At 37.3% G+C, this 72,089-nt stretch overlaps 1 protein-coding gene and 1 long non-coding RNA gene across 6 annotated transcripts; one reads left to right on the top strand and one right to left on the bottom strand.

Moving 5' to 3' along the window:
• Window positions 1–20,428: 20,428 nt before the first annotated feature.
• On the top strand, window positions 20,429–24,768 carry LOC116520905. 2 transcript variants are annotated; one of them, XR_004256865.1, is made up of 3 exons: window positions 20,429–20,763; window positions 20,956–21,034; window positions 24,579–24,768. It is a non-coding gene; the product is annotated as an uncharacterized LOC116520905 (long non-coding RNA). The 2 variants fall into 2 exon arrangements; XR_004256866.1 differs by lacking the exon at window positions 20,956–21,034 and having other exon boundaries at window positions 20,441–20,763.
• On the bottom strand, window positions 22,648–66,763 carry SNX10 (sorting nexin 10). Of its 4 annotated transcripts, none has more exons than XM_032235376.1 (8): window positions 66,654–66,740; window positions 60,028–60,157; window positions 49,639–49,683; window positions 47,944–48,030; window positions 46,350–46,450; window positions 38,759–38,857; window positions 24,524–24,736; window positions 22,648–24,101 (listed from the first exon to the last, which is right to left on the bottom strand). In XM_032235376.1, exons 3-8 carry the CDS (start codon window positions 49,660–49,662, stop codon window positions 24,020–24,022), a joined length of 606 nt encoding a protein of 201 aa, XP_032091267.1. In that variant the 5' UTR covers window positions 49,663–49,683; window positions 60,028–60,157; window positions 66,654–66,740; the 3' UTR covers window positions 22,648–24,019. The 4 variants fall into 4 exon arrangements, with proteins under 4 accessions (XP_032091267.1, XP_032091264.1, XP_032091265.1 ...); XM_032235373.1 differs by lacking the exon at window positions 60,028–60,157 and adding an exon at window positions 54,402–54,499; XM_032235374.1 differs by lacking the exon at window positions 60,028–60,157 and adding an exon at window positions 52,552–52,626 and having other exon boundaries at window positions 66,654–66,731.
• Between the last annotated feature and the right edge of the window lie 5,326 nt (window positions 66,764–72,089).

Here is a 72,089-nt window from a genome sequence, read left to right as displayed (position 1 = left end):
CTTAGATCTGGCCTGCAGGGCTGCCATAGAAACAACAAAGGACTGGCCTGTGGTGCTTCTGCCAATGAAAATGGAGTTTGGGAGGGCTGCATGCAGTCCTCCCAAACTCCGTTTTCACTGGCAGAGGGTTGCAGGAGGCTGTCAGAGCTGAAAATAAAGTTCAGGAACCCATTTTCTCTGGCAGAGCGTTCGGGCAACCACAGGCAACCTTGACATGAGTGATGTTGAGCTGGCCATGCACACTCCAGGCCCCAAGGTCAAACATAATCTGATGCGGCCCTCAATGAAATCAAGTTTGACACCCCTGCCTTAAACTATTCTTGGGGGTTTTGAGTTATGATTCAAAAATTGCTGTCATGCAAAATCAAGGTCGATTTTCCCTGAATCAACACATTCTGCTACAGATAGTAGATTCCTCAACCTCTTTAAGTATTTCAATACAACAGTTCTTATATCGTATTATTTGTATTATTTTGAGATTTAGAGCAGGGCATTAAATGACTTCTGCTAACCATCAATATAATTAAAACATGTTCAATTTAGATAAAAGAGGTAATAAGACTACAAAGAATGTCTTTTAGATGTATGTGGGGGCAGGTATAGATCCACTGGATTTCTGGCAGGATCAGAAATGCAGTTCCCAATTGTCCTCCAACCCAATTTGCCTATTTCTTTGCACCTTTAAGGGGTGCAAATAAACCTCAAAACTTCAACTAATCTCCTTAACAACTAATCAAACCATATGTAAGACACTAACTTGTGTGGGGGAGGGAAACTAAACAAGCGCACTTTATAAAATATTTGCTGATTGCTAAATGGCTCTGGAAAAATTATGTCTTTAGACTACTTCCACAATCTTATCAATTGGCATCTATCCATAAGGTTTCTCTGGCATCCAATCATTTAGTGAATAATCCTTTTCTTGGTAGAACAGAAAGAAAATAAAATTGCATCATGGTTTCTCAATCACCTTAAATGCTGAAGAAATAAGTAAGAACTTTTTTTTTTGCAATGAACATAGCCCTTTACTAATGAGTAGATGGTTAGGGAATTTCTTCACTTAGCATTTCTCATTATTAATAAATTTTGCACTGACAACTATTAAGTGAACATTTTGGATTTATGCACCTAACCTAATTACATATGCTGCATGTACGCATTTCATTATTTACTTGACAGATTCATTCCTTGAAATCATACATAATTAAAGAAGGATCAAATATTAACAATTAGATACATGTTAATTTTCTCCAGATCCAGTGAAACAAATATATTATATTCTTCTATACAACATAGGCAGCAAAAGATGCACTGATTATTTTATAAAGCCAAATTCTTTTGTTTTATTTGTAATGAAAATGATATGTACAATTAATTGTCTCCCCCCACCCCTTTACTGAAAAATACATCAGTAGTTTTAATAAATGAAAGAGGTTAGTAATTTCTTCCTGACATTTTATAAATGAAACAATTTGTTCTGGTTGTTTCTTAGCAATTTCCAATAAAAGGTCTGTTCTTGGCCTCACTAACTCAGTGGAAAACTTTTGGTGACCTCAAATGAATCCTACAGTAAACTGAAACACATCTATTAACTTTTGCAAAAGAGTAAACATGGGGTGGAGAAAGAGGGATAGCAGAACCTGGAAACAGATTGAAAGTGGGAGGGGGGGAAATCAGCCTAGAATCACATGTGGCTACAAGAGAACTAAGTCCAGCTCCCCCAAAATGTTGGCCCTTATCTAATTCTAAGCAGATGCTGACCATTAATTGAGAAGATTCCTTTGCATAGACTTTTAGCAATAAATCAGCTGAATCAAACCGTCATGTGTGGATCTGGTCTTTGGCTTCTGACAGCAGTGGGTATATTCACAACCAGCATCGATGTTTCAGCAAGAAGACTAATAAAATCATACTTTTTCATTATTACATTTTTTATAATTACTACAGGTATAATCCACAATGATGTATCAGTTGTTCTTTCCTGTCCAAATGCTATAAATAAGTTATATTGCTAAAAATGCTCTTTTTACCCATTATAATTGTTACAATCTGTTCTAATTATTATTATTATATTGTGATGTAGTAAAAACCGAAATGGGCATACTGTACTAACTTTTTTAGTGATAGCACACTATCACTTTAATTTTCTTCAGATCTAGGTGAAGAGAGGTTCTCAGAAAATATATATAGTATTTAAAACCTCAGATTCATTAACACATACCATTTTTTAAAATAAATGTATATAAATATTTAATTTCTTAATTACATTGAGCATATGTGTTCATGCCTAGGATTTAGTGCAGATAATGTATTTAGGACACCTTGTGTATGTTCCCAATTCTTGATTGGTATTTATTGCATATTATTTAATCTGAATTACAGTAGCTTGTTAGGAATAGATTCCTAATCTTCAACAATGGATATAAAATATCAACACAACCAATTCAGTATAGTTTAGGCATAAACATTGTTTTTATCTTGGTCTGATTTTTTTACATGTCAAAAACCTGGTATTTTAAAAGTGATGGGTAGACTTTCTATATCCACTGTGCTTTTCTGAATTGGCCTTTTATGCTGGCAAGTGTGGATAGCATGTTTTGGTCCAAGAGCCAAAACATGTTATCCACACTTGCCAGCATCAAATGACACTCTACAAGCTATAGAGGAGACTAGAATGAGGAGTGGAAAGGAAAACTAAGACATGTACAACTTAACATATATGTGTAATCTATTCACAGAATAGTACACATACACACACAGAGTTCTTGAAGGGTAGAAGCTATAGCTAATGCTGTCAGGGTTGCAAGTAATAGATCCATTGCAAGCAAAACTCCAAGGCAGGTGGATTCCTCAAAGAATAGCTTTACTGGAAATATCAAATTGGCACATATCTGGTGAAAACCTATTCTGAAGGGCCCCTTGGTTTTTATCTAATTAAAAGTAAGTTTTTCCCTTAACCCAAAGGAATTAGTCACATGGCCCAATCAAAAAGTACTGATCTGTTAATGGATTCTTTCTAACTCTTTACGAATTTAGAATGCTCAGAATTTTACAAAATTAGAAATAGCTTTCAAGATTTTGAATTCCGCTATGAAGAATCAAAACTGTTATCACTATAATAATAATTTATATTAGAGAATTCAGAAAATCATTCCATTTTTCTTATTATTAAATTTTCAAATTTATTAAATGATCTACTTTAATAAACATCCCAGAACAAACTAAAATAAACATTGTTTTATTATCATACTGTATAATATTGACCTAAATTCATGCTTAAACACTCTTATCATATTATTCAATATTACCATTTGATAAGAAATAATCTCATGTTTGATCAAATTTAATTTTGCCTATATCATCTTATAGTCTCATCATTTTAAAGATGGTAAAAAATTCATAAGTTGCCACATTATTCATTTCATAAAATTAATGCATGTTTGACAGGTTTTGTAAACATCTGGATCTCTGCACTGCTCTCAGTCCACCCTTTTCTATAGCCCATCCTCTTGAGTGCATATACTGTACTATCTCTGAAGATGATGTGTTTTGGATGTAGACTATTGATTACTCCCATCTTTTCTTTCTAATGCTAAAGGGAGAATATTGTTATTAAGGTGTGATTGCCAAGGTTAGTAGTCTTTGACCTACACATGTATGATTAATAATGTATGAGTTGATTCAAAAGGGATATCTATGGAACAATCAGGCAGTAAGCATTGCTGTTGAAGATTCAGAAAGGGACAATTAGCATAGAGAAGGAAAAGAAAATGTTTTCTTTTTTCAAGCATTAAAGAGATTTGAATACATATACAGTAAGTGTTATCCTATCAGAATTGACTTTACTTTTCTTTGATAATTTTTCTATAGAATTTCTGTGGCATTCTGTTCATCTGAATGTAAGCTTGATTGCAGATTGGATTAAGTTCAGGGTGAAAAATATAATAACAGCTGTTGTTTAGCCACTGCAGGTCAAAGATTTAGATATAGATACTGAACAGACCCATGATGGCAAACTGTGGCACGTAGAGCCATTTCTGAGAGCACGCGTTGCCGGTGGTGGGTTACAACTGATACGCCCCAGTACGGGAGTACCGGTGCCTGCTGGGAGCACCAGGTACTATTCCAGTACAGTGCTCCGGAGGGCCCACCCACTTGCCCACGCTCCTTATCAGTATTTGAGGTTTTCAGGGCTTCCGTGCATGCACACAGAGCATACTGTGCCTGCGTGACGCTCCGCCAAGCAGCTGGAACATCGCAGGCAGTAAGTACGCATGTGCGCACTGTGCACATTCATGTGGTGGGCACCTGGTCCTGTTGCATTGTACTGATTGCAACGGGATCTGGAACCCACCACTGGATGTTACCCTGTCAGCTCTATTGTGCATGCGCACGTTTGCCAGTTAATTTTTGGCCTTGATTTTTGTCCATTTTTTGCCTTCCAGAGGCTTCCCTGAAGCTCCAGAGGGCAAAAGCCACCCAATGAGCAAACCAGAAGTTTGGGAATGGACTTCCGATTTGTGCTCTGGGCATTTTTTTTTTTTTTTTTTTTTTTTTGCCCTCCAAAGGCTTCAGGGAAGCCTCCTGAAGCTCCAGAGGGAGAAAAACGGCCCAACGGGCAACCCAGAAGTCTGTTCCTGAATTCCAGTTTGTGTGTTGGGCCATTTTTACCCTACCACAGGCTCCTAGAAACCCTCTGGAGCCTGGGAAGGGCAGAAAACAGACCTACCGGACCCACTATAAGTTGGAAAAAGGACCATTTCCAGACTCTGGAGGGCCTCCAGGGGACAGGGGAGGCCATTTTCTCCCTCCTCAGGCTCCAAAAAAGCCATGCGTGCGTGTCACACACACACGCACAGGGGACACAGCACAGGGGACATTTAATTATGGATGCTTTTGCATGCTTTTGGCATCCGAGGCGAAAAAGGTTCACCATCCCTGGAATAGGTCTAGACTTGTATAGTACTACAAGAGAATCACTTTCTATTAACAGATATAGGTGATGAAATATTGGTATGGGTTTAACAAATCAGATATTGATCTACTTTATTATTAATCATAAAAGGGGATTTAATAAGTACATGTTTCCTGATCTTCTCCCAATGTTGTGGGCTTATTTTCTGTCACTGGGTTAATTGACTATCTCAGTTATCTTGACTTAGTGGTACCCTACTTCAAATTTAAAATTTCCAGAGAACTTTAAAGAATTTGATGTAGCATTAATCTGAGACAATGTAAAATGGCAGTTCATTCTCATTTCTAGTTGGAGCCATGACCGTATGACCCATCATTTCAGGGTATAAATCAGCAATTATTGTGAGTGGAGAATCTGTGCCTGTCTGTGCCAGTTCTGTCCAACCTGGCTATTGATAAGAGATGATAAACATTACAGTTCAGCATTATCCAGAGAGTAACCTGTTCTTCATCTTGGTCTACCAGTTCCGTAGCTGTCTCAGACGGTTAATTTGGGATTGATGTAGAATTAACCCATTACAAAAATAAATATTGCTGATACAAGGTGGGGGCAGAGTTATTTTCCTTCATGCAACATCTTTCTTGTCTGCATACACATATATTCTTGGCAAATCAAAATGTTGTGATGACAAAAATAACCAAATACATATTTCCCTAAATAAACATTTATCTGTGAAGATAAAATTATCTAGAAAGAGTATGAGATATTACAAAGACACAGCAAAAACAATTTCATTTCAGATTTTGCCTAAAGTAGACAAAATGAAAAAAAAGCATCCTTAAGAGCCAGCAGCAGCTATCAAATTTTTGAAATACTGTTGCTATACTCAGCGAGTCAACTGTACAAAAAGAAACCAGATGGATAATTTATGGTTGACAGGTGCTACAGAACAATTCATTAGAGCACGACCTGAAAATTGTATATTCATCTATGAATTTCTACAAAATAGCTAATGTAATATTTTGTAAAAGATCTTACATCATTTTTGTATGTACCGTATTTATCTCATAGGACCCGTCTATCTATTTTAAAGACTTAACATATTTTGATTGTCTCAAAAGATAATACTATGCATTTACTAATTTACTAAGCCTGCAATCAATCAAGTCACCTGGTCTAGTAATAATTATATGTATAAATAAGAATCAAATAGTCATATTATGAGGAATGCTTTCCTTGAATTATATTTCTATGCTGACAGAGATTTGATTCAACTGAAGCAAATCACACTTTTCCAATAAGAGAATTAAACATAAAGAGGGACATTATTTATTATCTGAACTGTCAGAAGTTGGCAGGAGCAGAACTCTCCTACCTCTTTGTCCATCTTATGATAATCAGGTTGTTTGGCAATCAGATGAAGAAGCCCTAATTTATATAACCCTTTTAAGCATTTCTCTCCCTGGGACTATGAAATGTGGTAGAAGTTAAAGTCTGAGCTATGAACTTGAAGTAAGAGCTTCACTTTTTTTTAAATGAAATAAATGACTCAAACTCTTTGAACGTTATGAAGTACTATACCAATGCTAACTATCCTGTGAAGCAAGGAGGCATTGGACCCTGGGGATCAGAAGAAAGAGCTGCAAATCAAAGTTGGGAAGAAGGCATACACTCTTGAGCACTGAAATGCCATCCCAAGTTACATGCACGTATGCAGGTTCTTATACACAAAGATGAAGTGGGAATTGTCCGCATACCCATGATTTCTTTTAGTCATGGCTTACTGAATAACTTACAGCCAACTGAGTTTATACATATTACATAAAGGCTGAATTTTTGCAATATCTTAGGGCCAAATTCAAACAAATAAAATGTCAAATTGGTACAATTTAAGGTAGTTGGTACAGCAGAACCACTTCACAATATTCATGGTTAGATACATGGCCCCCTTCCCATTCAATAATCTTTTTGCAAATATTTGAAAGGTTAGGCAAATGGAATTTATCCCTTTTATATTGTATACAAAGCAAACTTCAAGACAGTCAAATGAATATCAGAGCTGAGTATTCAATTCAACAGTAGCCAACTCATGGGAACCCTAAAACTCTAGTAAGAAGTCTAAAATGAAAATGTTCAACAGGTACCAGCTGTGGGGGGTGGGAAAGATGGAAAGACAAGAGAACAGCCTATCGGACTCATGCAAGAACTATACTATGGTGACATATACACAATAAAATGGAGTAGTACAGTCTTTCTCAACAAGAAGATTTTTTCTTCCCGTTGCCTCCAGGGAGCTTCCTTTTTTGTTTTGTAGGAAACCTTTCAACTAAACATGCCAGGAAGCCCCTTTGAGGTCTTGTTAAAATTCTTCCTTCATGCTGCAATATATGTTGTACAAGGCAGATGACAGCACCCCAACAGTTAATTCTTTATATAGTGTAAAAATGGAGGCAATAGAGGCAAAGCAAGTAAGCAGCTGACATTTCTGGATAAAATTGCACAGTTGGCAACTTGGAACAAGAAATTAATCAGGAGGGAGAATCAGCTCATAATCCCATGGCTAGCAGTCCTGAGGAGTTGGTTTGCATTATTTACAGTACACAGCTGTGAACCAGATTTACAAGCAATGGTTGCAATCTTGCACCTGGTTATACAAGCCCAAGATCCAGTGACCTCAAGGGGATCAAGTTTAGAAAAGATCTATAGAACCAGATTAGTAGACATTCTTCACTGATCATACAGTAGCTATTTTGACACTTTATGAACTAGAATCATTTCTTTGGTCTGCTCCTGGTTATGTAAAAGTTTTCTTCATATTCATATACAAATACAAAAACCACTCTTAGTGTCAGATCTTTATAATAGTCTATTAATCCCACTGACTGAATTTCCCACTGAAATTCTGATGCTGAAATTCTGGCCATCAGTGTTCTATAATTAAACTACACAATTGGGTGATATTATAGCATTCAATGAATTTAGTTACTTGTTAAGATGTTCAGTCTGGAGAAGGACAAACAAAAAAATTAATATCCTTTAATGAAAAACTCAAACCATTATTAGAATTAATGAATACTTTATAAGCCTGGTATACAAAATGAGGTAGCAGAAATTGCATGTCTTCCTTATCTTGCCTTACAAACAGTGGTGGGTTTAAAAAAAGTTTAGAACCTCTTCTGTAGGTGTGGCCTGCTTTGTGGGATTGCTTGCCAGACATATGACAGGGTGGGAGTGACTTTCCAGCCATGTGACTGAGTGGGAGTAGCTTGGCAGTCATGTGACTGGGTGGGCATGGCCAACTTGCAAAATGTGGTGAAACTCAGTTAACAACACTCTAGCTTAGCAACCAAAATGTTGGCTCAGAAACTCTGGCATTTGAAGCATACAAGTCTTAAAGCTGTTAAGTTACAAGACTTGCACCCCTAACCCTTTAGAAAAAAAACCCAGGCGTGTTAAAACTTGACAGCTTTAAGACTTGTGGACTTCAACTCCCAGAATTCCTCTTCCAGTCATGTTGGCTCAGAAACTCTGGCATTAACGCCTGCAAGACCCTTGCATCCCTAACCCTTTAGAAAAAAAACTGCAAGGGTATTCAAACTTGACCGCTTTAAGACTTGTGGACTTCAACTCCCAGAATTCCTCCTCTCGCTCTTCATCTTGATGATGTGCGGACGGGCAGGGGGAGGGAGCTGGAACCGGTTCTAAATGGCACTGTAGATTTGTGGAACCTCTTCTATAGAAGAGGTTAGAACTGGCAGGAACCCACCCCTGCTTACAAAGTACTATATTTTTGCTAAAGTGCTAGACCTTAGCATGCAGCCTTTTCTATGCTATTTTATTTACAGTTATAAAAAGATTATCAGCGCAAAGATGAGCTATTGTGAAAATTAGCAGGAGTGTGACCTGTAAGTAGGAGGTAGTCAGATATGTAAATGTCATAATAACTTATCTGCACTACCTGCCAATAAAGGATTCAAGCTGAGAAGCGAGAAATGCCAAATCCAAGAGTCCAAATCTGTAGGGGGTGACCTTTATTCATCAAATTATTTTTACAGCCTAGAGCATTTTCTATTGCTTGGAACAGTAATTCTCAGTCTTATTTTCCCAAATATTGCTGGGCTACAATATGAATCATTCCAGACCATTGACCCTTCTTCCTAGAGATAATGTGAATTTTAATCCATTATGGTATCTGGGACCTAATGTTGGCAGCCACAACTCTAGAGCAATCTTTCCAGCTCGCACAGTATTTTGGAACTCTAGCCTCAAAAAAAAAATTAACCAGAAATTCTGGGTGTTGCTCCCCACAACTACTGAAAATTGATGGACACAAACCACAAAATAATCTTTCCTTCCATTTACAAAACTGTTGCCTTTCTGAAGACCTATTTATTTACTGAAAACATTTATATGTCACCTCTTGCCATATTACAATTTCAGGATGAAGTGCAATGAAAAATTCTGTAACTATATAAAATATATTAATAAAATAGCAATAAACATTTATTTTTCAGAAGAGCGGGACATTAAATAATTTATAACACTTTGTTTAGTTAAATTGTCTGGTGTTTACAGTTCTGCAGTGAGAGCTCCAAGTGAATGCTTTCCATAATAAGAGTTAAAATGTCAGAAGTTTGTCTCCCTTTCTACTGAATAACTTGCCTTTGATAACATGCTGCATTGAAACAAGAAATTTACCAGAAAAGGTAAATATATACAATACATATTTCTATAATTTTGTATCAAGGGTTTGGGTCCCAAGACATTTTAATGCATGCAAAAATGAATTAGTTTTCTAAGAGTAAAAATTAATTAATTAATGGGAGACAAAAAGTGCCCATCTTTTGAAACATGAAAGTATTAACTTGATAGTATGAATTAAGAAGTATGCAGAAGTATAAAACTAAGGTTGTTTAATAGTTTCTAGCAAATAGACAGAAAACCTGGAATGCAAAAAGCATGTATTTTCTTAAGCCTTTTTCAGTTTACTGGTTTCTGGAGAAGTTATTATGTTAATTCCCCAAATAGGATCATTCTTATTAGAAGTATGGATCCAAAATATTGTAATATGTACACAAAGACTGCAGAGATTTATTTATTTTTTCATCAAGACAGCTAATCATATCTTTATTAAGTGAATGGTTCAATGCACAAGGGATAAAAAATGAATGGATTTATGTACCCAAACCTTTACTTCCAACCAAAGGTATTTTTCAAAAGGTAACTGGATTTTCTTTTTTTCTTGGGGTTTTTTCCTTGAAAATGTTTCATTTCTCATTCAAGAAGCTTCTTCAATTCTCAGTTCAATTCTTAAGGAAAATAAATAAGGCAGTCCAGTTGCCTTTTGAAAAGCAGATTTGGAACAAGCATGACCTAGATGATTGAGAATTTCTGTAGATATAACCTCCAAAATTTATTTGTTTATTTACATATTTGTGTTTCCGACATCAAAATTCCTTTGGTTGTTTTAAATTCTTCAGCTGCATTATCCCCAAATACACACAATTTTCAGCTATTATTCTAGCAATCCAAATGTCTAAATTTTCTTGCATGGAGATAACCCACAACTTCTGAAGGCAAGATGGTTTATTGTTCCCACCTAGAAAGTTTCTCCTTAATTTTAAGTTGCTTCTCTCCTTGGTTACTTTCCATCATTTCTTGTTTTGCCTACTGATGGTATGAAAAATAAGTTGACCTCTCCTTTGTGGCAGCCCCTCAAATATTGCAATAATGCTATAGTGTCACCCCAAACCCTAAACTAGTCATATTCTATTCCTGCAACCATTCTTTGTGTTTTAGTCTCCATGCTCTTAATCATCTTAGTTGTTATTCTCTGCACTTTTTCTAAAGACTCAGTATCTTATTTGTAATGTGGTGACTAAAACTGAATGAATTCTAGGTGTTGTCTTACTAAGGTTTCATAAAGTGGTACTAATATTCACATGATCTTTACTCTATGACTGTTTATGCAACCAAGGACTGCATTTGCTTTTTTGGGAGGAGCTGCTGCAACACACTACTGGCTCATATTTAAGTGATCATCTTACTAGGACTCCAAGATCCCTCTTATAGTTACTGTTTTTAAGACAGGTTTCACCTAATCTGCATCTATACCATTACTGTATTTGCCTAAGATTCACATCTGCCACATTATTCATTACTATACTTAGATTGATTGGATTACACAACTGACTAAACTATACACCATGGATTATAAACTACAAACTACTAAATTCACATAGCACAGTCAGAATCAAACATATCTCAATATGGCTAGTAAAATGTAAGAACCCAGCTATTAAGAACACTATTAAGCTTTATGCATGTTTGATTTTCAATATGATTTGTATGTACACAGACATGCAAAAGCAGTGAGGCAGAATCTAACATGTGTTCTCATTTTATTTGCTTATTACATTTAAATTCTGAGTTCTCTCCATGTCACCTATATTTTACTCAACCCAAGAGTAGGGTCAGTCTGAAAGAAACTGATTTCTACTCAGAAACAAGCATGAACAGATGTAACAGATTGTCCTAGTGACTGGTGAACTGATGTGTTCTGAGGCTTTAAATCTGCTTTAAATCAATTTCCTCAATGAGGTCTAAGGTTCCATTCTTCTAATTTTCTTCTACGGGCTTTATAGATAGAAAGGACATAAATATGATGTCATTCCTACTCTGACTGGTATAAGAGCACAAAATCCACAATATTTGAAACAGTTGAAGAGGTGCACATGGGTAGGAAAGAGAGAAGAAAGGGAACTGGCAAATAGTTCTCCAATTATGGTGGCAATGATCTCATGGTATTTTTCACAAAACAATTTCCATACTATCACAATCACATATCAGTATTGGAAACCCACAGGAAATGTACAACAGGCCCTTCCCCTAGTGCCCATTTGTAGAGCGTGGAACTATTCAGTGGATTTGATTTTCTGCCAAAATTCAGCTCTGTAATTTGCTGTCAGTGGTATTCAAGAGTTGCAATATTCAACTCTTAAGGCTGTTTAATTCTAATGTTTTTACATGAGTTCGAGGTAAAGATTCTCTCTTCCCAAGCTTCTTCCCATGGAAGGCTGCCCACCTATATATAAACCATGCATATAGCATGGTTTTCCATGGCTAGATCTTCTTTGAAAAAGGTAACCTCAAAACCCATTTTAAAATAATGAAAATAAAATAATCTGGCAATAAGATGAAGCTTTGTTTGGATTTTTGTCTGTTTTCTTTTCTCCAAAGAGTTTCTTTCACTTTATGATTGCAATTAATATTTTCATTCTACTGCAAAAACTGGTGTTCAGTATAAATATTAGCCAAGCGAGCAAAACTGCCATCCTTTCCTCTGCAGTCAGGATAAGCTCCCCCCACATCCCACCACCGCCCAGCTGTATTTTTCCCATTATTCGTTTAATGCAGAGCAGGGCTGTGATTACAAAGAGGCAGTTTGACTCCAGCAATAGGTCTTCTTCACTAATCCTCACTGTCATAGAAATTCCAGCTGCTACATGAATAAGAAGCTCAATCCATATTTGCCAGCTCTAATATGAAATCTGTCAGTGCCCAAATTAATGAGTTCCAAATTCCTTACATCACGATAACAGGTTAAGACTGGTCAATTAATTACATAAATCCTTCCCAATTCATTGTGCATTTTCAAGCAAGATTGTGTCTTACATTACTCCATGACACAAGGCCTTTTGGCTCTTGTTGTTATGGACGAAAAGGCCCCTCATTTAAGCTCAGCTTGGCTGCCATCAAGAAGTGTTAAATGTCATGCACTGGATTTGCACTTTTCTGTAATTGCTTTTGTTTTAAAAAAATTAAATTAAAGCTTTAGCTCAGTAATGCTTTCAGGAAGGAGGACATGGAGACCTTGCAAATCCTTGTTAGTGTGAAAGTAACTCAATAATGTGAATGTGTCTCCTAGAGGCAACTATATTTTCCATATAGGTTTTCACTGCTTAAAGCTATTTAATCTGAAAAATATACTTTTAAAAATAGCCTCAGGTATTATGATCAAATATGTATCATTTGCTCTTGATCTAGAATCTAGATTATCCTGTAGCAAATGATAACAGACTGTACTTTTATATCTATATAAAAGTATATATATATATATATATATATATATATATATATATATATATGTATGTATGTATGTATGTATGTATGTGTATATATATATATATATATATATATATATATATATATATATGTGTGTGTATGTATATATATATATATATATATATATATATATATATATATATATATATATATATATATATATATACCAGATTATTGCATTTTTTGCAAAACCTTTCATCTGTTCACGCCCCCTTGTGGTAAGACCTAAATTTACCACAATTTTAGTTTCAGTGTTCAGTATACTTAGCAATAGCAATAGCAATAGCAGTTAGACTTATATACCGCTTCATAGGGCTTTCAGCCCTCTCTAAGCAGTTTACAGAGTCAGCATATCGCCCCCAACAACAATCCGGGTCCTCTACTTTACCTGATTATTCCCATTCTACTTTTAATACCTTCATGTTCTTTTAAAAGATGCATGTAGGAATCTTATATGAGACTCTAGAACATGAATGAAACAATGGGAAAATTCACGTTTGCATCTCTAGTCTTGCAGCATCTTTTTTTGGAGAGTTTAAAATTTTTAATAGCCTTGCTCAACTTCCATCATTCAAAAGTCTTTTGACTGCAATTCCTAAAACTCCCACTAGGAGGGCATTAGATTAGGAAAAAACTGCTGAATAGCACACTACAAAATTCTTTTATCTTTTACAGAACTCTTATACCATTATGCATGATTTCAATTTTGGATAAATTAAAATATCTCCAAGAACACTTTATTGCAATAAAATCTATGGAATGTTCCCTTTTCATCTAGTGAGATGCACATTTCCTGGGCATATTTCTGTGGTTTAAAACATAGAAGGGTGAGGTATAATTTGTTCAAATAATCATCCTGATTATTACTGTGGCTAATGTAATAGTTCACTCCTTCCACTTGACTGCCAATTACTACCATACTGCTAGAATTATGGGAATTGCATTTGAAAGTTATCAGGCTGATTATATGCCAGTTAAAAATAATAATGCACGATGAATACTATGTTTCTAGAATTAAGAAATTATTCATTAATGACCGCTGGTGACAATAGAGCACATGGATATTAACACTGCATAATGACTGCACTTGGATAAAGAAAATGAAATTTTGCAGTAATAGAACACTATGTCATTTCATCCATATATCCTTATATTTTTGATGATGCATCAAGAGTAGAAGGGACTTAAAACGGGGAAAGTTAAATAGCAGTTGTTAACAATGGGAACTAAAAGTGAACATGGGCACTGTAATAGATCCCTGAACTTTGTAAGGAGAAGATGCTGCTTAGAGACTAAACAATGAGGAAGGGGAAAAAAAGTTGGGCTGTGGATGACTGTCACCGTGGGGGGGGGGGGGTTGTATGTTTAAAATTGTATTTGTATTTGTATGTCTTATTCTTTAAAAAAATGTATAACCAATAAAGACTATTTAAAAAAAATAGTAGCACACCTACTGCTTTCATTTACACATAAACTTGAGAGGTCACACAGATTTTATCAATGACATCATGCTTTTCCCTCTTAAATGTATGCTTTATTTGTTAAGTATTTTTCATTGGATTTATATTCCATCACATTTTGTATAGGAATGTAAAATGTTAATCCTCTCCATGAAACAAGTTGGCCTGAGTGTAACTGGCCCAAAATCATCTGCAGAACTTCTATATTAAGGATAGACTAGATCTTGCTACTCATTTTATACCATACTAGATTCTGAATAAAAAGGTGGACTGTAAATTGAAATTCAATATCAATATCATTTGCAGCACTTAAAGGTCCTGAGTCTTTATTTTCCTATAAAAAACAGCAAATTTCAATACTGCTATATTCATTGTAAGAAGTGTTCAATATCTAGTATTCCTTCAAAGCCATCTCTTAATGAATAAAAATATTTAAACGAAAAGGCCAACAGTAAATAATAATAGCAATAGCAATAGCAGTAGACTTATATACCGCTTCATAGGCCTTTCAGGCCTCTCTAAGCGGTTTACAGAGAGTCAGCATATTGCCCCCAACAATCTGGGTCCTCATTTTACCCACCTCGGAAGGATGGAAGGCTGAGTCAACCCTGAGCCGGTGAGATTTGAACCGCTGACCTGCTGATCTAGCAGTAGCCTGCAGTGCTGCATTTAACCACTGCGCCACCTTGGCTCTATAAAATAGGATCTGGACTAATATAAAGTAGTTAAATATCAGATGTAAGAGGAGACAATTTAAGGATTACAGTACTGTTCTCTCAGCTATTCCAGTCAGGATTTCCCATATCCTCTATAATTTCCAGCCTTATAATGGTGTGGTTGCATGAACAATAATGTATTTTGCCTGATTTTGATTTAGTTTACTGCAGGACTCCAATTACTGTGATCTATAAACCACAAATTATAACTTAGTAATACATGAATCTAAGAAGTTAATTCAATAAATCAGTGCTTAGATCAGGCCATCTGTAGTTGAAAACCTCCAGTGACCAAAGGGGAGATTGAGCCAGTTGGAGCTTGCAAATTTCCAAGGAGACCTTCCCCAACCTAGGGGAAATCAGGCTTTGTGGACCTACAGCTTTCAAGCCTCCAGCTGCCTTACAACTTGCAGGACATGGTCTGCTCCAGGGTCCAGCACACTCAACTTACATTTTATTTTCAGGTTCTGAGAGAAGCACGCAGCCTGAGATAGATCGGCTGAAGGAATAGAGGTAAGGCTATGTAAAGACATGCATAGTAAGCTACCGTGATCTCAGTAGCTGGCTACCTTGAATACCTACAAGCTCACCTACTTAGCAGAACCAGATGTGGGAAGAGAGAAAAGGTTACGTACAGACATGCACATTAAACTGCCATGATCTCAAGTAGCAGTTTATCTTTTAGCCCATTATCTCACCGAATAGAGACAGGCTGTATCAGAGAGTTAGATTCAACCTTGATCTGGATAGCTTTCTGGATTCACAAGGGAAAAGGGAGGGAGTAAACAAAAACAAAACTGTTGCTTACTTGCTTTGTTCTGCTTATTGAAACTGTATAAAAAAGCCAAATACTGGATGCAGACAGACATTTTGGACATCACTGCTTGACGGATTTCTGAAACCTACAATTGGCTTTCTTGAGGTGGAGTTAAACCTCTGTGTCACTGCAGGTCAAGGAATGTGTCTGACATTCAGAGATGGTTACATAGCTGTTGCATTTATACATCTGTGAATGTTAACATTCTGGCAAGAAGGCATTCAAACAAAATACAGAAAACATAGAAGACAGCAGGAAATGGAAGTTGGATCAATCAATCAGCAGCCAGAATGTGCATCTCCAAGCGTGTAGTTGGTATTTGGAAGGTGTACAAGGTCAGCCAGTGTGCAATCACATGAAACCTAAGCTTACTCATCAACCACTTTGCAACGCAGGTATACATTGTAGTTAAGTCTAAATCAAACTTTACAAAGCCGAACTTGTGACAAAGAATGTTGTTTTCATAAACCTGTAGAGGCCTCCCTTTGTAAGAAGGCTCCACAATTCCATAAAAAAATAGAGCCTCCTTAAAAAATGGAACCCTGTCACAAGAATAGCATTTGAGTTTGCTATGAGCTGAGTGAATGAGGCAACAGTTGTAATTTTGGAACTGGATCATAAGTAGCTTTAAGAGTGGGTATGGCAGAACTTCAGTGGTGACTAAGCAACTAATTGTAAATCAGGGCTACCTGTATTGACCATGTAATATTTTGTCTTGCCATGCCTCTTTTCTATTCTTCATTTGGATTTTCTTATAGGCCAGTTTATTGTCTTCAGTAGTCAATAAACCTTCATGGTATACAAGCCTTGAATGCATCTTGATGCACATTGTCCTTCAGATATCTGGCCTGCTGCTATGGCCTAGAGATGAAGCTCTTACCTCACAATCAAGAGGTTGTGAGTTCAATCCTAGGTAGAGGCAGATGTAGGGTCTCCTGCTTGGGCAGGGGGTTGGACTAGATGACCTGCAAGGTCCCTTCCAACTATTAATCTCTGTGTTGTTGGATATTCTTCCAGTGCCCTTCTTTAACTGTCTGGTATACTTGCAATATTCCATGCCACTTATTCTACTTGGTAAATAGAGTCTGTCAATATCACTTTGTGGATGAAGGGTGTGATTCACTGATATTATTTTCCTGATCCTATTTTTCAGCTGTATATCTGATCCCTGGAACTGCCCAGGTATTATTCACTTTGATGATATTTCTGCCCCTAAATTTGAACATTTAGATCTTTTTCACTCTCATGATGTATTAAGTAGTAATCTTCTTGATTTCAGTGTGCTTTATGCTGTCACCCTGAAGGAAGCCTGGATATTTGTAGTGATCTTTTGATGTTATTTCCATGGGACATCTGATTTCTTCAATTTTCATTCCCCCTACCTTCATGGAAAGAGTGGCATTTATCCAGTCCAAAATCCACTGCAATATTTTGGCTATATGTATGGACAGTGTTGAGCAGCAATTCCATTTCAGATGGTTTTTTTCCATTACAGATACTCCTCAACATGGCACAATTGAACCCATAATTTATATTGCTATGTGAGGTATTTCTTAAATGAATTTTTCCCCATTTTATCAACTTTTTTGGCATAGTTAAGTGAATTGCTGCAGTTTTTAAACTAGCAACACAGTTAAGTGAATCTGCCTTCCCTTTACAAAATGGGATTATATGATCCCAGGACACTGTTGTCATCATAAATATGAGCTACTTACCAAATTTTATCCTGTGACCATGAGGATGCTGCAATGGTCATAAATATGAAAAATAGTCATAAGCCCCCCTTTTTAGTGCCACTAAACAAATGGCTGTAAATTGAGGGTTATCTGTAGTTTCAGATTGGCCATGTAAAGAAGGTGGAATAGCCTGGCAGAGGAGCTTGATGCTTGATAGCCATGGTCTGACTTGTTCAGTTTTGTTGACAGAGGAATCAATGCAATGACAAAGAGTAGTAGTGATAGCTAGTCTCCTTGAAAGATTCCTTTCTTGATGTTAACTTGTCCCAATCTATCACCATAGTGGTACTGATCTTTGCACAAATCTTCTGATGTTTCTACTGTTACTGTTATTTCTTGATACTTAATTATCCAGTCATATGTCAAGGAGTCAAATGCCTTCTTATAATTAGTCCAAACTATATTCAAGGTTTCCCTTCTTTTGCAGTTTTCCAAAATCATCTTGTCAGTCTCTGTCTCACACAGATCCACCATGGTCATCCAGGTGTCATCCTTTATAGTGTCCAGGAAGCGGGTACCAGGAAGCCCCTTCTCCTTTTTCCGCTGATAACTCCCAGCATGATTGACTTTTCAAGTGAGTCAGCTCTCATAACATGACCAAAGAATGTCAACCTGTGCTTGGTGATCTAGGCTTCAAGTGTTTTTTTGTGTGTGTGTGAGAGAGAGATTGAGTCTAGAACTTGTTATTTTTGCAAACTATGGGATGTATAATAGTTGTCTCCAACACCACAGTTTAAAGGCATCCATTTTTCTCCTATCTGCCTTTTTCAGAATCTGTTTCATAGACATAATTAGGAATTTGGAAAAAATATTGTGTTAATTAATCTGCATTTAGTTGTGCTGCTGGTGTCTTTACTCTTCCAGATGTTATTCATGCCAAACATTGCAGTTATTCCAATTGCTATATGTCTTCTGATCTCAGGTCTGCAGTCACCACTTTGATTTTAGAGCCTAAGAAGATGAAATCCTTTACCGTTTTGATAGTATTATTGTCAATCTATATTCTGGCAACTATATTCCATAAAAAAATAGAGGCACCTGAATAGAATCAGAACTGGTCATGCTGGAAGGAAGGCAATACTCTTTGAGTAATGGCTGAGAGCTCCTGACTGTGGTGCATCAGAACTAACAATAATACATGTAGGTTGAGAATGCCTCCTAGGGAAATTTCAATGTACCAGCAATGTCATCATAGCCATCTAACCAAAAACAGATTAGCTTTCTTAGATATCAAATTATAACATCAATTCTATTGTGGCTTATTATTGAGATTTTTATCATGGTTTTACCCTAATTTGTTATCTCATCTATTACATTGTCTCATGGACAATTTTGGCACGCCATAATTGTGGTATGTTGCTAAACTGCTTGGCAATGAGTAAGTGCAGATCAGTTCAATAACAAAACCCATACAGTTCACTTTCATCAAGATGGTGCTGATGAATCGGCAAATAATCAATATTTGATCCTTCTTGCCTTTTCTCCATTATTTCTACTATTATTGGTCAGCCAGAAGTTTAGATTGGATTTTTATCTACCTATCAAGTCACTCCCAAGGCAGATGTTTTTGGAAGGTGCTAGTTATCATCAGGAACTTAAGCAGAAACACATTAAAACATAAACTACTGTAACCACATTGATTCAGTTCATAAATATACTGAGCCAGAGTACCAAACTACCCTACTGCTTATATGATGGAAACTAAACTCCAGTGACATGACAAATATGTAGTAATTCATTTTCAAGAGTCACAGATGAAGTCAAACTGTAGTTTGCCTATTATTAGTTTAGCTAGTGTGTGATGCTAATGCCAACCAGTGGCCTTATAAGACTAAGTTTATAGTTAATAAACTATGTGAACTCTTCAGCTGTGATTCCCTCAATATATCATGCTTAAGCCAATCATAGCTTAACATGTTGCATGGCCATGTGATATATGGAGATTTTTAGTTCAAGTGCTTGAGAAATTACTAGACTATGCTTTATTCTGAAAAATGCATGGCCTACTGAGCATGGAAAAGTCTTATTGTTTCTTCTTTAGGTATCCTAGGTTTGGGTATTTTAAAACCATGCAATCTTTCTCGTTTTTAAAAGGAGTCCAATCTCCAGAATCAGGCTTGCAAGCGCCACATCCTGCTTTTCTTTCCCAGCAGCGTTCAAGCTCTGCATCACCGCAGAGCGTTGGGAAAACAATAACCCGCTTCTGCTGTCTGCCCTCCCTCACCAGCTCGGCTGACCTTTATTTCAAGGAGTCATCCGACTACCTCGGTCCCTGCACAGAGAACGACAGCCGGCTGCCTAGGCGTTTGCATAACAAAAGCCCGCCATCCAGCCGACGCCTGGGAATGCCGTCGTCACCCCTCGCCCTCCTTCCCAGTCTTTCCCTCACAGCATATTTGCCTCTCATTTTCCAGCCTCCTCTGTCTGTCATTTCATACATTCATACAAAAAGGCGAAGCGGGGAGGGAGGGAGGAGGATGAAGTAATGAAGTATTTGCAAGGAGAGCGATGCCTTGAAAAATCCTTTGTCGTTTGCAACCCCCGTCTCCGCATTGATGTTCCAGGGCGGCCGCAACGCTTTCTGGGAGGAGGGGAGGGAGAGGTGCGCGTTGACGTATTCTCTATGGGCCTTTTGGAGCAGCGGGCTACTGCTCTCTTGATTTGGGCCGTTGCTATGGGTTACGGGATTACGGCCGGCGACAGCCTTCTCTCTCTCTCTCTCTCTCTCCCTCCCTGACAAACAGCTCCCAGCAAAGCTCAGGCACATGGAGGGCGCCTGGAACACACATTCCCCGGGCGGGAGGGGGGAAGCGAGCGAGCGAGGGAGCGAACTGCTGCTGCTTGCTTCCTTGCTTGCTGCTTGCTGCTGAGCCAGCGCCCTGCGCGCGCTGGCGATTCCGCGTGCGGCTTTTGCAGCTGCGGGGGGAAAATGTCCAGCATGCGGGGTTGAAAACAGGGGGGCGGGTGGAAGAAAAAAGTGGATCGAGGCCTTGAGGTAAGAAACCGGCGAACTACTATATTCTATGCCAGGTCGAAGGTGTGAAACTGGCCGAAGAAACCAGGTTTGGAGAGAGAGAGGGAAACGCTAATGGCTATAACTGATGGCCAGGCATCCCTGTTTCGCTTCTCCTAAAATGAAGCCAGATGGCTTACGGATGGATTTATTTTTATTTTTTGCTTCGTGCAGGGAGAGAGATAGCAACCAGGGGAGGGAGACGAGAAGCTGCAGATGATCCCAAAAACCAAGCCAGTAGCGAGGAACGGAGGTATCGCTGAATAGAGTATTTTTAAAATAAAAGCATCCTTCCCAGCGTAATAAGTATGAGAGGGAAAGTTTTTGAGTTTGAAGAAGCGGGATGGCGGCGCAATTCCAAGCAGTTGGCTCGTCGAAAGCGACTGTGTTTGCCAAGCAGAGAAGGCCAGCAAGGAAAGGGTTACGTTAAAAAGCGGAAAAGTTAAGATATGTCATTCCGTGTCCACTGATTCTTACCCTCTTGGCCTTTTGCAAATTATAATTCTGTTTTCTGATTTTATGTGAGGTTAAACTTGAGAACTAACCAATTCTTCCTATTTGATGGATAATTATAGTTAAAAAGAATTATTTTCCCAAATTATTTCTAATTGGCATAAAATCATGAGGAAGAGAGTATTGTATTCGCAGGGGACCTAAGCATTTCGAATAATTACACACACCCCCCTAAAAAATTCTTTCCACTTTAAATCTTGTAAAATGTGATGTACTAAGAAAAGGCTATCAAATCCACATTTTATAAGGGATTTGCTAGAAAGAAGCTGGAACAATTTTTTTAAAAAAAAATTAAGCAAAGTTAAAAGTATCACTACAAAAACAATTTTAAAAAGGGAAAGCATATATTAGGGAAAATATTGAATTAATGCACTAGTGTTTATAACTATTAAGAAAATAGGCTTCATACTCTGCTAGATATTTTTTCCTGCTTTATATGAACATCTACCAGATTTAATTTATAAAATGAGCTGTACAAATAAATGTGAATTTATTTGCAAAGCTTGGTAAATAGCAAGTTGTTATAAAAAAGTCTTCAGAAATGAAGGTGTGGGAATTACCTAAATGTATGTAAATCATAAAATTTGTCTTATCATATTATATCGGTATTGAATAACAAAAATATGACTGACACACAAAAATATGTAAACTTAGAAAACAGATTTCTTTTCCTTGTCTTTAAACCTGAGGAGAACAAACTGAATTCCAAAATGGGACATGTGACTTGGAAAATTCATGGGATTATTCTTTTAGAAAATTGACTTGTTTTATTCGTGCTTTCTTAAAATATGTGTGCTATATAATTGGATATAAACTTGCAATTTTTAAAATCAAAACTCAAAGACAAAAATAAGTCAACATAGAAAATGTTTTATTTTGGAAATGTAACAAAATAGAAGCATTTTCTAAACATTTTAGAGTCCACATGTTTGTGATCAAGTATTTCACTAATAGACACTAGATAGACAAAATATTTCAAGGGTCAAGCTGCAATCAGATACACTCTAGAGTAAACAATAGATTTACATCATGGTAAGCATGTAGAAGTTTGCTAATGAAAAGTATGAATATAGTAATACTGAAGCAACATGATTAATATGCACTGTATAGATAAACCAAATGACAAACTGCATCAAATCCAGCAATTCACAGTGGAATTTGAATGTAACAGTGGTTCCCAAGCCTTCTATTTGCTATACTTAAGACTGAAATAATTGTTTATCCTCCAGCAGGCATCAATTAAATGACATCACATAAGTCTTTAGACATCATATACTAAAATTAGCAATCACTTAATTTATAGCATACACATTGCTTCAAATTGCTTCACAGTAACGACTCTAGATTTCTGTAATTTTAGTAAGCGACAATATCTTATTCCATTTTATTCTGTCTTTTTTTCCTTTCCTCAGTGGATGCCTTTTGTTCATTTTACTGTAACAGTAGCAAACACTGCACTGGTAATTTTACTTACATTTTCAAGCAGGTATTCTTTTGTAATTAGGCCTAAACAGTTGTATACAATTCAATAATAATAATAATAATGATCTGCAAGATTATTTTATGTTCAACCACAATAGCAAAAGGATTGTTGGCTCTAAATATTTACTACTACTTTCCCCCCTTCGAAAATATATTCCATGACCTTCAAAAAGTATTACTTAATATGAATAGAATATGAAAATTAGTTCCATAATAAATACATTTTTGGATTGGGTAATCAGTTAATTTTAGGATTTTTGAGGATTTCAAAAATAAATTGAGTTTACGAAGTTGTCCAGCTAGATATTTTAACATACATATCCCTAAAAAAATTAAATTATCTTTTGTTATTTCCTGCTCCTCTGGCTAAAATCTAGTTCTTTCAGTGTTACATCTAGAAAATTTGAAAATATAGCATAATTCTTTTATAATGCAAAGAAGGTTTGATATACGACATAGTTTCAAAAAGCAAGGCATACTAGGTTCCCTTAACCTGGTACCCTCAATATGATGTACTTTGATTCCAATGGGATTATGAGTCTGAACTATATATTTACATGACTTGTGACAATTGTTAGGCAAGCTTAAACCTACTCACTTCAAGTAAGCATACTGACTGAAGCACTTGATACGCTGTAATTTTGATCACACAAGGTTCAAGTATTTATTGAGATGAAATTGATACTTTAGAATGTTTATTTAAAACTGATTTGGTCATTTATTTCTGTATTGCTGAGCACATACGCATACTTACCTGGCAATGCGTTTCATTATAAACTGAGGTTTTTTAAAATTACATTTAGCAATGATTTAGAACTGTTAGGTTTGTACAATATGATAGAATTATGTGCCCATTTAAAATGTCAAATGAAATTAGAATTTGTACATTTTGAAGTCAGATATTCCAACGTATTTCAAAATCATTCAGAGGTTTTCTCTGCTCTCCCTTATAATGACCCCCAAAGGATTACATCAGGAAATCTAAGATACTGAAGGTGTCTCTACAGATGTAATTCATAACTGTTCAACAACATAAATCAGGTTTCTCCTGCTTGATCTGCAAAATACTTGGACTATTATCTCTATAATTCCCAGCCCACATGATCTCTACTTCATATACTGTATATTTTTCAAAACTGGTTTGAAAACAGAAAGCACGTGCTTTGAGAAGTAGTTGGAAAGGTCACATGCAACTTTCAAGTTAGGCCTGTCATTCCAGGAACGGCAGAGTGCAAATAATATTTCAGGGTTCTTCGGGAGCTCTGCTTGCTTTATGTCTGTGTGAATTGCTATCATCGCCACTGTGTTCAAGCCCAGAGGATGAACTGCAGAGGAGAAAAAAAAAAGGGGGGGGGGAGGAAATTGGTTTTCACAACACACTCAAAGCCTGAGTAACAGAGGAGAACTTTAATTATCCCCAGTCACAAAAGAGAGACAGGAAATTTGGACTTTTAATTAGTCATTTGGAGTGCAGTTGGATATTTTTTTTAGCGAGATAATTTAAACGCGAATAATTCAAGTCTGACTAAATGAAATTCACATAATCAGAATGCAGATAATTGAATTTCTACTGCATTCATTAATTCAATGTGGAGGTGTATGCAAAGACTTCTATGATGAGCTGTCACAGCTCAATAAAATCTCAGTCAATTAATTTTTTCATTATCTTAGCATTGCATCAACAACAAAAATGCTGAAGTGTTTTTATTTTCATGTGTGCATGTTTAGCAGAATGTAAGGAAGTAACCTCTCAGAATCTGAATCGGCATAATTTTCTTTTTTCTTCTCTTCATGTTCTACAGGAAATCGTCGTTTCAAACAAGCAAAGTCATGGATTGCTTCAGCCACAGAATATTTCGTATTTCCAGATACACAGGCCTCAATATCATCAGGATTCAGCTGTGTTTGTACAAATAAATGAAGTCTACTGTCTGAAAGCAAAATTGGATTCTGGAGTACCCTTTAAAAAAATACAAAAAATTCATCAACAAATTGCCTTTCAAGAACATTTATTCAATATTTTTTGTCTCAAAGTTACTTTTAACTTCATACCCATTGCAGTTTGAACGCAGTATAAATGTTAGAATGTTTGAGTAAGTGATACCTTTATTAACGTATTTGGGATTTTAGGTGAGTAAAATAAATGAAGCTAATAGTTATGAACATCTGTTATATAAGTAATTTTCAAGGACTTTTTTTACTTCCCCATCTGTTGCCACCATGTGAATCGATTACTAGTTTGGCTGTGGGGAAAGAATGTGTGCCTCCATGAACTAACATGGTAAATGATGCATAATCAGTAATTCTGAATATGTAATAAAACTATTGCCTTAAAATAAGGGCATTACAGAATTTACCAAAATTAGAGGCCTATGTAAAACAGAAATATTTATTTTGCAAAGACGTGTGTAGGGTGTGTGTGTGTATGTATATATATGTTTGTGTGTGTGTGTATGTGTGCGTGTATATGTGTGTATGTATGTATATATATATATATATATATATACACATACATACACACACACACACACACACACACACACACACACACACACACACATATATATATATATATATATATATATATATATATATATATATATATTTAAAAAATAGATTACCACTATGTACATTACCTTCAAAAAGGCTGATAAAACTATTTCAGAGGAATGGGAAAAAGAATCTTTTACTTCAGTTAATTTTGACTCCAGCATATAATTTTAAAATGAGAATGTTCGATTCAGCAAATATTTAAAACAGTTTAATACAACATTAAATAATTGCAACTAAATTTTTATTAACAACAGAATGGTCTTGCTTCCACCACGCCATGTCATAAAATCTATTTTTTCCAAACTAGTTTTATTCAACATTAAAATACATTTCTATTGGCTTATTTTGTCCAGCAAATACAAACGCCAAAATAACATTACTTCTATATTTAAAATGTGGATGTTTAGATCCCTTGTTTTTTTCCTTAATATTTGTTAATGTCAGTTAATTACTTTTATCATTAAATGTTCTCTTAATTACAATTCTGAAATCTAACTGGGGACAGTCAACATAAACAATTTCAGGACTCCAGGCAAACATTCAGGATAATATTCTACCGGAGAATCATTATTTTAATATGAATAAGCAATCCTATACTCTGCCTTCTGTACAAAAATAATCTCAAAATATTTTATAATCCTATTTTAGAGAAATGACATTTGGATTGATTCTATTAAAGATAGCTGTGAAAGAATCAATGTGGACATTTTGCAGCCTTCCTAGCCTGGTGCCTTATAGATACTATGAAATTAGAGCCTACATTATTCATCATCAAAACAATGGGACCTGTAGTCTAAAACATTTCAAGGATGTCAGATTAGGGAATTCTGATACAGTGAAGAATATTTTAATAATGACTCATCAGGTCAGTAGAATAGAAAAATAGGGTTTGAACTATTTACTGCAGGCTATGTAATAAATATGAAAAACAATGGCTGTGGCATATTCTTGAATGGAAGGAAGACAAAAATTAATTCATTTCAAAATTGGGGTGATAGAGAAGAGAGAAATAAAATGAGGTTTAGACCAGCCTCAATTATGTGTGCTAGAAAAGAAACAGGAAGGCATCTCTTTTGACCTAGATAGCCATCTTACATACCTAAGCAAAAAAAGAAAAAAATCTTTTAGGAAATTTGCAGAGATTTTATCTCTTTAACAGCTAGGCAGGAGAATAATGAAATTAGTACTGAAATTCTAATTATTCTATTAAGGATGTGCAATGTCCATTAAGGATGTGCACATATAAAGGAAATGGTACATATATCATCATTTGTCCCCACAATGGACATTCATGCTCATTTGTTTATTCCCCCTTATCCAGAAAGGCCTTTGGATTTTCCAAGCTCACTTGAATCTAACCCACTTTACAAGTTGTTATGAAAATAAAACTGGGGGAGAGAGAATCATGCATGCTACCTTGAGATTTTGGGAAAATAAGCTGAATATAAAAAAAAATAAACGGGAAGCATACCAACGCTCCTCCCTTAAAATCAAAAATAGCCTATTCATTTCCTCCAAGTTTCTAATTTAGTCTTTAAAACAAGGCCATCTTGGATAATACAGAATTTATCAGTATGTAAAGTAGCACTCTTGCCTGAACCACTTCAGTTGAGGGCAAGGAGGCACCTTGTTATAAAAATAACCAGGTTCTTGTATCTTTAGATCTTGATTTCTTTCTGCTTTGAAAATATATTCTGCATATGTATGTCCAGAACACTATGAACAATATGAAGTGACCAATTTGTTATGCAGCAGCTTCAATACAATACAGGAAAGCATGCAATGAAGAACAGAGAATGCTTTGCCCAAGCCACAATCATATCAAAGGGTTCCTTCAAGGTTTTATTCAGATATAATTCATACATGCAGACAAGAATGCTCCGATATATTATCTAATTGCATGCACATTAACATAAACATTATGCAGGAAGCTCAGATATTTGTCAAGTCTAGTGGATTCTGCTAATTGCGGTGGTCATTAAAGATGCTGCATATGTCATACTCCTCAACCACAATGATAGTAAAGAAGGGACAAAAATATTACTAATAATCTAACTTGGTATTTATTTTATTATAATATTATCTTAATCATAGAGCTATTCAATTATTCTAAAATATGTAATGCTTATATCATTTTTATCAAGTATAAATTGCCCTTTTCAGCTCCAATATGCCTACATTGTAAGATATTTGACATTGTTCATAAAGAAACACACAAAACAGTAAAAAATAATCAGGTTACTGGGAAAAATTACTATCTTCTGGAATTCATATAAATCAGTTGGACCTCAATTGAATTGTGACCAAATATGAATGGAAAACAGCAGTAACATCCATGATTTAAGCAAATGATACATAACCTCTGCTTTACTTTCAGTAATAGCTGAAGCAAATTATAATTTTAATATGATAAATAGGAGAAAATAGTAAATATATGGAAAGCAATCACAATATCTTTAAAATGTACACTAAATTAAAATGTGAATCAAATCAAAACAAAACTTATTTTTAAATGTCTTATCTGTTCCCAAAGTTGTTTTGTTTTCAGTAGCATACCCTCTACCTAGGCAACCCATTGAGAGGTTAAGTGTGACCTTGATCTGAAAAATGTGGGCAACTTTTATTTAAATTCCATTTCAAGTTGAATCATGTTACATAAGAAATCCCAAACAAATTAAGCATTAATCATCCCATTCCTGATAAGATTTTTCTCATCCCTCAGAAAATTCCTATCAATTTCCTAACAGAATCAGACTTGTTTAAAGTATGCATATAATGATGGAGATAAAGGGGGGATAAAAATATTACTGATAATCCAACCTGGTATTATTTTACCTTAATCATACATCTATGATCATACATATTTTATTCTCAATAGATATTTTCAGGGGTTGCTTTAGAAGTGTGATTGTGTCGCCAAACTGAAACCTTAGTAACTGTTGATACAATTACACCACAGTTACCGTACTTCTTTGTTACTGTTTTAAATGCATTTTAGTTTCTTTGTAAAATAATGGGTAATCTTTAAAATTGATTTTTGATGGTTTGAGGCATTGCACCGCAAAAATAATGAACACTAATGTCAATGATATTGGACAGAAATTCATTTTAGCTTTATTTCATGTCCAGTGCAATTTTGTTAAGCCTTGAACTGCTAAAGCACTATTATTAACTTGCTGGTAACCTAACATATGGGAACAACAAACAAAAGTGATAAGAGTACAGGTTGATCTAAGCACATCAAGGCTACTATTAGACCTCCCCTGCCCCTCCCTGCCACTACAATTCAATTTCCACTTTTATTTTTCACTGGACTCATTACTTTACAGTCGTTCTTTTTTCTGCTTAACAGTGCCATCTGGAGGCTTAAAAAATCCGTTCAAAGATAATAAATTAAAAACAGGAAGGGTATCCTAGAAATGCAAACATGCCAAGTGTGAAAAGACATGCATTGAAAGGTCTGTAATGCCTGTCAGTCCTTTGAGGTAACCAGGTCAAAAAAAGACCAGGGCAGGAATTCCAGAAATGCTTTTTTTATAGCAACAAAGCAGAATCTTACTGCAATACTGTTTCTGTACCAACTTAAATAAAATCAATGTGGGATTGTTTTGAGGCTCTTTTCTGTCAAGTTTCCCTCTAACTCAAAACTGTATAATCTTTTCCTTAAGTCTCCCCTTAACAGCTTGTTCTTTCCTTCCGTATCTGCAAAGTCGATTTATATATTCCCATATATTTTCCTACTATTTTCTTAGGAAGAACGATATTTAATATTTTCCCTTTGCATCCATGATCCAGATTTGGATTGAAAAGGAAGGCAGTGGAGGAATTTAAATCATAATTTGATCAGCTATTATGTCTTTACCCCATCTTGCCTTATGCACTTGGCTTCTAGTTTAGTTGCTTTTAAACAGCGCTTAAACCTGTTTTAGGCATCACAGGAGAAGGTAATAAAGTCTGTTCTTCTTTCCACCTCTCTTTAACAGAGACATGGGGAAACCAAATCCACATGATAAACTTCAATCTGAATACAAGTTGTCTATTTCCATATCCATCTTACCTATCTGGCTGTGCAAAACTGTAATGTGGCTAGTCTGGGTTTGACTTAGTATAAATCATTATACCATATTTTTGGAGTATAAGACGCACCTCTTTTCCTCAAAAAGGAGGCTGAAAATCTGAGTGCGTCTTGTACATTGAATACAGCACTTTTTGCCTCTCGAAGCCCCGCGCCCTCCCGCAAAATGGCTGTGTATACCCTTATGAAGGCTTTCAGAGAGCTCCTGGGGGCTGGGGAGGGCAGAAATGAGCAAAACATTGGATATTCCCCCCCCCCAGCCCCCAGCAGCACTCTGTAAGCCTCCATAAGGCTATGCATGCAATTTCTTTGACAAAAAACAGGCCCGTTTTCATGAAAAATGGGCCATTTTTTGCTCATCCGTCCCCTCCATCCCCCCCCCTCAGGAGCACTCTGCAAGCCCCACCAAGGCTATTCATACCTTTTGTTTGAAAAAAACAGGCCATTTTTGAGAGGTTTGCAGAGTGCAAAAAAAATTTTTTCCTTTTGGAAAGCTCTTTGATGAGAATCACATTAATCAAGTGCTGTGCCAGCAAAAATAAAGTCTTAGGTGCTGCAGATTGTCAGCGATTTCCTTCTCCAGCACATGGATAAATACACCTGGAAACATCTACCTACCTACCCACTCTCTCTCCCCCTATTTATTTACTGTATTTCTATATATATATATTTCTCTCTATCCCTCTACCTACCAACCTAACTACTCTCTCTCTCCCTACCTATTTACTGTATTTCTCTCCCTCTCTATTTCTCTCTATCCCTCTACCTACCTAACTACACTCTCTCTCTACCTACCTATCTACTGTATTTCTCTATCTCTATTTCTCTCCCCCTCTCTCTCCCTTTATCTACCTACCTATCTAACTACTCTCTCTTTCTCACTCTACCTACCTACTGTATTTCTCTCTTTCTCTCCCTCTCTATTCCTCTATCTACCTACCTACTTTTTTTAAATTTGCCTCTTCAAAACCTTGGTGCGTCTTGTACTCCAGTGTATCTTATACTCTGAAAAATACGGTAGATAATCGTTATATATCTGAATCTCACAGTTGTCATTTGTTTGAAAAAATATCTAAAATTATATATATTTTACCATACTGTGGAGTGTTATGGCACGATCTAATATGTAGCTTATAGATAGTACTTGAACCACAACCATTTATTCAACAACAATTCAAAGTTACGTCAGTGCCAAATAAATGGTGGTTAGTCCTGTTCCAGTAAACCAGCACACTCAGTCATGTGGTTTCAATTTGGCAACCAATTCCTACTTACAACAGTTGCAGCATCGCACATCACACAATCTCAATTTGTAGTTTTTTCTACCAGTTTCCCACAAGCCAATGGGAAGCCGGCAGAGAACCACCCCGACCGCTGCACAGCACCTCCTCACTACTCATCAACCTCCCTCATTTGGCAGCAGCCACTAACGTGCCTGTAGGTCTGCTTGTAAACAGCCTGGGATTTGTGATTTCCTGCTAGTTTCCGCACTGACTTTGGTTGTGAGCTGCGGTGGTACAGTGGTCAGAGTGCAGTACTGCAGGCTACTTCTGCTGATCACCAGCTACCAGCAGTTTGGCAGATTAACTCTCACCAGGCTCAAGGTTGACTCAGCCTTTCATCCTTCCAAGGTCAGTAAAATGAGGACCCAGATTGTTGAGGGCAATATGCTGACTCTGTAAAACACTTTAAGGGGGCTGCAAAGCACTATGAAGCGGTATATAAGTTTAAAGTGCTATTGCTATTGTGAGAAGCTAGCAGGAGAGTGCAAGCAGGTACTTACTTAATGACCCACTTAACAACAGTATCACTTAGCAACAGAAATCCCAATTGTCATCTTCCTGTACATTAGCCTTAGTAATTTAAATGCATTACCCTAATAGTGATTTTTTTAAATTTTGTAAGCATAGGAGATGTTGAAGTTATGTATGCAGCCATTTCTTCTGGAATTCATGCATCACAACTTGTCAGCTTGAGATTTGATCTGGCCCTTGTTTCCAGTTATCAGAAAAGTTAATTAGATTGCAGAGGACTGCCAAGAGAAACTTGGTTTTATCTAATCAGTTTAGATCTTGAAAACATGTCTGCAGCCATCTGTTGAGCAGAAATAGCTATGTTTGAAATATATTAATTCCAATTACCTAACTGCATATATGGTGAAGAAAACATGCTTTCAGTTCTATTCATAACTGGCTTCTATATGCTTTAAAGAATTATTTTATCTTCCATTTTAGACTGAGCAACCGCAAGTGACAATGAAGCCTTCAACAGCAATTGGCCTAGTTGATACAAATGTTCTAGAACATTCACAAACATTTTAACTGTTGAGACAGACACATTCTAAATTGGAATATTTACAAACTGTGTTTTGCTGAAAGAAGCAAAAGTCACCGTGGCTATAGTGATGGAGAGAAATGCAAACACACTGGGGAGGGGGCAGACTGCACGAAACAATAACAGGATGGAGAAATCTCAGTGCAAAGAAACCTTCGAAACAGAACTGCTTAAAGAATAAAAAAAACTAGAAGGGATGTGGCTGAAATGTCTCTGTGGCCATTAAGTATCTCCTATAGATTCTATGTCTTGACCACTTTTTAATGATTCTTGTGGTTTAAATAAGAAACTGGTTTACTACTAAACAAGAACTAGCATAATATATTATTGTGATGGTAGAATAAGACCACACTGGAATGGTTGACATTATCCTCAGCAGCTAATTTACCCTTTCACTAAATGGATGATTTGGCATCTCTGTCAGACATTTTGTGAGTGAGCAACTATTTGTGAAATGAACCTTACCACATCCTCCAAATGCACTTCTAGCCTCAAGTCTATCTCCGAGATAACAATAATCATATCTGATTATTGTGTGGAACATGTATCATTTATGATACGTATGTGTGGAATAGCTATCATTTATCTATTTACTCATTCATACATACATGCATACATTCAATCAAATCAATTATTTATTTATTTTAAATGTATATGCCCACCCACCCCTCAAGATGGAAGACTGGCTGGCTTACTGTCATACACACAGAATCCCATTCACATGGGGCCAGCAAATTGGTCTGGCTTATGATGTATGAAAGAAGAAAAGTAGAATAATTGTCAAGGGTATTGTAGGTATTAGGTCTATAAGTCCTATCAGTCCCAAATTGCTTGAGGCAGTTCTGTTGTAGGACTGATGGACATTCTGGGCTGAAACTCTGACAAGATTCAGATTTTTGGGAGGCTAATTAAAACCTTGTTCAAATACACACTTTTTTGGGATGGGGAGAAAACAAGAACAGATAAGCACTAAACTGAACGTGTTAAGTATTAAAATTATTACGAATCTTTCAATCATGCATCTTAAATTACAAGAGTTCAAGCTGGTATTAATTACTTTGTATCAAACTCAGATTTTACTGAGATATATATATATATATACTGTGTACATACTGTGTACACGTGCGTACACACACACACACACACACACACACACACACACACACACACACACACACACACACACACACACACATATATATATATATATATATATATATATATATATATATATATATATATAGTTTGTGCATGCTAAAACCTGCCCAATTGGGAGAATGGAAAACAAGCCTGTATTTCTTCAGTCAGAGCCACTGCTTCTATTTCCATTATATTCAGCCTAGAGAACTTAAAATATATTAAAAACGGAATTTCAAAGCTTAAAATAAATGTATTGTGCATAAGGCAGTCTTCAAGACATTTCATTTATTTAGAACATCTACGTGAAGTCTGGATGTTTAAAAACTAAAACTATATTTTTAAAATGCAAACAAAATGAGCAGTTGCTTTGTTTGGTTAAAAGCAGAGGGGCAGATTGGGTTTTATTATGTATATTGTAAATTATTCTTTCAGATGATAACATATAGCTGAAATGGACCGTAACCTATTCTAACTAAAACTTTTTTTGTATCTTACGTAGCCCAAGTGCATGTTTGCCAAAAGCTAAAACACCAATTTGTTTTCAACAAATTTACTCAGCCTATTTACTACATTTCTTGACTCTGGGTATGTGTTGGTGAGAAATCTAATCTATAGAAACAAGCAAACACAGCCTGTGTTTTGGTGCCCTCTATTGAATGCATACACAGACGAGATTTCAAAAGGAATCCATAAAAAATTCAGCCTACAGTAACATACAATAGATGAGGCTGCCCCTTCTTTCTTCTTAAAAAGAAAGCAAATTCTGAGTCGTAAAGGTTGAATACAGAGTTAATTAATCTTAAATAGACTGTTTAAAATAAACCAAATGGGGAAAAAATTACACCCCATTGATCTCAGTGGTTTTCATCCATGGATTGTTGGAAAATAGTATTACTGTTCCTCAATAACTTATTATTTTCTTGAATAGGAAAAAAAACCCTCCAGAAACAAATTTTTATTGTATTTAAATGGAGAGAAACAAAAGTAAACATTTTCAGCTTGAAAGGGCTGTTTTAAGTGTTACAACTTTTCTTCTATTCTAATTTAGTTTACAGATAGTCCTCAACTTACAACAATTCGATGGCCATTCAAAGTTACAACAGCACTGAAAAAAGTGACTTATGACAGTTTTTCAGTTACTATCTGTAGCATCCAAAATTTCAAGATGTTGGTAACTGTTTTATACTTATGACTGTTGCAATGTCCCATGGTCATGTCATCCCTTTTTGCAACTTTCTGACAAGCAAAGTCAATGGGGAAGCCAGATTCACTTAACAACCAACAACCAACAGGCAATTTGGGGGTCCTCCTGGATTCACAGCTGACACTGGAACATCATCTGTCGGCTGTGACCAGAGGAGCCTTTGCCCAGGTTCACCTGGTGCACCAATTGCAGCCCTACTTGGATCGGGAGGCACTCCAAACTGTCACTCATGCCCTAGCCACCTCAAGGCTGGATTACTGCAATGCGCTCTACATGGGGCTACCCTTGAAAAGCGTTCAGAGACTGCAACTAGTCCAGAATGCAGCCGCGTGAGCGATATTGGGTGTATCTAGGCACACCCATGTTACACCTATCCTCCGTGAGCTGCACTGGCTACCCATTGGTCTCCGGACGCAATTCAAGATGTTGGTTATTACCTTTAAAGCCCTACATGGCTTAGGACCAGCATACCTGCGAGACCGCCTACTGCCACATTCCTCCCAGCGGCTGATAAGATCCCAGAGGGTTGGCCTCCTTCGGATGCCGTCAGCCAGACAATGTCGGCTGGCGGCTCCCTGGAGGAGAGCCTTCTCTGTGGCTGCCCCGACCCTTTGGAGCGAACTACCCCCAGAAATCTGGACCTCACCCACTCTCATGGCCTTCAGAAAAGCTGTTAAGACCTGGGTTTTCCGGCAGGCATGGGGCTGTTGACCTCATTGTTGAGGTCCAGCCTCGACTGAAATGAATGTATCTGTGTCGTTTTAACTTGTCTTATTTTATTTTTACTTTCTTTTATTTTCTTTCTCTTCCCTTCTGTAAGCCGCCCGGAGTCCTTCAGGATTGGGCAGCCTATAAATAAAATTAAACTTACAAACTTACTTACTTGTCAACTGCAATGATTCACCTAACAACTGTAGCAAGAAATGTCGTAAAATGGGGCTAAACTCACTTAACAAATGCCTCAATAACAACAGAAATTTTGGAGCAATTGTGATTGTAAATTGAGGACTACCTGTACTTGTTTAATTCCTTTAACTATGGAAACTTGCAGAGAACTTTAGCAAGTAACAGGCACAAAATTAATTTCTCCTTCTATAAACTACTGATATAAAATCAGATGTCAGATGTTACATCTTTTCCATCCTGTGCTACGGAGTAGAGAGTTGGTCTCTGACAAAAAAAAGTTGAAGAAACTAGAAGCATTTGAAATGTGGATTTACAGACAGCTGTTAGGTATAAGCTGGGTTGACAAAATCACAAATGTGGAGGTGATAAGCTGCCTGGGTAAGTAAAGGGAAATCATCAAAGCCATTAAAAAATGAAAGTTAGAATATTTTGGACATGTGATGTGACACCCAGAAAAATACAGCATACTTCACTTAATCCTCCAGAGAGAAATTGAAGGCAAATGAGATCCAGGCAGAAGAAGAACATCATGGCTTCAAAACCTAAGGGACTGATTTGGACAAAATTCAGCAGCACTTTTTCATGCAGCTGTTGACAAAAATAGGATTGCCAACCTGATCGCCAATGTCAGATGACAGATATGACACAAGAAGAAGAAAAAAAACTACTGAAAAGATGAATTGGGACACAAAGTAAGTTAAATGCAGGTTTTTATATTGGAAGCCATTTGGGATATAAACAACATCAGAACTACTGTTGTCTGGAAGTCAGATGGCATCTATGGTATCCTTGGTTCTTTCTTTCTTTCTTTCTTTCTTTCTTTCTTTCTTTCTTTCTTTCTTTCTTTCTTTCTTTCTTATGTATTTCATATCTGAGTACTCATGCAAGATAGCATTGCTGCACTCTGCAAGAAGAAATCAATTCTACTCCAGATCTGATTGCTTCCAGGAATTAGACACCTGCCAGTAATAGTGAGCCACCACTGGTGAGTCTTCAAGAAGTGACAAGGACAAAGTTCAAGACTGACTCAGCCCATCATCCTTCCAAGGCTGGTAAAATGAAGATCCAGATTGTTGGGGGCAATATGCTGACTTTCTAAAACACTTAGATGGCTGCAAAGCACTATGAAGTGATATAAAAGTCTAAGTGCTATTGCTATGAACTTTTCATCAGGGATCTGATATGATGAGAGGGTAATGGAACTTGAAAAAGTGATAATTTGCAAATATTATGAGCACACTCTATCATGAAGGTGAGCTGACCACTTGTCAGTATATCATAAGGTGATTAGCAAGAGGTTCAAGAAAATCCATCCTAAAGAATTTAAGAGATAAACTGGGTATTAAAATATATCCAGTTATCAAGATTTCTGTAATCTATAACTCTTCTTTCTGCTTAAATCTTGTTAAAGAAGATTCCAAGATGACTGATTCTAGTTATAAGTGCCTGCTAAATGCTTGAAAAATAAAATAGGATAAGCTATTACAGAAAAAGTTAGATATGTGAGCTCAATATTACTCAGTATTACTTTGAATTTGTGATACTGCTATACCTTGACAAGATAATATATCACATCAAGGTATAGAATAGAAGATGTAAATTCTATATAAATAAAATATGAGTATAGCTAACTAGAGCAACTTTGGAACAGGTTTAGGAACAAATGTAACTGAACATATCATAGGTTTTATTGGGAGGTTTATGCTGCAGTAATTTAGTAGAAGGAAAAAGCAATGGAACTTCTCTCTAGGTGAATCCACAGAGAACTATCTTAAGAGTATTTTTCTAACTGCTAGGTGAAAAAATCAAACTTCCAAAATATTTGCCTGATGCCCTGATACCATCTGAGCTGTTATAAGCAACTGGGTGGTCTTTAGCAAACAAGTTCACTTGGATTTATTCCAAGCTTAGTGTCATTTGGGGCAAGATTAAATGTCTTATTACCATCTGTCTGATGTAATCAATTTGCTGGTTATATTCAGCTAATAACCTCAAGCCTGAACTATTTTATTGTGCTCTTCCTAGGAGGTGCTTGAAATGTGAAAAAAATGTAGCTAGGCCCCAACAAGGCAGGATGGCTGATGAATGGAGCCTCCTTGAGATTATCTCCATGTTGAAATAGTTCATTGGTTGCCAATTGTCTTTCAAATCTAATTCAAGATGCTGATGATGCTACTTTACATAGTTTACAGCCAAACTAATTACAGCACTCCTGTTTCCATATAATTTATCACATGCTCCAAATCATCAATATATCATGGATGTATTTGGCATCAAAAACTAATTTAGTTTTCTCTTTCTAATTCAGGGGGTGTCTCAAAGTCTTTTGTATTTTAGCCTTCATGAGGAGATAGTTTCCTGGCCTGGTCTATCTAAAGGGGTTGACACCAATTAAAAATGTTTCGGTTCATTTTGCGTAAGTAATTGGTTATCATATAGGTCATCAAAATTATTTTCCTTACACTCCAAAGCAGCTTTCTAAAAGCAAAACATCTAAGTTGATTTTTTTAGAAAGAAAATATAAAGCTAATGTTAACATTGATGTCAATAAATATCAATATTTACATTCTCCAAGAACCACAGAAAAATAATCATGTGGCCAATGTCCTGTCCTGCTCTACCTAATGTGATGAATGTTTAATATTCAACTATTGAAAGTTTTACTGTCATTAAAAAAATATCACAGGGAATACTGGTTCTTTGTTAGGTCCACATGACTGATTATTGAACATATCTTTGCCTTGTATGGACTTCAGCTTTAAATAAATTTTATTTATTTGATTTTTCAATTGTTTACAAGGTAATAGGCATAAGAATAAACATGAGCATGAATGAAATGGGTATGAATAAACGGGAACAGTAGGACAGGGATGGTAGGCACAATGGTGCGCTTATGCATGCCCCTTACAGACCTCTTAGGAATGGGGTGCGGTCAATAGTAGTCAGTTTAAGGTTAAAGTTATGGGGATTTGAAGATGTAACAACAGAGTCAGGTAGTGCATTCCAGGCATTAACCACTCTATTGCTGAAGTTGTATTTTCTACAATCAAGTTTGGAGCAGTTTACATTGAGATTTGTATCTGTTGTGTGCTCTTGTATTATTGCGGTTGAAGCTGAGGTAGTAATTGAATTGTAGGACATTGTAGTGCATAATTTTGTGTACTATACTTAAGTCTGACCTTAGGTGGCATAGTTTCAAGCCTGGTGGTGTAGGGTATTCTGTTGCGAGCAGAGGAATGTAGTACTCTTCTCGTGAAATATCTCTGGACTTGTTCAATTGTATTAATGTCCGATACACAGTGTGGATTCCAGACAGATGAGCTATATTTGAGAATTGATCTAGCAAAGGTTTTGTATGCCATAGTTAGCAGTACAATATTACCGGAAGAGAAGCTTCATAAGATTAGGTTAACAACTCTTAATGCTTTTATGGCAATGCTGTTACACTGAGCTCTAGCACTTAAAACTTCACACTGCTAAAAAGATTAATTCATGTATTGCTATTTTAAAACAACTTGGTTTTCAAATTCAATAATAACAATACACTACTTAATAAATTGTTGGCTCAAAAAAGAAACCGAAAAAATTCAAATGCAAGAGTAAAGAAAACACGTGCTGTGTAATCTTCCTCCACAGAAAATTAGAAGTGCAAATTCATAATTGTGGCCACAAGGTGGCTGCCGTGCACAAGAGATGAACTGGTATTGCAGGCATAGGAAATTAACAACTTCATTAAAGCAACAAACAACTCTCAAAGCCAATCTACTCACTTTTGGAGAAATTCTTGCAAACCTTGACGACGCTGGTCCACATGTTGAGAATTATTTGAATTAAAAAATGGAGTTTTAGGTGGAAGGTCTGGTAATTGTCTTTAAAAAAAAGAAAATGAAAATACAATTTAAATTACTTTACAAAAGAAATACTGGTTCTTATCAAAAAGAGAAATGAAAATAAAGAGAAAAATGGATTTGAGTGAGTCAATTAAAATGTCAGTTCTGTTCATGTCAAAAGTGGTCTAGGGCTATAGTTAAATATAAAGATTTTCACAGACTCCAGTAAAGACAACTACTTTTTACAACCCCAGGATGCCATTGTAAAACTGGTTTACTTTATAATGAGTTGACAGAAATGATATTTGTGTACAAGTAGTCCTCAACTTACGACCATGTCAGCTGAAAATGTCTGTTGCTAGGTGATAAAGTTGTTAAATGAATTTTACTCCATTTTGCAAACTTTCTTGCCACAGTTGCTAAATTAGTTACACAGTGTTTAAGTGAATTTCATTTCCTCATTGATTGCTCATCAGAAGTTCATAACAGGTGATCTTGGGACATTGCAGTCATCATTAACATGAGATACTTGCCCTCCATCTGAATTTTGATCATGTGACCATGAAGATGTTGCAATGGTCATAAGTGTGAAAAACGCCACACACCACTTTTTTCAGTGGTGATGTAACTTTGAATGGTCACTAAATGAACTGCTGTAAGTCCAAGACTGCCTGCATTTCATTTGATTTTTTAAAATTCTCTAAACATTGTAAACTTTTAAAATGCCTTTTATCTGTAAATCAGTGACAAATCCACTTTTTACCATTTTTTGTCAAAATGTCCAAAATGTCTAGGAGCTGCAAAATAAATAAAAAAAGATTGGATGGGCTCCTGGTGCTCATGAAATCCAGGAGTATTGCTGTTTATTGTATATGATCTATTTGATTATCTCTTTGGTCCAGGAATATTATTTATTGGATATGTTATTGGATTAAAATTATTTCCCAAGAAAATGACATTCCCTCCTAAGAAAAGGTCATTCCAAGTCTGAGATAAAAGTCAAGAATAAAGTAAAGCCATTGAAAACAATGGACTCAACAATGTACAAATTCAGAGTTAGGCAAAAGGTTCCGCTCGCAATATGTTAGTCGTTCCCGACTCTAGGGGACGGTGCTCATCTCCATTTCAAAGCCGAAGAGTCAGCGCTGTCCAAAGACATCTTCATGATCATGTGGCCAGCATGACTAAATGCTGAAGGCACACCAAATGCTGTTACCTTCCCACCAAAGGTGGTTCCTATTTTTCTACTTGCATTTTTACGTGCTAGGTTGAACTGCTAGGTTGGCAGAAGCTGAGAAAGTAATGGGAGCTCACTCCATTATGCAGGGCTAGGGATTCCAACTGCCAAACTGCTGGCCTTTCTGATCAACAAGCCCAGTGTCTTAGCCACTGAACCACAATGTCCTCATAATTAAGGGTTGGGAAGGTTTTAAAATAGTTTGATGTGATACCGGCATTGATAAACTGATTTGTGAATTACCACATATGTGGATCAGAAAGTATGGTTTGTTACGGTCCTCTAAATTACCAATTCATTGAAAGCTTGTTATTCTGTTTCCTGAAATTATGCTAATTACTGAAGTGTTGAGAAATTGGAAATGGGAGCAGACAAGCAACTCTAAACACATATTCTTTTATATGCGGACTATTTGACCAATGTTTATTGTCATTTGATGCTGCTATAATGTCTTTGAAGATGTCGTTCCACCTTCTTCTGCCTCATGCTCTTTGACCTTCTCCTCTTTGTATCATGCCTTATATGATATGCAATTCCCAGACATTCTCTCAGGATGGACAAATCATTTTATTTGCCACTTTGTATGCAGTTTAATACTGCTTCTATTCCAATTCTTTCTCTTACAATCTCATTCCTGATTTTATCCTTTCTAGTTATTCCAGCAGCTTTCGTCAAACATCTCATTCCCATGTTTGGCACAAACAAGTGTCCATGTTTGGCACTGGCAATATAAGGTGGTGATGAATATGCTTTGTATGAGATGCTCCTTTGTACTAATGAGTACTGCCTTATGTTGTAGGATTGGAGCTAAATACCCCAATACTTGGTTTGTGCCTTACTGCATTGCATGTTAATTTCTGAAGCTATTTTTTCATCTTCAGTAAATATTGTTTCTAAATATTTGAACTGATACTTGTTTTATATTTGTTCCCTCTATTACTATGTTTAAGGTGTACTTTTCTATTTCGATTATCATTACTTCTGTTTTTTGTTTACTAATTCTCATATTATTTGTCTTACATTCTTGATTCATGGACATGAATTGTATTTAGCTATTCTTGCTATTAATGCCTGATCTCCTGCAAAGAATAGTTCTTTCATATTATTTTCTTCTCTGGGCTTGGCTTCTTTGCTTATACTGTCAAGGTAAAATAAATAATTGTGGTGATAAGATGCAACCATGTTTTACTCCAGATGTTATTATGAAGGGTTCTTATGTGGTTTGTTCCAAACTACACTTCTGCAATTGCTATGTAAACTTGTATATAATCTAACAGATGATCATTTACTCCATATTGGTCATAGTTTGCCATAATAATTACCGATCAACTCTATAAAATGCTTTCTTTTGTTCTACAAATGTGACAAAGAGATTCTTATTGTGTGCTATACTAAGTTATATTATCTGCATCTGTACAGCTTCTATGTTCCCTAAAATCTTCTGCTAATTGCGGTTCTATAGTTGATCTTAATCTCATTTTTATTATCTTGGCATACATTTTCCCTACTTGGGTTGATCAGTATTGTGTGCATTCTCACTGTTGCCAGTCAGTAGAAGCAGTTAGTTGTGTCCATGGTGTATTAAAGATTCTATGTAGCCCATTCTGTGGATTTATATTTATGTGACTCTTTAACAAATCTTGCTACTTGTTTAATCATTAATTCTGGTTGTCCTCTCATTGTTTGCTAAATATTTTCCCAAGCACTCCGAGGATTTTTGTTTTGCTTTCTTAATTATCCTGTTGGTAACCCTACACTGTAATCTACAGTTTATATAATCTTTCTCTGATTTAATCAACATTTATACAGGTTGTTTTCAACTTGGACCACAACTGATCCCAAAATTTATGCTGTTAATTGACAAATTTATAAATTAATTTTGCGCAGTTTTATGACATTTCTTGCCAAAGTTGTGAAGTAAATCCCTGCAGTTGATAAGTTAGTAACCTGGTTGTTATATTAATCTGGTTTCTCCATTGACTTTACTTGTCAGAAAGTTGTAAAATGGGATCACATGACTCTGGGATGTTGCAATGGTCATAAGTATGAAACAGTTGGCAAGCATCTGAATTTAGATTACATGATCATGGGGATGCTGCAAAAGTTGTAACTGTGAACAAAGGTCATAAGTCACTTTTTCCAGGGCTGTTATAACTTCAAATGGTCACTAACTGAACAGTTGTAAGTAAAGGATTACCTGTTTAACTCTTTTTTCAATTTTACTGCTTCTTTAGTCTCTTCATACCACCATGCTGTGTATTTATCCCATTCCACATAGTTCTTCTGTGATGTTAAGCAGGGTAGTTCTGTATTATTTCCATTCATCCTCCATATTTCCCACTTCTGGTGGCAGTTGTCTAAATGTTGTCTCCATCTTTTTTTGTAACTGTTCTACTATTCCTTTTTTTTATTTGGTATTTTAATATCTGGTTTCTATTTATTTATTTTATAGTTTCTATTCTATTTATCTGGTTTTATTTTAATTTCTGGTTTATAACTATTTAATATTTTATTTTAATAAAATCACCCTGGCAACAAAAGTGTGTATAGTCAAGGCTATGGTTTTCCAGTTGCAATGTATGGCTGTGAAGGTTAGACTATAAGAAAGGCTGAGCGCCAAAGAATTGAGGCCTTAACTATGGTGCTGGGAAAGACTCCTACGAGTCCCTTCGACGGCTAGGCGATCCAACCAGTCTGTCCTAGAGGAAATCAACCCTGACTGCTCTTTAGAACGCCAGATCCTGAAGATGAAACTCAAATACTTTGGCTGCCTAATGAGAAGGAAGGACTCACTGGAGAAGAGCCTAATGCTGGGAAAGATTGAGGGCAAAAGAAGAAGGGGACAACAGAGAATGAGCGGCTGGATGGAATCACCGAAGCAAAAGGCGTGAGCGAAAATAGACTCCAGGGGATGGTAGAAGACAGGAAGGCCAGGAGGAACATTGTCCATGGGGTTACAATGGGTGAGACATGACTTCACAACTAACAACAACAACAAATTTTAATATTAGGTTTAAATTTTTTGTATTACACTACAATCTTAGCGCTAATCTCTAGTTATTAGACTATGTGATTGGTATCATATAGTCCATTGGAGATTGCTTTTGCATCAAAATTTCTGTATCTTCCTTTTACTTTTGTTAATGTGTAATTGATCTGATTTTTAATAGTGATCTCATTCCATTTATATATCATGAGTCTCAATGTTGCAAAAAAGTATTAGTGATAAAAATATGATGTTGGTTGTAGAAATCCAGTATCTTTTGGGCATTCTCATTCCTTTCACACTGTTCTTAGCAACACGTGGACCAATGAACTGCTCAATCTCCCTTCTATTACTACCCATTCTAGCACTGAAATCTCCTATTACATACAGTATACTGTTAGATTCCACTTTTCTCTATTTCCTCAGTGGTTCAAAGAATTCATCCTTTTGTTCTTTTGTATAATTATCACTATATATCATTGTATATGTTTCAATTTGCTCTCCTGGTGTGATTTTCAGTATTATTATTCTGTCAAGAAGAAACGTCAGTTTAATGTGAAATTTGTGAAAAAGGCAATTGAAGCAAACAAAGAGATTAATAGAGCAAACTGCAAGCTTATACATGCATTAAAACATGAAGATGGTTTTGTCTGTAGAATAAGACAGGAAATGTTAAGAAATAATTGGAAAATTCTATTCGGAACTATACAAAGAAGTAACAACACCCAAGAAAGTAACAACACCCAAGAAAAAGGAAATGTCAAATATCCTAGTGGAGGAAATATCAAGTGCCATAAAATCAATGAAAAATGGCAAAGTTTCAGAAAATGACTATGTTATGGTTGAAATGCTAAAAAATGGTGGCCACGGTTTACACAAGAATTTAGCAAAAATATACTCAAGATATCTAAGAGAAGAAAATATATCTGATACATGGAAAATGCTAAAGTGATTCTTATACACAAGAAAGGGGCCAAGATGATTCAAAGAACTATTACCCAATAAGCATTCTTTCAGTTATCTACAAGGTTTTCACCAAGAGAATAGCAATAAGAATATTAAATGATGCACAGTCAAATGAGCAGACAGGGTTCAGAAGTGGCTACAAAACAATGGATTACATCCAGGTTATTCAGCAAGTCACAGAAAGGCAAAATGAATACACCATGCTGTGTGCATGATTTTTATTGACTACAAAAAGGATTTTGACTCAGTATTCCAGGGAGCAATATTTAATTGGTCAACCAAGGCATAGGCACTACTCACATAAACTTACTACAATCAGTATATAAAAAAACAATGGCAACAATTTGTCTTAATGATCTTAAAGTGGAAATCAACATAAAATGAGATGTACTACAAGACAATACAATATCACCTATCCTTTTCTCAGTTTGCCTTGAAGAAGTATAAACTAGACTAGCCAAAGGATAGAATAAAAATTAATGACGCCTATTTAAATCTCTTAAGATTTGCAAATGTTATTTTCTTCTCACAAGACTTAGAAGAGCTACAAAGACACATACAAAAGTTGCACAGAGCAGGAGAATCATTTGGCTTAAAAATAAACCTAAAAAAGCCAGGTTATGTTTAATAAAGAAAGAAGAAAGGTTTTTTTTATAACTAGAGAAGAACTAGGCACAGTTTACCACTACATATACCTTAGCTGATGGATCTCAGTGGAAGGTGATACAATAAAGGAAATGGAATGATGTGTTAAATGTGATTGGTGAACATGCAGCAAGCTAAGCATAATTTTCAAAAAACAACTTCCCCCTATGACTGAAGAGACAAGTTTTTGATCAGTGTGTGCTACCTGCTCTAACATATGCTGGTAAATCATGGACACCGACCTCAAAATTGCTACAAAGGCTACAAGTGGTATACAGAGCCATGGAAAGATACTTGGCATTACAAGACAAGATAGAAAGACCTGCACGTGGATTAAAGAACAAGCAAAGGTATATAATATCAAGAGAGTAAAAGAATTGAAATGAACTCAGCAAAAAGAACTGATGGCAGGTGGACCAGGGCAGTCATAGAATGGATCCCACTTGATAAAAAGCTTCCTAAAAAGAGACCTAAAGCAAGATAGATTGACAACATCAGCAAGAGTTGCGGGCCCAATTGGCAAAAGGAAGCTCAGGACCATAGAGGTTGGAAATATGCAGAACAGGCCTTCATCTGCAGTGGATACACAATGGCTAAAATGATGATGATGATGATGATATAACTGTTAATGTATATAGTAGTATGCATTTTGCTATGTCTGAATCTGCCAACAAGCCACTTTTTTTTGCTGTATCCCTTCCTGAGTAGATAAATATTCTTTATTAATTTTTTTTACTACATGTTATTTGTGTCTTATATTGGCTAGCCCCATTATCTTAATCCCTCTTCTTTCCATTCTTTCCAAAATTTCTGTTTTATTTCCCATGCCGGTCATATTCAAAATTCCTATTTTGTATTTTGTTGCCCTAACTCTTGATCTTTTGACATTGCCACTATCATTTCTCATTGGATCAGTCCATTTGTATCACGTGTGGTTTTGAGCAGCTGTATAATATATATTGCCAGCTTGCAAGGTCTGTTGCAACTTCAACATAGCTCCGCTAGCCAGGCGATTTAGTCAGGCTAGCCCAGGATGTCATTCATGGCTTCCATAATACTCCTGTGACACTAGGCCACACCATACTTCAGCAGTCCTAGCAATCTCTTACTTTATTCTGTTACCACCTTTCTTTTTGTAAGCCACCCAGAGTCCTTCGGGATTGGGCGGCCTATAAATTTTATAAATAAATAAATAAATAAACAAACAAACAAACAAACAAACAAGGACATGGGGTTGGACTGTGAGATTTTTAATATGCAGTGTTGCCAAATTTAATTTTCTAATTTCAATATGGTATTAGGGATGTACAGTGTATAGTGAAAAATAAGTCATAAGTTGTATACGTTCATTATGTTAGTTGTCTAATTTTTGTCTTTTTTTGTTGGCAATGCACATAATAAACTGAAACTGAAAATTAATTATGGATTGGCTAACCATTTAGATTTGAGTTCTGTACTATTGAATTAATATGTCAAAGAAGACATACAGATAGATAAAGTTACCAGAAAAAAGTGAAGATATGAAATTTCTAAGGATTATACTACATACTATACAAATTATATAAATTCTAAAAGATCTTGTGTATTTTACAGATTCTACCTATTCATTGAAATGCACCAGATTACAGTTAGGATTATCATGGGTGAGTACAGTTATATAAATCTTGAGTTATTTTAGTGTTTTGTAAATTACTTACATTAATACAGCATTGCTTTGAAGTTTCTGTCTGAGCCACACAAATTCTCGAAAACGGCGTCGCACACAAGATGTTTTTCTTGTAAAACACATACTATTTGTCTACAGAAACACAGAATGTGTTAGATACATTAGTTGAGTTTAGTGACACATTATTTTCCCAGAACCAATAATCTGACAATGCAAGATCTTGACAATGTGAATAGTTAGCTAATGAATACTCCATACCTTCATTTCCTAAACTGATTCTGTGTTTCCTAAGAAGCTAACCGGCTTGGATTCTCTGCTCAGCACACTGGAAAACATTCTATCCCCAACTAACCCCCCCAAAATATCGTTTCATGGAAATGGGGAAGATTAAAGAAAAGGATTGAAGCTAAAAATATGACTTAAATATCTATTCCTGAAATACATATTTAAATTCTTAAAATATCTTAAGTGTTTGAAGAAAGGCAACAGAGTACTGTTCTTTTCTAACTCTTACTTTCTTTGTAGTACAGGGTGAAAGACTGGCAGAAAATTTCCACTGACGTTTCTTTCTTGTTTCATCTCTTATCTATTCCTCTGCCAGTGAGTGGGTTCTTACATTTGACAAATGATAACTCTCAATCCAAATAAATAAATAAATAAATAAATAAATAAATAAATAAATAAATAAATAAATAAATAAATAAATAAATAAATAAATAAATAAATAAATAAATCTTAGTAAAAATGTTAAAATATTCAGTATAAATATTCAGCACACAAAATTTCCCAGCTTTTCCATGGCACTAAATCTATTTATATTTCTAGATCTTGATCTAGATCTAAATATATTATTACATCTGTTGGGGTCTCTCAAGGCCTCCCCATGCCCTAGGGATTTTGTGTTCTGCTTCTTGCCATCTACTTTGCCTTCCCCGCACTCAAGCCACCCACTCACTTTTGCCATTTCCACTGCTGCCTTTGACCTCAAGAACTGGGGAATGGCAGAGAATGAAACTGGAAAAAGAAAGCGGCTAGCCTGAATGCAATTCAAGATTTGCAAGGTTTTGTTACTGAAGCAGGCTATTCCTGTAATAAGAACAAAGATGTTGACTTAGGTGTGAAGAGTTATAAAAAGGAACATAATCTAATCAAGAAAATAATTCAGTAAGGCAAAAAAGAAAGGAAAACAGAGAAATCATTAATAATTTATTAAACTTGTATGAAACGAAACTCTGGATGGCTCACAAAAATCAAACAAGCCATCACAATAATATAAATAAAATAAAAAAATAAAAACCACTAATCCCCTTAATATTTTAAATCAAAGATGCACTTGAAAAGAAGGCTCAGCTTTTTATATACCGGCCAGGAATGATTTGAGTAGCAATTTAAACAAGGAAACCTATTGTTTTGCCCTCTATCAGTCTAAAGGTTCAACTTCTATTCATTTTCTAAGGCAGCCTTCCCTAACCTGTAGACTTTAAGAAAACTATAGATCAGATTTCAAAATTCTTAAATTCCAGAGTTAGTATGGCTAGTGGTTCATGACCACTCTCCACATGGTTATCACATATATAGTTCAGAGATTAGAAATACCATTTTCATAGAAGAGTGTAACTACTTACATGAATGAAGATTTCATAATCTATATAGGAATGCCAAAAATCTTCCTTCTGTAACCTGGGATCTCGTACCAATACTGTTACAAATTCCTGCAAGAGCATAATAAAGCAATTAATGGACAAAGAGCCTTAACAAAGCTCTCTTCTCCACTGACTGGAAATGTTTTTGTCACTGTAAGTTATATGTATTAGTAATAATTCTGAAAGAGGAAAAACAACATTCAAACAAATGTAACACCAATCAACTGCTGTAAAAAATAATGACTCATCTATGTGGGTCTGGAAAATTTCTTGTCAACTAGCCAAGGGGGAAATTCTAAGTTAGATAATGCTGTGTATTTCCAACCAGGAAATGTATCTTTCCAAATAAAGGTTTTTGTAATTTTCAATTAGTCTCCTTCAGGCAATAATTGCTGCTGAACAAATGGAAAACAAATGTCACTATTTCTTTACAGCCAACTTGTCATAATAGCCAGAAATACTAAATACCTTTGCTGATGTTGCAAAACAATGTTTAAACTACTGATTAAAAAGGTATTTGTTTAAAAGTTCAAAGTCTTAAGTCTGAGTCTTATTTATTAATCGTTTAATGTATAGCAAATTGCAGTGTAATAAAGAGATGAAAAGCACAGAAAAAAATTACTGTATGCACAACAAGGTCTAATGTGGGCATGGAATAAGTCCAGTAAATGCCATCAAGAGCTGAGCCACAGTGCAAACCCAAATAGGAGAATGTGCATGTATCACTAATTGGTATCCAAGCCAAGATAGATTCTGTAGCCTTGCAGCTTTGGATCTGTCTGTTAAACAGTCTTTCCTCTCCCTCCAAGAATTAGTGGACAGGTTGAAAGAAAGAAGCAGTCTAACCAGGATGCCAAAGGGAAGTAGTCCTCTAAAGACTGGAGTGGAAGCAAAAATGGAAAAAATGTCAGTTAGTTACAAAACATGTTGACAATTCAGCAGTTTTCTTCCTAAAATCATATTCGTTATCATGTTTCCTGCAAGCTCTGTAGTATTTTTTTTTTCATTCTGTTCAATCACATCCGATTCTCAGAGGCTCCCTGGACAGCTTCCTGCAGTTTTCTTGGCAAGGTTTTTCATAAGTTATTTGCCATTGTCTCCTTCCAATGGCTAACAGAAAGCGACTAGCCTAGATTGAACTGGCTGGCTTCATGCTACCTCAATGTCTTAACCACTGTACCAAATTGGTTCTCTAAGAAACCTTTAGGTAAAGGTTCCCCTTGCAATATATGCTAGTCATTCCCAACTCTAGGGGGCGATGCTCACCTCTCTAACCTCGATTAACAATTAGGTCAGAAATTTCACTTGGGGAAAACTTACTTTAAGAAAGTTTAAAAAGTATATTCTACAGAAATATACATGCCAGAGGTCTCCAGCTTTTCTTTGTTTTCAAACCTTAAGAAACAGAAAGTGTCAGTGAAATTTCCTCTGATTGCAACCATACTTTCAAAAGCTATATGGCTCTAAGCATTTCATATTCAGTGAAAAGGGCTTTTTGCCATTTCTTCAGAGTAGCAGTTACACAATCTTCTTCATGTCCTAAGATTCTACAAAAATATCTGAAAAGGGGAAATTGAGTTACACGGTTCATTCATAGCAGTTAGGCACATTTCCACTTTCACTGAGGCCAAAACGTGTTTAGTGTTGTATTTTTAAAATGTAACATGCAGTGTTTACCTGTTTTTCATGCTTTGGGGTCATCTTCAAAGTATGTAAATCAATCTAAAACAGAAAAAGTAGCAAATCCTGGTTAAACACCACTGAAGGAATTAAATCACTTTTTAAATGTTTGCAGTTTTCTTGGCATGATTTTGGAAGTTGTTTGTCATTGGCTGCTTCTTGGAGCTGAGAAAGATTGACTGGCACAAGGTCATCAAGCTGGCTTTGTGCCTAAAGTGAACGAGAACTCAGGGTTTACTGATTTGTAGCCTGGTATTTTAACTACTATATCCAACTGACTCTCTCTTCAGAAATATGCTACCATCGAGAAGGGTATTTTGCCAATTCTGTACTGTGGAGAGAAGTAAAATGGAAAGATACACTGTTGAATCCTGGGGTGGCTTCCAACATTTTAGCAAGGGTTCTCTGCCCGGTTGCTAGGTGGGCATGGCCTAGCTGGCATACTGCCCTCCCCGGACTCCAGAGGCTTTCCTCAAGCCTCCGGAAGGGCGAAAACAGCCCTCTGGAGGCTGGAAAAAGACCCCTTTCCAGCCTTCCAAATTTCCGATATGCCTGTTTTTCACCCTCCACTGAGCCTAAGCGCACGCCCTGCACTTATCTGCATCCAAAAAGAGCCATGTGGAGACTCCTGGAGGGAAGGGGTGGGCAAGAGTGGGATTTGGGGGTTCTCCAAACTGCACAGAATCTTAGCTAGAGGTTCTCCCAAACCCCTGCAAACCCCCAGCAGCCCATTCCTGGTTGAATCCCATGTTGTCATAACAATTTATCTAAATGGCTTTGGCCCAGTTACCTTTTCTCCTGTTTCATATGGTTATTGTAAAGATGAAGTACACTGCCCAAAGCATTTTGGAGAAAAATTAATATAATAAATGAACATTAAAAACACTGTTACTCTCATGCTCGATTATTAGATATTTAAAATATCCCCCTGGCATATATCATGCAATGCACATCTGGGCAGAGTACAAAAAAAATCAACAAAATGAAATAACAAAACATATAGAACAATAGAATGTCGTACAAATTATATGACATTTTCTGAAGGTAGCTCAAAAATACTATTGTGAACGCTTAAATGCCAAGGGGAAAAACATATTTTAGCATACATCTAATTGTACAAAAACTGGTGCATAGTTCATAGGCAGAGAAAAATGTGTTAAAAAGACAGACTTTAAATGAATGCGATACTTTTGTTACCCACATTAAAAATTAGACCCCTCTCTCTTTCCTGCAGTCAAAATATATAGTGTACAGTCAACCTCTATCAGAGCAAATAGGAATGGAGTTTCCCTTAACATTTTCCTTTCTTTGCACTGGGAAAAGTCAGGGAACACAGGTAAAAACACACCACATGCTTTCATAGTTTTCTTGAGATAGGAAGCTGAATTTACATGCTCCACCATGCACACTAGTTTGTCTCCAAATCATGGTGGGAAGTAATACATCAAAATGTATGAGAGCCAAGGTGGCGCAGTGGTTAAATGCAGCACTGCAGGCTACTGCTAGATCAGCAGTTCAGCGGTTCAAATCTCACCGGCTCAGGGTTGACTCAGCCTTCCATCCTTCCGAGGTGGGTAAAATGAGGACCCAGATTGTTGGGGGCAATATGCTGACTCTCTGTAAACCGCTTAGAGAGGGCTGAAAGCCCTATGAAGCGGTATATAAGTCTACTGCTATTGCTATTGCTAAAATGAATAAGAAATTACATTAACTGTGGGAAACAAAGAGGTATGCTATGCCACCCTCTTAGTGCAATCAAAAATCTCTGCCCTTGGATAGAAGATAGTAAACACCAGAAAACATAGGCATGTTTATTATTTCATTGGCTCAAATTTCTTCATGCTTCAACTAAACCACACGCTGGCTGAGAAATTCTGGGTGTTTGGGAAACACTTATCCAGAATGCCCTTTAAGCAGTTGTCGCTCCCTTATCTATCGTGAAGAAGCTATGGATGCTTCCAAGTCACTTTGTAATGAACTATATTAACTCCATGACTAGCCAAAACAGCTTCAAAATGGCACAGTGAGTATAACAGACCTGCTGTCTCCACCAGCCGAGCATGTACCTACAAGACATCACATCTTTTTTTATCTGTCCTAACCAAGTACCACCTCAGTACTAATCAGATCTGAGTGATTTAAGCTTTCTGAAGATTGCCCAAAAATAGCTATAACAAATACCGACTTGCGGTTTTTCAATAGAAAGGTACTTTGTATCTAGATACCATTGTATATCTAGACTGATCCTTGGCCTATCTATATCAGAATGGTTCTTCCAGACTGGGTTTTTTGTAGCCTTCCTGAAAATGCCAGTTTTCAGACATAGGATCTTGTACATGGAAAGTACATTCTGACCACGTCTTCTACACTTAGTGAAAGCAAAAGCTTTTTGCAGAAGTGTTCAATCACATTCTCTGCAAATGCAGCTTAATTATGTTTGCTTAGTCCTTAGTATCGAAAGGATTAAAAACACATCCCAGCCAGTTTTCAGCTGAGTGCAGAAGTAAACAAAATGTTCAGGAACTGAATTAAGAGCATAAGCTAGCAGTTTTAAAATAAAACACAGGTACTAGAACAAGAAATGCTTTATGATCATAAAGCAAAAATTACTAATGCCACTGTACATGAGGTTTCCAGCAGGCTGGTACAATAATGATTATGAGGCACGAGCCTGCTGGACTTATTCATCATATCTTGTGACACACTAAGTATTTATCATGAGTACTGCACAAGGTAAGTTGGAAAATTGTTGCCAATCCCCTGCCAAGATCTTCTGATATCTTATTCATTTCATGACAGCTATCCAGCCAGCATTTACTACTTTGTTCCTTTGGAGGGGGGGATTAATTGCATGATGGCCAAAGTAGGTTCTTGTATCATCTCAAATAGGTTGTGGAAAGCATATTTTACCTCAAGCTTGTTTGGTTCTATAAAGCAGTGGTCCCTTTTTGGCACCAGGGATCAGTTTCCTGGAAGACAATTTTTCTATGGAACAGAACAGTTTACGTTTCACTGGCTTGCCCACCTCTCACCTCCAACGTGCGGCCCAGTTCCTAACAACCCATGGACCTATAAAGAAACCCATGCTTATACCCAGTTTATGTAAAACTGAACTTGCAACACAGCAGCTTAAGATGGTCTTAATTTTGGTTCACATATCATGGCAAAACCATGGCTAGAACAGAAAAAGTCCAAAACAAACTATCATTTCATACTGCCTTTACATTGTCTTTACTTACAATCTTAACGTGACTTCCCAATTCTCATGTAATGCTATGTTCAACCACAATGGATCTCACAAACAGTAATAATGTGGTTGATAAGTTTAATGCTGAATGATTAAATTAGCTTTTATATCGTCAGCATGACCTCCTCACCTGATTTCTCTCCCTCTCTCTCTCCCCCCTCCCCCCGCTACCCTCCCCCTCCCTCCCCCCGCTACCCTCCCCCTCCCTCCCCCCTTTTCCCCCCTCCCCTCCTCTCTCTTTTGCCTTCTCCCAGAGTAGAGACATTGCGAAAACACATCTTTCTGAGCTGCTTTTTTTCACCTCAGAATTGATTCAGAGGTGGGATGCTCTCAGTTCGGCCAGCACATGCACAAGCAAACCAGTAGTAAAAAAAAATGGAGACCCACCACTGAATTGATTCCTAACAAGCTGCAAGATCACAAAATCAGCTATTACATTAACTTGTTGATTAGAAGTTTTGGCCCATTCACAGCTACTATGCAAAACTGACAAGACCCTAATAAGTTTCATCCTAAAGGCTTTTGTTTGCCTCTTAAGTACAAGGTAAACAGCTGATGTTACCATATTCCTTTTAATGTGTAGTCCTCATAGTGTGCTTTCTTACTTCTTGCAATATCCACCTCTCCAATGAGTCTAAATACAAACATTAATTTCCATTTGATAATTATTTTAGCATTAGGGTTAGGATTTTGAAGGGCAGGAAAGAATGTGTATGTGGTGGGAGAAGCTATAAGAGGTACCTTTTCCCCTAACTTCTTATGACTGTTTCAAAAACCTTTCCCAGTTTTGGACTTACTTTACTGTTTGGAATTCATTCAAGTTGACTGGAGTCATATTTTTCTGGTGATATAAATACAGATAATCCTTTGCTTATAATCATTTGTTTAGTAACCATTCAAAGTTACTGTGGCACTGAAAAACATTATTTAAAGCTGATCCTTGTATTAACTTCATCAGTGGCATATGGTCACATGATCTGATTTGGGTACTTGGCAATAATCACACATTTATAATGATTACAGCATCCCACATCACAGGATTGCCACTCGTGACCGTCCTAGCCAGCAAACAAAGTCAACAAGGTAAGTCAGCAAGTTGCAGTGACCTGATATCTTGCTTAATGATTGGGCTGCTTAAAGACAAATTTCCCAGTCCTTATTATGATTGACATCAATCATAAGTAGCATGGAGTAGCAATAGCATTTAGACTTATATACCACTTCACAGTGCTTTACAGCTCTCTCTAAGCAGCTTACAGAGTCAGCATATTGCCACCAACAATCTGGCTTCTCATTTTACTGACCCCGGAAGGATGAAAGGCTGAGTTGAGCCTGGTGAGATTCGAACTGCCAAATTGCTGACAGTTAGCAGAATTAGCCTGCAATACTCCATCCTAGCCAGGTATCTTAACTATTACACCAAATTAGCCCTCACCTTGATCTAATCTCCGGCCTACACAGTTTCTCAAATTTAGCAATTTTCAGATCTATGAATTTCAACTCCCAGACTTACCCAGCTAGCAGGGCAAATTTGCAGTCCGTGCATCTAAAAGTTGCCAAGGTTGAGAAACAATGTTCCAATATATAAAGCAGATGACCTCTTTCAGGTCCCTAGTAAAAAGGTATAAAAGGGAAAATCCCATTGTTTTGAGGAATAATGCTGATTTTAACTATACACTGCCCAGTGAGTTTCAAATTTAACTAGCTTAAATCAGTCATAATTCTAGTGTTTTTTTAAACAATTATAATTTTAAGTTAATTTAAACAAATTATTTTATGTTTCTCATTTTTCCTTTATATTTTTTTTAGTTCTCATTCTTAGTTTATGCTATTGAATAGATAAGGAAGGAATATTTTTCAAAAAGTAGGGCTATTGCCAATGAATTCTGTACTTCCTATTTGCAAAATATTCAAAGAGAATATACTTATACAATGTAGTGATTAGGACTAAAAATATTATGAATTTCTTTTTTTTTAGACAAGCAATTGTTAAACATTTATGGACATTGTGTTGGAAGTATAAAAATATTTATGGATGAAAGTTATTTAATCTCTCATTAGATTCTATCTAGTCAGTCTAAGAAGTACCAAAAGAATGATGTTGACATAATTCAACATCATACATTCATGTGACAACAGCAAACAGCATTTTCATATTCTTTTGGTAGTTAGCCAGAGAAACAGTAATCTGTGTTGTGTTTATGCAAGGTAACTGACTAAGGAAGTAGAACCTCAAGGTAAAATAAGGTTCAAAAGAGAACAAATAAAACATTTTTAAGTAGGTAAAGTATATCGAATTGCTGCATTTCTATATTCACTCACCATTAAGCCTTTTGATAATTCATGAAGCAAAAAATAAATATCAAAACAATCTAACAGAAATGAAAGCAGGTAAACACATGCTAGCCATGCACTTAGATATCTTTTAGATGAGTGTACCACATTGTGTAATGTATGAAAGACTTACAGTAAAATGAGAAATATCTTAATTATGTTGCTTTGCAATCCCTGTTTGTTTTATTTCTGATGATTGGACAATGCTAAAGGTAAAGAGGTATTTGTAATTAAAGAGGTATTTTGGGGTTGAAAAAATATTTACAGACCCCTCATATCCGGGATATAAATTGTTTCAACTTCTCCCCTCAAGATGCTGCTATAGGACATTGTATGGCGAAACTAGACATAGGGACAGTTTCTTCCCCAATGCCATCACACAGCTGAATACCTAATTCTTACAGTACTGTCTAATGTCTATGTACATTTACCCATGCTGTATGGCTATAATGGCTATTATATCCTCATCATCATCTTTACTATCCCTTCTTATTGATATTATTACGATGATGGTGATTAAACTATTGCTTTGCAGGTACACTGTAAGCTTCTGCATTGGAGATAAACTCCCTCTGTGTCTAATCACACTTGGCCAAAGGAAGTGTTCCATTCCATTCCATTAAAATGCTACATTATGGATGAACATACTAATACCTCTAGGCTATGAATTTGCACTGACTTATGAGGGAAAGGTCCTCCATTGACTTAATGAGCATTGAACTGTTTAAAGTGTTCTTGATTTCTGTGAACACAGACTTCCACTCCCCCCCTCCCCGGATTGGACTAGATGTGACTGTCACATTAGAAACTGAAATATAAGTGTATCAAATGCAAAGAAAAGATATCAATAAATCTATTGGTGAGAACCGAGACTATTGCAGATGCATTATGCCCTTTAGCCTACTCTGATTTGTAGCATAGTTGAAAAATTGAGAATTTGTAGGGGCTTTCAGGTATTTGCTCCCTGGCCAAGTTTGTCAACTTAGAGATGACAAGTCACATATTATGCATTTAGTGGAGAGTAAACTTATGAAGGCACGCCCTAGTGCCTCCAGAGCTTCACCCTAGAGGCACTAGAAGTGCCTTCATCAGTTTACTCTCCACTAAATGCATAATATGTGACTTGCCGTATCTATAAGCTTGCCATGTGACTTGCCAACTGTGTCTGCACACGTGTTGAGGGGGACAGTGGAGATATTCCAAGGAAAGTGCTGTGTTGCAGCCAATCACTACTTTGATCTTCTTATTCCCATGTAGAGTTCAAAGACATTGTGCTAAGAAAAAGTTGAATGGAGAAATCAGTATTCAGAAATGAAAGTACAGCAAGACAGACAAGCTTTACAATAAAAGCACTGGCTCAAAGTCACTTCAAAGTGCAAAACGGGCAGCAAATAAATTTAATAATAATAGACTGGCTAGCTGCTACAAAGAGACTGACTACAAACAATGGCATGACAAAGTAGCAACAATGGGGCATAGAAAGATCTGCATTTCTCTGAAAGCAAGAACTGATAGGACCATAAAATGGAGAAAGTAATAGAAAATGAAGAACAGAGAAGCACCTGCCACATAACAGATTTAGCAAATGTCAATGAGAAAAAAACAAAAAAGTCTGCATAGTAGACTTGGACTACCTGGAGACACAAGAATAGGAGAGAAAGAAATGGAGAAGATAACAAAATGGAAATAGAAAGACAAAGGAAGCAAAGTACCGTATATACTCGAGTATAGGCCGACCCGAATATAAGCCGAGGCACCTAATGTTACCACAAAAAACTGGAAAAGTTATTGACTCGAGTATAAGCCTAGGGTGGGAAATGCAGCAGCTACCGGTAAATTTCAAAAATAAAAATAGATACCAATAATGTTTTTGAATATTTATTTCAAAGAAAAACAGTAAACTAGCGGTGTATTCAATGAAATACTTCACTCACCTCATGATGCTGATGTCCCGCTGTGATGATGATGTCCCGTGCAGCCGCGGGAGCGATGTCCCGCCTCCTATGACACACGGCACAGTGATTCATCATTGGATCACTGTACCAGAGGAGGTGGGACATCGCTATGTGGCTGCTTGCCATAACAAGGAGGAGGTGGGACATCGTTGCAGAGCGGCAGGAGGGGGAGGAAGGGGAATCGTAAGACAGCCCTGCATTACATTAGAACGTGAGGAGGGGGGATGGTGCGGTGCGCGCTGCGTGGCAAACTGACACAGAGGGAGGGGAAACTCACAGGGGCACTGGGCCATTCACGAGTGTCACCCAGCGGCATGGCCCCGCCCCTTTTTCTCCTCCATTTCGGGCAAATTTTTCACTGACTCGAGTATAAGCCGAGGCGGCTTTTTTCAGCCCAAAAAGTGGGCTGAAAAACTAGGCTTATACTCGAGTATATACAGTAGTACAGCACAACTTACAACAGTTTATTTAGTGACGATTTGAATTTACAACAGCACTGGGGAAAAAAGTTATGAACATTTTTCACAATCACTGCAGCATCCCCATAGTCATGTGATCCACAATTCAGATGTTTAAGATATTTATAATGGCTGCATTGTCCCGAGGTCATGTGATAACTTTTGTGACCTGACAATAAATGGGAAATCCAGATTAATTTAACAACTGTATTACTAAGTAGTGTAAGGATTTACTTAAATAACTATGGCAAGAAAGCAAAATGGGGTAAAACTCACTTAACAACTGTCCCGCTTAGCAACAGAAATTTTAGACTCAATTGTGCTTGTAAGTTGAGGACTAACTGTACAAATAGTAAGGTGTTCGTGGGTGCAATTGCAAAAGTCGCTTTATTCAGAATAACTAACGTTCTGCAACAATGCCCTTAATCCGCCTGTCCCAGGTCATTGGTAATGACTTGTAGGTAGACTAAAATGCCAAATCCAGTGTGAATGGTGTAACAAACCAAAATAATAAATTATTGTTATTCAGATCATATTTCATTTTTAACTAAGGTTGCCAGATTGGAAAGCTGAGAATGATTAAAGGAAAGAAGACACTTGTCAGTTATTTACTGTAGACCTCTCTACTGTTTCTCTGTGAGGAATTCAAATCAACCGGTGAATGCCTGGTTTTGCGTAGGATTCTTCGGCTACATTCTTCACCAATGCTCTATACCCAATTCAAAAAGCTTTTTCTATTTGAGATTGCATTTTCTTATCTCATCTTAAGCAGACATCATAATAACTGAGATCACACCATAGGCTAAGCCACAAAAACTATTTACAAACCAAAGTGGTTGAGTCTGCAAAACATAACAAGCCAAAACCAAAAATATCACATGTCAACTTCATACAATGTGAGAAGTCAGAATGAATTTATTTTTATCATATTTGAATTTAGAAACCTGTTCTGAATGTAAGCAGAATTTTCAGCTTTTCCTACTTAAGAAACCATGCAGGTTGTTAAGTAGAGCATGGGGTATCTGTGGGATGAGGGACACTCTGGAATGCCTACCTCTGGCCAGGCTTACCTGACACAGATCTTGCCCACTCTTTGAAGCAACCTGGGCTCCTCTTCCTATATCTCAGGGTCTTTGCAATCCTTAACCTATTTTACACACACACACACACACACACACACACACACACACACACACACACACACACTAGGTCATTGAAGGTTTTAGGTTTGTTTCCCATCCCACTGGGCCCTACAATCTTTTCCCTACCCCCATCTCACACTTATCTTTGGAAGATCCCCAGAGTTTGTGTTGGAGAAGGAGGCACGGCTGCTTCACCCCTCAGCATCCCTGCATATAGTCAGGAACAGTTCCATCCCCAAGCCACATGATTTCATGGTGGCAGCAGCCCCAATTGTTGGAGCAGTTACAATCCATTGCAACTGCTTCAAAACTGGTGTTTGCAAATGGGATGGAGTTTTATGGCCCACAGGTGGCTTTTCTATGCCATCTTGACTCTTCTCTGTCCCTGCACTTTGAAACAGCATCTGTCTAGAGACATGAATGATTCCCATTCTCCAAATGTTCTAGGAAGCTCTTAAGAAAGATGTAGGTCTGTTCTCAGATCTGTTGTTAACATATCATTTATATAATTTTATCCAAACAATGATGACACTTTTGAATTATGTATTCTTTTAAATACTGTATGTCACTTGGATTCATTTGAGGAGGGGGAAATTAGCTTTGAAATTCAATAAATGAAATAACAAATCCATTATTGCAATACTGTAAAAGATTAAGGCTGTACATGCTATGAATAAAACTACACTGCTATTACAAAACTGTGGGGAAAAATAGAATCTGTAAAATGCAATAATATGACATTATTTATTTAGCCATATTTCTATATAGTTTCAGCAGTTAAAGAATTCAGGGGAATCAATCTGTCAGATGTTTGTAATGGTCTCATTATCTCCTGCCAGTTTTACAAAGCTCCTGAAAGGAGCTTTAAATTACCTACATTCATGCAGGGCTAACTCCACTGTAAAGCTACTTGCCCACCTGGAGTAAAATAATCCAGTCTCCATCTAGACTGAAATTTTATACCTGTGTAAACAAATGATAGGGAAAGAAAACTAAAATAGATCTGGTGTTCTTTTGTATGCCTTCTTTGACATAGTATTTAGAGGCCAAAATAATGGATGATTTGAAAAGAATTAAGAAGAATTAGGATAGAAGCTTATGAGTTTCATTGAAGCCTTGCCTTTCCCTCTCTCAGATTCAAGTACTAGTAACAAGACAATTTATATTGTCTAAAATCCAACTGATTTCAAAGAGATTTCTATGGCAGAACTTAAGTTCTCTAATATGGAACCAAGATCAGCTTGAGTTACCTTGCTTCCACTGTGAATCTGCTCACAACTCTATATGAGTTGTCTATGAGCCAATCTTTCTCAAGTTGTCACATTTGTTGCGAAAACCTCTAGTCCAACACAGATGGACAAAGTAGGGAATACAGTGAACCTTCAGGGAGAGAGGAAACACAGGGACAAGTTACGACACATATTTGGATAACCAATAATATGTGCCAATTTTTAAGGTGAAATGTGATAAACATCCAGGAAAATCTGTGATGTCACATGTTAAACAGTTCTCGAGAAAAAAATAAATAGTAATGTAAATACAAAAAAAAAAGAAATTCTTTTTCTTTTTAAACCTAAGTTCAGAAAATAACAAACTAATCAAACAAAGCATGTATAGATGAGCTTGGCAATTTCCTATGAATGTTGATTCACTTAGCTCACCATTCAAAAAATGAAACACCAATGGAACTGATTTATTTCAATGACTGAAATGGGAGAGGCATGCAACTGCCGTTTTCCGAGCTAGGAGAGCTCATGTTAAATAGTGATTACAATGTCAAAATAACACAGAAGAGTTTTGGATTCAAGTCTCCAATAAATTGTGAAGCTTTCAGTAGAAACAAAAATATTTGCCTACTTTAGGGAATTCAGAAACTTGAAGACTATTTTTGACATTTTAGTTGTCTGCTAAAATGTTGCACTAATAAGGTATTTTTTACTTTTATGTTGTGGATTTTTGATAAGGATAAAATTATAAAAGATGAAAAATATGTACACTGCCTAATGAAATATGAATCAAGTATTAACACTCAACATAAGAGGCCTTTTTGTCTTATTAATAGGGATAGAATAAATCCATAAAATATTTAACAATTACAAACTCAGAATGCCACTAAATGGACACCAACCCTGAATTCTCTCCTATAATACAGTTATGTTTGGTTTACAGACTATCCTAACCCTTAGATCTGAATTATTAAAACCCGATACCTGTATTAACATGAAACATTATGCCCACAGACATCTATGCAACATGCTAAGCCAATTTTATCATACACTAATCCAGTCATGGGATACAAAAATTTTTACTACCGGTTCTGTGGGTGTGGCTTGGTGGGCATGGCATGACTTGGCGAGTGTGGCAGGGGAAGGACACTGTAAAATCTCCATTCCCACCCCACTCCAGGGAAAGGATACCGCAAAATCCCCATTTCCTCCCAATCAGCTGGGACTCAGGAGGCAGAGAATAGATGGGGACAGAGCCAGTCAGTGGTGGTATTTACTGGTCCTCCAGACTATTCAAAATTTCCATTACTGGTTCTCCAGAACTGATCAGAATCTGATGAATCCACCTCTGCACTAAACAATGGACTATATAAACTTTAGCCTAACCTAACATGCTGTGAAAAACGACGACCACATGAACTCATGAAATGGCTCTGTTATTAACATCTCTCCATCTATCATTTTCTTTTCTTACTCTAATTCTGCTTTTATAGCTTTTAATGTTCTAATAATTATTTTATTATGATTTTAGGTAATGATTGTTTTATTTACTTATGGTTTTACTTGACTGATGTATGGTACATAATTTCTATGAGATCGGGCAGCCATATAAATTTGATTAATAAACAAACTACCCTACTTTATATCAAGATGGGAGATAGGTGAATGTGGATGTCTTGGCTTTCTTCATATAATCATGTCTTCAGCAGCCTGAAGTTTCTCTAGTTTTCTATCCTTCAATCAATCCTAAAGAAAAAAACTTTTTGCTGAGCTCTTTCAATAGCAATACTTCTTGAGCAATTAGAGAATGTTTCCTTCCTCTCAAGAAATATAGACACATGATCTACTGTATTTTTCTGTCCCCCCCCCCAAAAAAAAACTAGTGGAGAATTTTGAAAAACCCTTTTTTCCGAAAAAACTTCAAAAATATTATTTTTCTAGTTTTATTCCTGAAGATAAGTAGTACACAATGTACACGCTGTCTTCACAGCTGAAGTAGGCAGTTGAATTGTTAAAAGATGATTTACTGGCTGTTTTTTTGGAAATTGAAGAGATGTAATATAAAAGATATCAGTTGGATATAGGTGGGTAGGTGTAATTTATTATCCCGTCTGTATTATTTTTATAAATAACTCAAGATGCTAAACATATCTAAGACTCTTTCCTCCTCATATTTTCCACACAACAAAACACTGTGAGATGGGTTGGGTTGACAGAGAGTGACTGGCCAAAAGTCACCCAGCTGGCTTTTATGACTAAAGTGATACTAGAACTTAGTCTCCTGGGTTCTAACTTGGTGCCCTAACCACTAGACCAAACTGGTCTAATGCCACAAAATATATTCTATTCTCAAGTAATGATTTGGATGAGAGAATAAATGGGGAACTCATCAATTTGCAGATGACACCAAACTGGCAGAAATAGCCAACACTCCAGAAGATAGGCTTAAAATACAGAAGGATCTTGACAAACTTGAACATTGGGCACTATCTAATAAAATGAAATTCAATGGTGAAAAGAGTAAGGTTCTACATTTAGGCAACAAAAACGAAATGGACAGGTACAGTATAGGTGGTACCTTGCTCAGTAGTAGAAACTGTGAAAGGGATCTTGGAGTCCTCGTGGACAACCATTTAAATATGAGCCAGCAGTGTGCAGCAGCTGCCAAAAAAGCCAACACAGTTCTAGGCTGCATAAATAGAGGGATAGAATCAAGATCACGTGAAGTGTTAATACCACTTTATAATGCCTTGGTAAGGCCACACTTGGAATAATGCATTCAGTTCTGGTCGCCACAATGTAGAAAAGATGTGGAGACTCTGGAAAGAGTGCAGAGAAGAACAACAAAGATGATTAGGTGACTGGAGGGTAAAACATATGAAGAACAGTTGCAGGAACTGGGTATGTTTAGTTTAAGAGAAATAAAGACTAGGGGAGATATGATAGCAGTGTTCCAATATCTCAGGGGTTGCCACAAAGAAGAGAGAGTCAGACTATTCTCCAAGGCACCTGAGGGTAGAACAAGAAGCAATGGGTGGAAACTAATCAAGGAGAACTGAGGAGAAATTTCCTAACAGTTAGAACAATTAATCAGTGGAACAGCTTGCCTCCAAAGTTGTGAATGCCCCAACACTGCAAGTCTTTAAGAAGATGTTGGATATCCATCTGTCTGAAACAGTATGAGGTTTCCTGCCTAGGCAGGGGGTTGGACTAGAAGACCTCCAAGGTCCCTTCTAACTCTGCTATTGCATTATTGTATTAATTGACAAGTTGTATTGTACTTATCACCTGTATTAATATTCCTTTGTAAACTGCTGCCTCGGTATGGAATTGTCAGTTACACAAGATGCTAAAGTTGCTTTGCTTAACCTTTGGACAATCCCTTGTATCTAGAAACAGAACTTTAGTTTATTGCTAAGTACATCAAATGGTATTTGGCCAGTCTGTTCAATTTACGTTAAACTGTCATAGCATAAGAGGAATCTAGATGTGTTCAGTTGAATATCTGTATTAAACCTAATCACATATTTTAAGTCAGGTTGCCTTGAGAGCACAACAGATTGAGAGACCGCCTTCTGCCGATTACCTCCCTAAATCGACCAATCAGATCGCACAGACTGGGCCTCCTCCGAATTCCATCTGCCAGTCAATGTCGACTGGCGACCACACGGAGGAGAGCCTTTTCTGTTGCTGCCCCGACCCTATGGAACGAGCTCCCCATGGAGATCCGCACCCTCACCACGATCCAGACCTTCCGCGCAGCCCTTAAGATCTGGCTCTCCCAGCAGGCCTGGGGATAGGCTTCCAATTACCCGCCCGAGTGTTTGATTGCTGAATGAAAGTTGTGTTTTATTATTTTTCTTTTGTTCACAAAGTGTTTGTTTTGACCTTGCACTTCCCCTCCCCTGTGGTTGTAAGCCGCCCTGAGTCCCCTCAGGGAAAAGGGCGGCATATAAATCCCAATAAAACCTAAACCTAAAACCTAAACCTAAAACAGATTGCACAGCATATCAAGGGCCCTATTCCAAAGCAAAGTTCATTTTTATAGGGTGGAGGTTCAGCTGGTATTTTAATGGCTCAAATGGGCATCTTAATCTTCTACAATTTTTAAGGCACCTATGTTGCTCTTAAGATTCCCCCAATCCTCCTAAATGCCAGGCTGCAATCTATAGTTCCACCTACTATAGGAAGGATTTGGGGGCATCAAACAGGGTGCCAATAAACCACACTTTTTGTTCTCCTGCCTTAGCTTCTTTTCTTCAGGCCCTTTATCTAGTTTCCAAATACACAATTCCATTGGGAATGGAAAAGGAATGAGTGAACTATTAATAGGCTTATCTCTGAAGAGATTACTGGATCTTGAGAAAAAACAAAATGGGAAAAAGAACTTATATTCAACAAAATGAAGATGAGGATTTGTTTAAGATGGAGCAGAGATAAATTCTAAAAAAGGAGGTTCAAGATTCTGATACTATACTCTACAACAATAAAGAGCACTTTAGGAATCCCTTACCTACCACACAGAACTGACACATCATTAGATAAGACTGTGGTTGAATGGCACTAGCAACAATGCTTGTCAACTCTTATTAAAATAGTTAGTAAATATGAATATCATATTTATATAATACACGCAGCCAAAGACGTATAAGAGTGTATATCAATTTATACACAAGCAGTTCTATCAGCTTGCCTGAAATAATTCTGAGCATGTTTGGTGTAGCAGTTAAAATGCTGGCCCACAAACCTGGTGATCATAAATGCTAATCCCACCTGAGGCACAATGCCAGTGAGGTAACCTTGGGCCACTCACACTCTTTCAATTTAGGAAGCAAGCAAAGGCAATCCCCTTCCAAATTCTAGTGAGGAAAACAGCAGGGACTAATGCTGGACTCTTCAAGAATCGACAATGACATAAATGCATACAATTTGTGATGAGCTCTTCTCACAAGCATTGAAAGCATTAATACAAAATACACAATATTGGGAAGTGGAAGGACAATTGTACCCATCCATTTCATACATTAATTTAATGTAAAAAAATACAAAAATCCTTCACAACCATGCAACATTAAGAGCAATTTTAATAATATTTTTTAAATATAGGGTGTTTTTTAAAAAAGATTATTTAAAATATATATATATATATGTTATCCAAACCTCTTGCATGATGAAGAGTTCTGGAGAATTCAGCTAAGGATTGGGTGTTCTCTTCATATATTCATTTTAAAAAACCTTCTTAAATGGGCTAGAAGGCCTCCAAGTTCCCTTCCAGCTCTATTCTATTCTAATCTAATCCTCTTCTCTTTCCTTTCATTTCTATTTCAAATGAACATGTTAGACTCATACTAGAAATTTAGCTATATACATGAGATAGAGGCAAGGAGTTTAGCTCTGCTGTGCAGCCCATGTTCCAAGTTTGAATATATATATAAGACTTTTATTTGCAGAAAGCAGGTCATCCCGTTGTCTTCAGCAATTTTCTTATTATTTGATTTCTGTTTCTTGCTTAGTTCATATTTTGAGAAAGGCTATTTTATCTCCAAATAGTACACATTTATTTCTATTCACTCAGGAAAATTAATTTAAACTGACTCTGGAAAGCCAACATCTCTCTCTTAATAATTGAATGGGTTTTAAATCTGTATATTTATTTATACCAGATTATCATTTTCTTTTCTTTACAACACATTTTAAAAGATGATTATTTTCAATGGGCTTTTTAGTTTTGATCACACCACAGAATAAATTTGCCTATATAATCTATGAGAGGTGGAAGAAATGGTGTCTTGCAGCATTGAGGTTAAACTTATTCAGTAAAAATTAATTGCATCAGACTCCAGGATAGCATTTTTATATAGTTTCCAGTATGCTTTTCACGAATGTGAAATTCGGGGGGGGGGGGAATCTAAGTCTACTCCTCCTTTGATAAATTCGCCTCCTTATTTCTTAAAGTCAGCACTGTAATAATAACAGAGGAGGAATGAATCATAGTGACGTCCTTCCAAACAGATGCACCCAGGAGGAGCAGAGGAAATCATACCGCTCTCTGTTATTATAATCATTATTCTCTTTGACTAATCTTTTCACCCTGAGCCTAACCATCAGATACCAGGAAATAAAACTGTAGTACAAGATTTTATTTTGGACCAATTCTGGTTCTAGTGTTCATTCTATGCGCGGTACTTTCCGGAGCGAATCTTTCAGGGCGGCAAAGGTAACGAAGGAACGGATATTCCTCTATTAAACCACTTTGGTAATGCCAAATCACTATCAAAGCGCAATCAGAGTGAAGCGGCGGAATTAAATCAAATTTAAAAACACGGAGGAAGGACTTCATGCGGGGAAGAAAGAGCGGAGGGTCTCTATCCATTCAGAGACTGGCGATCCAGGATAGCAGCTTCCTCTCTCTCAACCGGTTGCCTTCCTGAATGGATTTTGGATTTCACAATTCTCGCCCAGCGCTGTCTGGGGATAATGGGGCTTGAAGTCTAACCCATTTGGAAGACAGATGTAGTACAAGAATCTAATCGTCGTGCCACTCTACAGCAAGGGCAACCTCGCTGTAGGAAAGGCGATCCCTCACCACGTTGCTGTTATACTTTCCCATCTTTTCGCCATTCCTTTCTTTCCAGCCTCAAATTACTTACCGCGGCTCCGCAGGGGCGAGGGGAACGGGCAAAAATAAGCAGCAACCAGTACGAGTCTCGAGCTCCTCGCGCGCCACCACAAAGCCGACAAATGCAGCAACAGCTGACCGAATCCAGTCGTGGATAAGGACTTTGCATCCACGTGATAGCCGGCAAGAGGCGGGGTTGCCGAGGTTTCGTCATCGCCCGCGGTTGCGCTAAGGTGAGTCGAAGGGAAAAGGCCTGGAAAAGCGCCCAAGACTGGTGGTGGGCGCCTGTGGCTGATTGGAGGAGCCCCGGGTGGTGAAAGTGGTGGGGCCTAAATTATGAGCGGCTGCCCTGGCGCATCTCTCTCTTCCGCCGGTTTGTAGAGTTCAATATTTATTGCTTTATGCATTGATGTTTAAAACATTGGCTGAGCACCACCACCCTGCCCGCCCTTTTCTCACAACGCTGCTCCTTTCAGTTCTTTTCCCCTCCTGGGAATCGGAGGAAAGAGATAGGGACGCCCAGGACCCTTTTAAGCCCCACGGCGCCGTGGAAGAAAGCTATTTAGGAAGCTTGCTCTCGTGATGATTTATTCGAAAACCATCCGCTTTATTGTGTTAAGAACTTCAGAAAATTTAGGGCGTCTTTTGTTGCCGCTGCCTGGGATTCTGGGAGTTGAAGTTTCTGCACGCGGATAACAATGATTTGGGGACGGCATATTCCTGCCCAATCAACTTCATACCACCTCGTGGTGGAATTGATGGGCGTCTACTCTAGTCCAACAGACGCATTAGTACACTGTTAGAGCTGCCATAAAACCGTGAAGCGCAGCCCAATTCATCTGATGTCTTTATATGTATATGTAAATGTGTAAGAAAAATGGCTTGTGAGTCAAATTACTCCACTTATGCCTTGTTCTTTGGAAAAAGCATTCCTCAGAACACCATTCTTTCTTGCTAGTTGGTGTCACGAAGCTCATAAAAGATACTGGAATCAGTGCCTTTTGCTGATAATAATATTTAATTTGCTCGTAAAACCTGTTCAGCCAGCTTATAGAAAGTATCTATTGAAGAATGAGAAAAAACTAATTCCAGGCTAGTGAAGTCCCCCATTAAATTTTAGTCAAATTCACACTTATAGTCTCAAAATCATGGGAGCTAAATCTTTTGATTCCTCAGATCCATTTTGTGTTCAATATTTGTTGCTCAGATAAGTATGCAATATGTACTTTTATTGCATAAAAATATAGAGAGACCTGTAATACAATGGCATTGCTAGCTTTCTTTGTATAAAATGTATGTTAACTCATAACTTGTGTCTCTACCTGGAATCAGTTATTTTTCCTAGATTTTAACTATGTTGCCTGGTGAAGAATTCGTAGAGTTGATGGAAGTTGGTCCCATACATCTCAAATCATATTGAATATGAATATTAATTGCTTCACAGCCAATTTTTCCATTTCCAGAAATGCTATGACTGCCAATTGTGAGCTCATAATAAGCAGCATTTGCATTATCCTGTATGTCTATCACTGAACCAGTATTCCCCCACTCCCACTTACCATGGCATTTTAGATGAACAATAAAGGTCCTACCAATTCCTGCACAGTTGCTATATTGTCGCCTTTAAGCAAAACAAAATTCTGAATAAATATATTAGAAATAGTGAACAGAGTGGTGCAGACCCATTTTTCTCCATTGAAAAATTACAGGTAATCTCCAGGTTATGAGTGTTCTCTTAGCAAATGTTTGAAGTTATGGGAAAAGCACCCCTTAGGGTTTGCAAACAAGACCCGAAACTACGAATCTTGCAGCACCATGGCAATTGTTCACCCTTACAAACAACTGAAGAGGCTCTGCAAAATTTGTACTGCACATTGCTGGCCAAAATGAAGCTTCTGAGGGGAGAATCTGCTTCTCAGAAGCCCCATTTGGGCATCTAGAGGCCTGGCCTGGCCTGTTGCTAGCCGAAATGGAGCTTCTAAGGGGAGGATCCTCTCAGAAACCCCATTTGGACATCCAGATATGGAGCTTCCTGAGGCTGGATCCGGTCCTCAGACGTTCAGTTTGGCCCTTCTTGGGCCTCCTCCAGCCTGTTGCTCACTGAAATGGAGCTTCTGGGGCCTCTGGATGCCTGAACAGGGCTTCTGGGGGCTAGATCCTCCCCTCAGAAACTCCATTTTAACCGGCAACATGCCAGATGAGGCCTCTGGATGCCTGAATGGGGTTTCTGAGGGGTGGCCAAACAGGCCTGGAGAGGCCTTAACGGAACTGCAGAGGGGCGCATGAGACTGGAGACTGCTTGCTAGATTTTTGCAAGGTAAGTGACCCAGCATGGCAGGTCAGATGGAGGAAAGCAATTTAGGGAGCATGAAACGTTTCTGTGGGTCAGGAAGGCCTTGGGTGGTCTTAGGCAGGTGGCCTGTTCCATTAGTAGGCTCCCCATCACCTTCCTCACTCCAAAATACCTCATGTTCACATAATGAGACTCTTATTTGATTAGTGAATGCATGTCTAGAAGGAAGGAGCGATTTTCAAGGTACAAGATTCACTCCCATGAATCCTTGGGTTACAAATTGAATGGGCAGGTTCCATTACATTCATAACTTGGGGACTACTTGTATTACATAACTACCATGTAAAATTTTGTTTTAAGATTTAGCAAAATCTCTGCCCACTCCAGGGATGTGCAGTCACTAGAGGCAGGGGAGGCGGGGCCTCACCAGTCTCCTGAGGGAAAGGAAGAATTTTAAATATTTTTTTTTAAATAATTAAAGCCAGGGTAGTTGCTACCAGATTCAAAGTCACAGTGGCTTGGTGTCTGCTCTCAGTGTTAACTATGGGAGGAGGCCAGAGAACTCAGGGCCTCTTTTGCCTAAGGAATTGTTCACCTTTTAAAAGTTAAGGAGGAGTTAACAAGCGAAAACTTTCATATGCAAAAGAGGCACTGATTCTCCCGCCTCCTGATCGGGGAGCAGCGAATCATGCCTTAGGAGCTTACATTGATCACGCTTACGTTGGGCGGACAAGAGGAGAGTTGAGAGAGTTTCCACAGTTGGAAAAGGTGGATCGGACGGAGGGAGGGGGGCTTTCAAATTTATTGTAATTTAATTTGTAATTTGTAATTTAATTAAAAAAATAATTTTTTATTGTGAGGTTTGTGTGTGTGTGTTTTTTTTTCTTTCTTCACAGCGGTGGGGTCGGAGGAGGCAGGGGGGCGAGGCGGAGGAGCATGGAAGCGGCAGGGACGTTCTCGCCGCTGTGTTTCAACAGGCCAGGCGTCTCGCATTTATGTCCGCCATAAATGCGAGACACCTGGCCTGTTGGACACAGTGGTGGTGGTGGGAGGAATTGGCTGGGTGGGCTGGCTGGCTGGGGAGGGGAGACCCCTTTAAAGCCCAGCACCGAGCGGGGACGAGGAGGAGGAGGAGAGCGGTGAGTCCAGGCTCGGTGCTGGGCTGGCTGCAGGCCGGGGCATCAGGATTGTTTGTCGGAGGAGGCGGGGGGGCAAGGCGGTGGAACGCGACGGTGGCGAGAAGCATCTCAGATGGAACCAGGACACCCGGAAGGCAAGCTGGCACTTAAAGGCATGCTTCTCGCCACCGTCGCACTCCACCGCCTTGCCCCCGCCTCCTCCGACAAACAATCCTGATGCCCCGGCCTACAGCCAGCCCAGCACCGAGCGGGGACGAGGAGGAGGAGGAGAAGAGCGGTGAGTCCAGGCTCGGTGCTGGGCTGGCTGCAGGCCGGGGCATCAGGGTTGTTTGTCGGAGGAGGCAGGGGGGCAAGGCGGTGGAGCGCGATGGTGGCGAGAAGCATCTCAGATGGAGCCGGACACCCAGGGAGCAGGTCGGGCAAGGGGTGGGTGGGCTGGCTGCAGCAGGATTGTTCATTGGAGGAGGCGGGGCGCAAGGCGGTGGAGCGCGACGGCGGCGAGAAGCAACACCCCCGCCACTGTGTCTGACAGGTGTCTCGCGTTTATGTCCGCCATAAATGCGAGACGCCTGTTGGACACAGTGCCGGGGACGTTGCTTCTCGCCGCTGCTGCGGTCTTGCCTCACCAACGGTAACCGTCACCGCACGTCACTGGCCCACTCTATGCCTTTTAAACTTCATACAGAAATCTTACATATTGAATGGCACTTACATAAAAGTATACATGCATAAATTGTATCCCAAATTAATGATCACTGGATCTTTTCCCTGTGATAAATGGATTAAGAAATAAAGCATGAAGCTAGTCTGAACCTAGTTAAAGCATTATTTACTTTCTAAATCATGGAATATTTTTAGTAACTTGAAACTTTGCTGGTATGGCTTATCTGTAACATCATCAAGTTCTTCAAGGCTAAGTATCTAGTTTGACCGAAATATCTGCAGGCTTAACATTTTGAGAAGATATGATGAACTGCTAAACATTTTCTGAATCCAGTCTGAGTTCTCACGTATTTGGGTCCAATAAAATTATTGTCTTGGTTATCTTGTGTTTCTTTTTCTATAGTACTGAGACAATGGCAACAGCTCTTTAGATTATAAACAATTATTTAGATTAGATAATTTTACAATTACAATGTTTCATAATGCACAATCACTCATATACTGTTAATTATGATAATTTATTTCAATTCAACTGGAACTTTGTTATAAGACTTCCCATAAATACATTGACTACAATATTTTCCAGCACAAAGGCTGTGTCATGTTAGATCTGCTGACCGTAGGACAAAACTAAAAATATTAAACAGAAAATATGTCTGTTCCAGACAATATATCTACCTGTCTGTTCCAGTGCTTATAAAAGATCCTATTTCTTTAATTCCTTATATTTAAATATATAACCTAAGCACTTAAACAACTCAGAGAATATCCTTCACAGGAACTACCATCTTCAAGAACTATAAACAAAAAAAAACAAAAAACACCTCATCCAAGATTGAAAAGCAAGCTACTAAATACAAACTACACTTTTTCATGCACTAATGACCTTATGTAGCCTCATTAGAAGCATCTGCAGAAAAGCAAGGTCAGAGAATACAGAATCCAACAATTCAACCATGAGCTATGAGTACATATATTCCCTACTAATACTTTTCTTCAGACTGCCAATGGTAAAAGAGGAAGTAAAGCAGTACTTGCAGGTTAGGCCTCTTGTTTTCAGCATCTTTATATGTTGATAAACAAAGAGGGAACAACTTTGTTTCTAATGAGGTCCCATAGAGACTGCCTAATTTTGCTTATCCAGAAATAGCTCAACTTGCAATAGCCTAGGAATAGTCTGTCCTGATTCATTTCTGGTTTAGGGCTAGGTTTTGGGAGGAGGGAAACCTTTGTTCTTGTTGAAAATATTCCATCTGTAGTGATTTAAAAAATCCTTCTCAACAGTTCATCCATTTATGTATAAAGTTTCTTCTGTTCTGAACAAGTGATTGGAATCAAATTATTGGCAAGTGATCACATCCTTTTCATTCCT

Source organism: Thamnophis elegans, chromosome Z, assembly GCF_009769535.1.
Source record: "Thamnophis elegans isolate rThaEle1 chromosome Z, rThaEle1.pri, whole genome shotgun sequence".
NCBI classification, from domain to species: Eukaryota; Metazoa; Chordata; class Lepidosauria; order Squamata; family Colubridae; genus Thamnophis; species Thamnophis elegans.
The sequence above is the reverse complement of the archived record's forward strand: the minus strand, read 5'-3'. Positions and strand labels throughout refer to the sequence as shown.

What these genes read in the sequence shown, in the direction of transcription:
- SNX10 (XM_032235373.1), bottom strand. Translation starts at nt 54,434, where the DNA reads ATGCACGGACTGCAAATTTGCCCTGCTAGCTGG. An exon ending in CCCCAAAGCATGAAAAACAG is followed by an intron (nt 48,031 to 49,638) that starts GTAAACACTGCA and finishes ATGCTCTTGCAG; the next exon opens with GAATTTGTAACAGTATTGGT. An exon ending in TTGCAAGAATTTCTCCAAAA is followed by an intron (nt 24,737 to 38,758) that starts GTGAGTAGATTG and finishes ATTTTTTTAAAG; the next exon opens with GGTACTCCAGAATCCAATTT.